Source organism: Ochotona curzoniae, unplaced genomic scaffold, assembly GCF_017591425.1.
Source record: "Ochotona curzoniae isolate NIBS_2020 unplaced genomic scaffold, NIBS_Ocur_1.0 contig_3498, whole genome shotgun sequence".
Lineage (NCBI taxonomy): Eukaryota > Metazoa > Chordata > Mammalia > Lagomorpha > Ochotonidae > Ochotona > Ochotona curzoniae.
Genome location: NW_024465885.1, coordinates 43,882,395 through 43,953,290, shown reverse-complemented (window position 1 = coordinate 43,953,290; position 70,896 = coordinate 43,882,395). Strand labels below are relative to the sequence as shown.

General features: G+C 46.4%; 2 protein-coding genes across 4 annotated transcripts; both read right to left on the bottom strand.

The window, feature by feature from the left end:
- Positions 1–8,544: 8,544 nt before the first annotated feature.
- Positions 8,545–27,357, bottom strand: LOC121156798 (interferon alpha/beta receptor 1-like). 2 transcript variants are annotated; one of them, XM_040980753.1, is made up of 11 exons: positions 27,285–27,357; positions 22,080–22,203; positions 20,894–21,072; positions 19,045–19,193; positions 18,818–18,959; positions 17,882–17,996; positions 15,623–15,825; positions 15,381–15,523; positions 14,222–14,369; positions 12,780–12,928; positions 8,545–11,362 (listed from the first exon to the last, which is right to left on the bottom strand). In XM_040980753.1, exons 1-11 carry the CDS (start codon positions 27,355–27,357, stop codon positions 11,129–11,131), a joined length of 1,659 nt encoding a protein of 552 aa, XP_040836687.1. In that variant the 3' UTR covers positions 8,545–11,128. The 2 variants fall into 2 exon arrangements, with proteins under 2 accessions (XP_040836687.1, XP_040836688.1); XM_040980754.1 differs by lacking the exon at positions 27,285–27,357 and having other exon boundaries at positions 22,076–22,159.
- A 13,519-nt stretch (positions 27,358–40,876) lies between these two features.
- Positions 40,877–70,472, bottom strand: LOC121156797 (interferon alpha/beta receptor 1-like). 2 transcript variants are annotated; one of them, XM_040980751.1, is made up of 11 exons: positions 70,175–70,472; positions 61,430–61,553; positions 55,282–55,460; positions 52,104–52,252; positions 51,877–52,018; positions 50,941–51,055; positions 47,976–48,184; positions 47,734–47,876; positions 45,754–45,901; positions 44,346–44,494; positions 40,877–41,996 (listed from the first exon to the last, which is right to left on the bottom strand). In XM_040980751.1, exons 1-11 carry the CDS (start codon positions 70,245–70,247, stop codon positions 41,760–41,762), a joined length of 1,668 nt encoding a protein of 555 aa, XP_040836685.1. In that variant the 5' UTR covers positions 70,248–70,472; the 3' UTR covers positions 40,877–41,759. The 2 variants fall into 2 exon arrangements, with proteins under 2 accessions (XP_040836685.1, XP_040836686.1); XM_040980752.1 differs by lacking the exon at positions 70,175–70,472 and having other exon boundaries at positions 61,426–61,509.
- Between the last annotated feature and the right edge of the window lie 424 nt (positions 70,473–70,896).

The window sequence follows — 70,896 nt, the reverse complement described above, 5'->3', positions numbered from 1 at the left end:
AGAGTTAGAAAAAAAAAAAAATCTTCCATTTGCGAGTTAAGTCCCCAAATGGCCACATGGCCAGATCTGAGTTGATCTGAAGATGGGATCCAGGAGCTTTTTCCAGGTCTCCCACGTGGTATATTTGAAATATAAGATTGTATAAAAATGATTATTAATAATAACAATAATAAACAATAATAAGTATAAAATCAATGGTTGCAGCCATAATCATCCTACAGTTTGGTAAAGCATGAGAAGTTAGGTCTCCTACCCAACTGGACCTCCGTGCCCATTCACCATCCCTCGTCATTCTTCCCCCTTCCCCTCGGAAGACAACCATCTGTTCTCCACCCCGACATTCTGAGGGAGCGTTTCTGGAGGGGATCCTGCCGAGGACTCACTCGGAGTCCCCTGGGAAGGGCTGAGCCAACACCTTTGTTTTCACTCTGCCAGTGGGCGGAGACTCGTCACAAAACATTATTCTACATATGCAACTCCTGGTTATTTTTTTTTTAAATATTGCTCTGTACTTTGTTCATAATTAATTTATGACTTGGTCTTGGTTTCGTGGTTATAAAAACACCACCAATCAAACTTTGGTTTTACTTATACATATCTCTAAGTCATAAAAGGAAAACAATTTCCTAACACTAGGAGGTGCCAAAGACTTCTTTTTACCCTTTTTTTCCTTTTTACATTTTTATTTTGAATTTTGAATGATGTGATAGAATTTCATATAGCCTGGGATTCCCCCCCAAACTCCCACCCCTGACAGATTTCCCCCATTTTACTATAATGGTATAGTCCTTCATAAGGAATCATAATTCCATCAGTCTCTTATTTATGTAGATCCCGATATTGTTGGTACAGACAGTGTCAGACAGTCCAGCATCCCATTGTTTACACATTTCCAGCAGTTTCACTGGGAATCCATCTTTTGTCTGGAAGCAGGGATGCATGTTGCATTGTACCCCCACATCTGGATATGGTAGACCCCAGTGCTCCATCACTATACATTTCCATAAGTGAGAAGCCATGAAACAAGGTCAACAACTAGTATGAGTTAGAACAGCCACAACAACAACAACAAATGATAGTGCCATGGAAAAACATGCCACTGAGTAACTGGGTGACAAAAAGGAAACACAAAAGTCTCTTGGGAGAAATAATGCTACTTTGTAATCCATGAGCCAGCAATGAATTCAACAAGAGAAAAGAAAGTATTTGGAATAAATAAAACTGAAATAAAAAACATCAAAAACACATGGGATGTAGCCAAAACAAAAAACAAAAACCAAAAACCAAACCAGTATGATTGGGTTATTGAACTTACACTTTCCATTATGGTTTCTTTATATAAGAAAGAACACATGGTATTTGGACATGAACAGACATTTTTCAAAAAACATATTCAAATGTCTAACAGACATATGGAAAGATGCTCAGGCTCCCTAGCCATCAGAGAGATACAAACGAAAACCACGTTGAGGTACCACCTAACTCCAGTGAGACTGGCCTACATTCAGAACTCTACTAACACCTGCTGGGTGGCTGTGGGGAAAAAGGCACCCTCCTTCACTGCTGGTGGGAGTACAGACTAGTACAGCCACTGTGGAAATCAGTATGGAGAGTGCTGGGAGAATTGCAAACAAACCTGACATATGACTCAGTTATCCCGCTCCTAGGAATATACCCAATAGAAAAGAAATCTGCATATGAAAAGGGGATCTGTAATTCTATATTTGCAGCAGCACAACCTACAATAACAAAGACATGAACACAATCCAGATGTGCGTCCAAAGAAACTGTGGTGCATCTACTCCATGGAATATTATTCAGCTATTAAGAAGAATGAAATTATACTATTTACAAGTAGGTGGTACCAACTGGAGACCATTATGCTCAGTGAAATGAGTTGCTCCTCTTTTTCTTTCTTTCTTTCCTTCTTTCTCTCTCTCTCTTCCTTCCTTCCTTCCTTCCGTCCTTCTTTCCTTCCTTCCTTCCTTCCTTCCTCCTCAGATGTGGCAACAGCCTGAGCTGAGCTGATCCAAACCTGGCAGCCAAGGGCTTCCTCTGGGTCTCCCACAAGGGTACAGGGGCTCAAGGACTTGAGCCATCCTCTACTGCTTTTCCAGGCCATAAGCAGGGAGCTGGATGGGAAATGGAGCAGCCGGGACTTGAACTGGAGCCTGTATGGGATCCCAGTGCTTGAAGGTGGAGGATTAGCAAGTTGAGCTGTTGCACCAGTGCCCTGGCTGCTCCATTTTCAGTCCAGCTCCTTGATAATGGACCTGAGAAAGCAGCAGAGGTATTGCCTGAGGGCTTAGGCCTCTGCCAGGCACGTGGGACCGCACTGAACAAGGCTACTCCATGCGCTGCCCTTTCAGGAGCCACCACAGTTAAAGGTAGGATTAGTGTTGCTAGGGAGTTGAGTTAAAAAGGGGTGCAGTGCTGTGGGTCCAACAGTAGGGGGCAGAGGCTTCTCCAAAGAAAAGCTACTGATGCTGAAGAGGGGCTTGGAGAAAGGAAGGGGGAGTCCTTGGGTAAAAAAGACCACCCCCACGCGTGCTCCTGGGGTGGGTGGGCTGCACAGCACGGCAGGGATTTGGGACTTGAACTGAGGGCAACAGGCAAGTGAGCACATGGTGTTTAGAGCTTGGTCTGTAACGAGGAGGGCAGTGGGGAGGCAGGGCTGGGGGTTAGAGGTTGGGCTAGGCGGTTCCTATACAAGGATATCAAAGTAAATCTCTCTTTTAAACGCCTTTTTTTTTCCTAATGAACTTTTGAGAACTTTCCTGCTACAAAAATGTTTACCTGAAATTCAAACTGGGTAGTTTGGTTTTTATTTGCTTGTTTTTGTTATACCCAGAGACCTCAAACATAGGCAGTCTTCAACCACACAGAATCTTCCTCAGGTTTCCTCCTCATAGTAATTTAATAATTTTAAAAAATCTTTATTTATTTTTATTGGCAAGGCAGATATACAGAGAGAAGGAGAGACAGAGAGGAAGGTCTTCCATCTGATGATTCACTCCCCAAGTTGCTGCAACGGCTGGAGCTGAGTTGATCCGAAGCCAGGAGCCAGGAACCTCCTCCAGGTCTCCCATGTGGGTGCAGGGTCCCAAGGCTTTGGGCCGTCCTCAACTGCTTTCCCAGGCCACAAGCAGGGAGTTGGATGGGAAGTGGGGCTGCTGGGATTAGAACAGGCACTCATACGGGATCCCAAGTGGTGGTCCTACTGGTTTCTTCCCCAAGCCCCTTGGATCCTATGTGTGCAGGTTGGGTATTATGGCCCAGTCTGACATGTCTTGTCTCACCTCTGTATTTGCCAGTGGGTGCTGTAGCCTGACCGGGCCTGGCCCACTCGCAATTCCAGCTCATGCTGTGGGGGTTACAGCCTAACCCAGTGCATCCGGACCCCAGTCCCATCCGTCATGTGAACTGGCATGTACTGCGACTGGACTCTGCCAGACCCTCATTCCTTTCTGGAGCCCAGATTCACCAGCGAGTGATGTGAATTGGCCCTGCCAGGGTTGTCCCCAACCTGCGCCAAATGTATGCTGGTGGGTACATTTCCCTGGCTTGGTCTGGGCTGTTCCCTATTGTGGTTCCTGCACTCATCTTCAGGAACTATGTCCCAACAGAGGAGTTTCCCAAGCTTCTCTATCAGAACCTCTCCCAGTGCCCGATCTCATACCCATTGGTGGGGCCATGGGCCAGCCCTACTTAGTCTACCTCCTGTCCTAGCCGGAACAGTGACCTTTCCTGACAGGCCTTCAACCCATTCCGGCCTTTATTGTTGGGTGTTCCAGCCCAGGCAAGCCTGATCCACACCCAGACACAGCTCACACCTGGCTCAGCAGCAGCAAAGACCTATCCTATCCTAGCCTAGCCTGTTTGACACCTACCCTGCTTCTCATGAGCACTAGTGGGTAATGGAGTCTAGCCCAGTCCAGCACATCCCAGACCCAGTGCACACTTGTGCTGAGGGACACTGCAGCCAAATCCAGACCTGAACACAGTGGGAACCACAACCCAGTTGGGGCTTGCCCTCAGCTCCCCTATTCCCAGCTATAGATCCTGTGTGTGCTGGTGGTTGCTCTGACCCTGCTTGGCATAGTCCCTCACCTGTCATGACCTTTGCCTTTGGATGCTATAGCCTGGCCTGGCCTGCCCCTAGTCCACATCTTGCTGGCGGGTGCTGCAACCTGGTCCTGCTCAGTCTGTTCCTATCCCTGGCTTAGGCAAACCAGTGTGATAACCTAGTCCGCATGACCTGCACTCCAGCCAGGTTTCTGCACTGGCTGGTGCGCTAAGGTTTGCTCAGCTCTGCTCAGTCCATCCCCTTCCAAAACCACCTCACGCTTTAGGCAACAGTTGGAGCTACCTTGCCCAGCCTGCCCAACCCCCAGGCCTGAACTATGCTCACCAGCAGGAGCTATGACTCATTAGGGGAGTTTCCAAAGTTCCCCCACCTGAGCTACTCCCAGACCCAGATCTCAGGCATGCCAGTGGGTATTAGGTCAGTGTCCAGCATAGTCTGTCCCTCCATCCTGGCCTTGTATTAGCTGGTGAATGTTGTGGCCCAGCCCACCACTCACGCTGTGTTAGGATGTACATGCGGTGCTGCAGCCTGGATCTGTTCGGACTATTCTCAGTCCCTGTACCTGTGAGTGTTGGCAGGTTCCATGGTCAAACCTAGTTCAGCCCATCCCCACCCCAACTCTTAAGCTAATCAGCAGGACTTGTATTTCCACAGGACTGGGCTCACATATCCCCCACAGAATCTACCCCAAACCTGGTTCTCTCGCGTGCTGATTGGTGTCAGGGACCTGTCTAATGTGACCTGTCCCCTGTTCCGACATTCTGTCAGGTATTTGGATCTAGCCCTGCTAGACAGGTTCCCAGCCCTAGCTTTTGCATGGGCTGGTGTGTGGTGACTAGGAATGTTCCATGCTAACAAGCCCTACTCAGGACTCTAATGTGGGCTGGTGAAGCAGTCTGACCCATACAGATCTTCTGGTTTCTGCCCTCCAAATCACCAGGTCTCAGTCCCCTTTGCTGACTTGCAAGTACAGTGGTCCTATAGTTGAGAGTCCCTCAAAATTCATTCCTCACTTACACGCAGTGGCCTTATCCATGGATGTCCCTAGGCAGTAATTACACACCCCAAGACCCCAGAGCTCACCACCTGGCAGCCAGCGGGCAGAGCCTGGCACTGGTTGGTGATCTGGCCACCCCCAAGCCACTGACCCGAACTACTGAGAGATCCCTTCACAGCACACTAACTGCGAAGGCAGAAAACTCTCAGGCCTAGGCAAGCCCAGGACCCGCTTACTGCTTGGCAGTGGTGGCTGCGGCTAGGGCCCCAAGCATTGAGTTCGATCTGGCTGAGGTACCTCTAACAGCCCCCATGCTGCTGGGAGCTCTTTCACCCACAAGCCCAAAGGTGGAACTCCCAATAATTTTTTAAAAAAGGTTTATTTATCTTATTTGAAAGGATTACAGAGTGTGTGAGGGGAAATAGAGATCTTTCACCTGCTGGTTCACTACCCAAATGGCTTTGACAGCCAGAGCTGAGTGGGTCCAAAGCCAGGAGCCAGGAACTTCTTCGGATTTCCAAAGTGGCTGCAGGGGCCAAAGCCCTTGAGCCATCCTCTACTGCCTTCCCAGGTAAATTAGCAGGATTGGAAGCTGCACTGGTAGAAGAGAAGCTGGTACAGGAAGTGGTGCACATATGAGTTACAGGCAAAGCAGGCAGTAGCTTTATCCACTGTGCTACAGCACTGGTCCTAATAAATCTCTTCTGTATTTATTTATTGAAAAAATGTAATATGGATTGCAGAGTTGAAAGGGTTGCATACTCATGTGGGTAGGTTGATGTGTTGAGGAAGGTGTGTGAGATACATGTTTCAGGCTTTTGTTCCTTTGTCTGCAGGTGGGGGAGTGGAGGAGTCTTTCTTAAACATCAGTAGTGAGGTGAAACGGGCTCCACTGTCCTTCAAGGGTGAACTCAGTGAATGCACCCACCTTTAACGCCCCCTGCAACTGCTGGCTGCCAAATCCGAAGGGGGCGCCCAGGCTCCTGCAGAAAGAGGCATGTAGCAGCTGATGTACCGTATAGGAAGGCATGAAAGGCGTGTGTGTTGGACCCAATGCGATAACCTGGCAGTTAAAGTCGTTGCCTTGAATGTGCCAGGATCTCAGATGGTCACAGGTTCTAATCCCGGCAGCCCCGCTTCCCATCCAGCTCCCTGCCTGTGGCCTGGGAAAGCAGTTGAGGACGGCCCAAAGCCTTGGGACCCTGCACCTGCATGGGAGACCCGGAAGAGGCTCCTGGCTTCGGATTGGCCCAGCTCTGGAATTGTAGCTGCTTGGGAAGTGAATCATCGGATGGAAGACTTTCCTCTCTGTCTCTCCTCCTCTCAGTATATCTGCCTTTCCAATAAAAATAACTATATCTTAAAAAAAAAAAAAAGGTGTGCATGTTTGGTGTGGCCACAGGATGACTGCATTGCTTTGCAATGTCTGGGTTCTGAATCTCAGCTCTGTTTGATTTCCCCTTCCTGTGAAAGCACAGCCTAGAAGACAGCAGGTCCTGGCTCACAGAGGTCTGTCCCTGCAGCCCATAAAGGAGACTTTGCATTGAGTCCCAGTCTTCTTTTTTTTTTTTTTTAAAGATTTTATTTTTTTATTATTTTTTCATTGGAAAGGTGGATATACAGAGCGGAGAGACAGAGAGAAAGATCTTCCGTCCGATGATTCACTCCCCAAGTGAGCGCAACGGGCCGATACTATGCCGGTCCGAAGCCAGGAGCCTCTTCCGGGTCTCCCACACGGGTGCAGGTTCCCAAAGCGTTGGGCCGTCCTCGACTGCTTTCCCAGGCCACAGGCAGGGAGCTGGATGGGAAGCGGGGCTGCCGGGATTAGAACCGGCGCCCATATGGGATCCCGGGCGTGCAAGGCGAGGACCTTTAACCACTTGCGCCACCGCGCCGGGCCCGAGTCATCCTCGACTGCTTTCCCAGGCCACAGGCAGGGAGCTGGATGGGAAGCGGGGCTGCCGGGATTAGAACCGGCGCCCATATGGGATCCCGGGCGTGCAAGGCGAGGACCTTTAACCACTTGCGCCACCGCGCCGGGCCCGAGTCCCAGTCTTCTTGTGCCTTTGGTCTGGCCCAGCCCTGGCTCCTGGGACCTTCAGGGAGTCAATCAGCACACAGCACATCATTGCCTCTCTCCAATGACTATTGTTTACAAATGGTATTCAGGCTTTCCTGACAGTGAATTAGACACATGTGCTGGCACAAGGGTGACTTTTTAAATGCCCCTTTTCCATCTACTTGAAAGGCAGAGAAAGAGCAAATGAGCCACAGTTTTTCAGTTTTTCAATATTCCAAGCTACTGTTTTACTCACTAAATGCTACCATAGAACCATCCAGGTCTTCCATTTGGATGGCAGGAATCGCAGGACTTGAGCCAGGCTGTGTTAGAAGCAAGCTGGCAGGGAAGTGGAGTAGCCAGGACTCTCCAGCACACCCGACTTTGGGAGTGAATGTCCCAAGCTGCTGTGACAACCCCCTCCAACACACCCCAAAACACAAGGAAACAGGTGATGTCTACCTGCATGTGGTAGAGGCCTCCTAGGAAGACTTCAGAGTGAATGATGGAGGATGACAGCTTTCCATTGAGATTTGCCCACACAAACACTCACGTTGTTCATGCTGCCCTGTAAGACTTTTCATTGATTTCCCAAAGCCCAGGAGTAAAGATGGTGGGAACAAACTGGATGTCCCCAGGGCTCGTCATTTCTCAGCATCAGAGAGGATCTGAACATCTACTTCTCCATCCACAGTGAAACAAAACCTAGAGAAACCTATGAAAAGCCCAGATACAGAGGAGTCCCCCACTTGAATGTGTGTGCGCGCACACACACAACCCTTGCTCTCCATCTAGTCAAATGAGTACGTGATGGGAGGAGTCCCCTCTGAGTCCACGAAGAGGAAGCAGCTGAGTTCAAGATGGCTGGGAGACTGCAACAGCACTGCCAACTGTCCCTGGCGAGGGCTGTGCTCCAGCCACATCTAAGGTTGGGGTGGAAACCGGGAGAGCCAAGCAAGCATCAAGAGATGTCTCCCTAACCCCCCAGGATGCTTGGCCAGGGGCACTGGGATGGCTCCAGCAAGCACTGGGCTCCAGTCACCAGTATCTCTAAAATATACTTATTTTTATTAGAAAGACAGATCAGATTTAGGAGAGAAGGAAAGACAGAGAGATCTTCCACCCACTGGTTTACTCCGTAAGTGGCAACAATGGCCAGAGGTGAGCTGATCCAAAGCCAGGAGCTTCTTCTGTTTCCCACACGGGTGTGGGTAGTGAAGACTTTGGGCCATCCTCTGCTGCTTTTCCAGGTCCTAAGCAAGGAGCTGCATGGGAAGTAGAACAGCCAGGACACGAACCAGAGCCCATACGGGATCCCAGTGTTTACAAGGTGAGGATTTAGCCATCGTGTCATTGCACAGGGCACCACCAGGATCTTTGAAAGGCATTAGCAGCGACACCTTTAGCACATAACAGTTTATTAAGTTTAAGCACAAAGACCTTTTGGTTTCAGTTTGTTTTAGATATGATATTTTCAGTAAGGTTAAGGTACAAATATAACAAAACATATAACCCAGTAAAACACACATTCAGAAACATTGCCTGGTTCTCACTTTACATCCCATTCATGTCATGACTATGTTCTAAGCACCTTCTATGAGAGGTGGCAGGTGGTGCTGGGGACTTAGTGCAGAGTGAAATCCAACTCCTGCTCCCATGCTGCACCTGTTCCAGTGGGAAGACACCACACACACACACAACACTCGCTCAGAGGTCAGTGATCCCAGGGTTAGAATTGGAGGGTATGGGTTTTATATAACATTTAGAATATTATTTTTGAAAGATGTAGTCCTTATTAACTGGAAAGTGAGAGATACAGAAACAAAAGGACAAGACAGAGAAGAGGGGTATCTTCCAACTGCTGGTTCACTCCCTGGAAGGCACCAACAGTGAGCACTGGGTCAGGCCAAATCCAAGAGCCAGGAACTTCAATCCAGTTTTCCATGAGGGTGCAGCAGCCCAAACACTTGGGCAATCTGCTGCTGCTTCTCTCAGGCCACTTTCAGGAAGCCAGCCTGGAAGTGGAGCACACGAGTCTCAAATCGGCACCAAAATGGGATGCTGGTGCCACAGGTAGCAACTTTACTTGCTGTGCCAGTTTCAGTCCCTAGTCCCTAAGCAGTATTTTGGAAATTTTAATTAGAATCCACATGAATATCCAAGGAATACTCAGGGCTCAGGCCCAGATCATGGGCTGCCCTGTGTAGGTTATTGAATGTATGCCTCTGTTTACAGGCCCACATTCACACACACAATGACACACAGTAGTTACACATCATGCTAACAATTAATGTAACATTTCTGTCTTGAATTATACAAGTCTTTCACAGATATCCTTAGAGGACAGCCAGCATTGCGAAGGGGTACAATACTCGCATTACGGAGACAGTTTATTGGATGCCTCCAAGTGTGTGGTATTTCTAAGTAAACGCGACTGTTCACAGAGACCATCCATCTCCCCTCCTACCCTGTCCCCTCCAACCAAGCCTCTGCCTCTAAGCAGGTGACAGGGAGCGCCTCCTGTGGGCTGGGATGGAGTTTCCTAGGCACACCTTAAGAGATGGGGCCAGAACAAAATTTCTGATGCTACTTGGGATCTAGTCCTGGTAGAACCCAGATGGTTGTCGTGTCCTGGCACATCCTGGGGCCTAGCAGCTGCCTCAGAGTCTCTTCTCCATCTGCACACCCTGTAAAGGCATGCGTGCTTCCTGGAATCCCCATCTGGGATGGGTTTTCCCCTGTGGGAATGCGGGGCCAGAAATGCTGGCTGCGATCACTGAATCAGTGCAGTGATGTTGACAGGGTCAGGATGTGGCCCTGTCTCCCCTGCCTGAATGGTCAGGGCAGCCTGGAGAATGGGCCTGTCTATGGAGAGGAGAGCTGGGAGCCAGCGCGGGTCCTGGAAGAGGCTGGGCTTCAAGGCCATGAACGTGTATATCCATGTATAACCCAGTTCAAGGAAGCCCGGGTGTCTCGGAAGGCATCCTATAGTTGGAAACTGAGGTTTTTCTTCTTGGATACACCTGCTCACCCTGCCCCAAGTCCCCCATACGTGAAGAACTCTGAGGGGCTGGCCGTGGCACTCATGGTGCACAGGTGAGGCTCTGGGCTAAACACAGGGGCTGAACCCTGAAGCTGCCGATACACACCCTTCTTCTGTCTTTTCCATCATTACCTGCTGCTTTCCTCTGCAGGTCCTCCTCTTCTTATGCTTTGCCACTACTGCCATTTTGGTGCCAGGACTCCTTGTGCACCCAGTGATGGACCTGTAACCAACAACTCTAACAGCCACTGCTCTAGTTAGACAGTCCTTTCTCCAGAATGTCAACGGTTATCAACTCCACTCCCGAGTTGCTGTGCAGTGAAATCAGGCATCAGGAAGTTTAAATGCATAGCTTGAAGATGACCTGGTTTTAATCTCATACGAGGAGAAGTATCTACGGGCAGGGGTCAATGTTCTCAGGATACAGGGGTGGCATTTCCTCAGATTTAAGCATTGCCCTTCTGCCGAACATTTTGCTACTCTTCATGGCGAGTGACATTGTGAAGCACAGAGTGACAATGGTGTTTGAAACCTCTGCATAAATCCCTAATGGGCCTATCTTGGTGGTAAACAATCATGATGCACTGTCTCCAGAAATGCAGAACCAAGTAGCACGCTGGGATTGGGACACAAATGCCTGCAGCTGCTGGGGCGGGGCTCGGGATACGTGTGGCTCCCTTCTGCAGCTGAAATCTTCAAAGTCACGGCCAACACAGCTTTTCCAGTTTTTATACGTGGACAGGAACATAGAAAGCCTTCCCTGGTTCCTGCTGTTCCCTCTTTAGCAGGCAAAGTGCTTTGACGTGCTCAGAGGACTTTGGAGACGTGTTTTCCCCTTCCCCAGGAAGCGAGTTCCCTTCTGCGTGGTTCCAGAGTGGAGCGAGGAGCTCAGACTAGCTGGGGAACACTCCACATTCAGTGTTGCAGATGGCACTTCTCTGCTCAGCCGCTTTCCAGGTGTAGAGAGTCCGTGCTTGTTTTACTTCTGCTTTCATCTTCGTTGGAATAGTTGCCCGAATCTTGACTCGTCTGGCAACTGTACTTGAGATCTTCGTTGGTGTTGTTGATGCCTTCCTCTCTAGGGATCACAGTTGCGCCTTCAATCACGAAACACTGTTCCGTTTTCTCCTCAGAAGGTGAAAGCAGGATATTCTCTAAATATTGTTCGGAGAGACACTAATTTACCAAAAAAGGGGAAGAAGAGAAACGGATGGTTTAAAATGATGGAAATACTCTTAGGGTTCTGATGGCTTTAATTTCTTATGCCTGCTTCCTGGCATGTGATTAAAACGTCAAGCGAGGCCCCACCAAATGCATCACGACACTGCCACCTGTCACCAGCAAGGGCATTATAGCTTAACCAGGGAAGGATGAATACTAGTTGTGGAAATTTCAGTTAGCAACAGAAAAAAACAATTAAGTGTCCTCAGAAGAACTGTGTATTGAGAAGCAGCACACATGAGGAAGGACATTTTCCTGGTCCAATTAGGAATCATCAGTGACTGTCATGACCCGGTCTTATGTCTCTTTTAATAATGGCTTTGGGAACTAGTGCCGTGTAGTATTCTGTTGTGGTGCTGGCATTCCATATGCCAGCTGCTCTGCTTCTGGTCCAGCTCTCTGCCAGTGGCCTGGTATGGCAGCCGACAATGACTCAGGTCCTTGGGACCCTGCATCCACTGGGAAGACCCGGAGGGAGCTCCTGGCTTTGGATCAGCTCAGTTCTGGCTGTTGTGAACACTTGGGGCGTGTACTAATAGATGGGAGCTCTTTATTTCTCATGTAACTCTACCTTTTAAATAAAAATAAGAGAAATCTTAAAAAAAAAAAAAAGAGAGAAAGTCTTAAAAAAAATAATGGTTCTGAGCATAAGGCAGGTAGAGCAGTACGGGAGTGTAGAACAGCTCCTGTTCCCTGAGCAGCCAGAGCGCTGGTGGCCTGGTGTGTCTCCTGCGTTCCTCCCCCACAGGAGGCTGCCTCAGCGGGTCTGTTCCCAGCCCTGCGGGGCCTGCCTGCATGCCGGGAAGGGCTCTGTGCACAGCTGCCCAGCCGCAGTGTACACTAGGCTGCAGCCCTCGGACCCTCACCAATGCCCAGGCTGGGACCCTCTGAATGAGGCAAGCTGGAAACCCGTCCAGGTCACCTGGCACCCCAATTGCACCGTGTGCCAAAGAGAAACTGATGGGAAATGATGTGTCTAGCTCAACTTGTGACCTCCTCCTCTGCAAAATGCACTTTATACAGTGACAGAACTTTTTTCTTGTTGTTGTTATGTGGTGAAAAAAACAGATACTTTCTGTTTTCTGGTAAAACATGCGCCACAGTAACCAAACTGCCAGGAAAATACAAAACTAATGGCAAACTTTACTATTCTGTGCTATGTTATCATGGTCAATAATACAAATACGAGATTCACATTAGCAGCACTATCAATAAATGAAACTGTATGTACCCAAGGTTAATGTATGGAATCTAAAAAAAATACACAATCAGTTTGATCTTTTTCCTTGATTCTAAGATAACTTAAATAATCTGTCGAAGTCCAACAGATGTGTTTGTTCATTTCCTAGCTTGACAAAGCAAAGGCACCTACTTCAGCTATGCTGGAAGGCGGCTTTGGGGACGGGAAGAACACAGAGCAGAGGGACTTCAGGAGGCGCTTGGCGACCAATGTGACAACCAGGAGAACAGGGAGGACGGCGCAGACTGCTGTGACCAGCAGCAAGGTTCTGGACATATCTCCTGAAATACACAAACGGCACTCAGCATCAGTGCTGCTGGGGACACGCTTGTGCTGCCAGCTGAAGCTAGAGACCCGTCACAGAGAGGACACACTGCAACCTGCACACTCACACCCTGAATCGCCTGTCTGTGGCACTGAGGACATGGCAACTACAGGCAGCCTGCTCCACGTGTCAAGGCTTCCCTGCGAGCTGAAGAGCAGAGGACTGCACAGCTGACAGGCCAGAACAGTAAAGCACTTCTGCAACACACACACACACACACACACACACACACACACACACACACACACACTGAGCTCCCCTTCCTGGCTCGAGCCTGTGCTAGCCAACACTGGAAACTGTACACGTGGAGACTATACCGTTTCTCCATGCAAAACAAATTCACACTTGGGCAGGTGTTTGGCCTCCTCGCTCAGGCACCTGCACTCCACACTGGAGGAACAGGCTATGCTGCTCAGTTCCAGCCTCTTGACAGTGCAGGTCCTGGGGGGCAGTGATGATGACTTCAATGACCACGGCCCAGCCCACCCCTCTGGGAAACCTAGACGGAGAGCCTAGCTTCTGGCTCCAGTCCTGGCTGTTGCAGGCACCTGGGGACTAAACCAATAGACGGGTGTTCTCTCTTTTTCACTCTCATCTTTGCAGGAACTAAATATTAAAAAATAAATTGACGGCAGTGGTGGAGGGGTAGGATTGGCGGCATATCAGGCTAAGACTCTGCCTGTAGCTTTGGCATCCCATTTGGGGACTGATTTGTGGTCCAGCGGCTCCACTTCTAATCCAGCTCCTTGCTAATGGCCTGGGAAAGCAGGAGAATCCAGCACAAGTTCTTGGGTCCCCGCACCCATGCAGAAGACCTGGAAGAAGCTCCTGGTTCTGGACTGGCCCAGCTCTGGCAGCTGCGGCCACTGGGGGAGTGAACCAGCAGATAGATACAAGATCTCTCTTTGTCTCTCCTTCTTTGTAATTCTGCCTTCCCAATAAAAATTCACAACTGAACTACGTGATTTGCACATAATAATTGAGGACTGTATAAAAACATTTTGCTGAACTGACAGTTTTATTAAATGTCAAGGAGCAGTAATCAAAGAATTATGTAGATATTGGATGAACTAGAAAGCATCCAAAAGTACTGCACATTAAAATAGTTTCTAAAAGGGGAAAGAACTGGCTTGAAAGTCAGTTTTTCATTCACACAGTTTATGACATGAGTATTACAGAAGGGACTGTTTTACAATTTTCAGTGTACTGAGTAATGTTGAGTATCTATATAGAGATAAAGGATTCTGACCTGGTTTTATTTTCTCACATATAATATCACTAAAATCACTGCTTTGATTGGGCTCTTCACGCATGAGTGCTCTGGCTTTGAAACAATATAGGGTCAGTGGTTTCAAGTCAGGAAAAGTAAAATCATTGCCTTCTTGTCGAATTTTTCTCTGTAAAAAAACAAATCATGGATAATGTTTAGTCACTTCATGCAATCAGCGAAGGGTATGGATACATATTTTCTGAATTCTTTCATGTTCATTCTAGTATTAGCCTCTCGCATATATTTGGTCTTTGTTTAGGAAACAAAGTAGTTTCACACAGCTCATTGTAAGTAAATCATATAAAGTGAAAAATGTTTGTTGTGACAAAGTGTATGCTAGAACAGGACAATGTTATCTTTAGAGTACAAGCTGGTTTGGTTTAAGTGGTATGGTTATTATTTATAGTGGCTTAGGATTCCAACTGTCTTTAAGCGGATACTTTGGAACAAAATGTAGCCACAGATCCTGTGGTCTTGTCATGTGCTTGTGAGCATCCTTGTCTTGCATTCACTAGTTCATCCCTTTTTTCTTTATTACCCTAATGAAGAGACATTTTTCTCCCCAGTCGCTCTCCTACTGTGTGATGGGATGCTAAGGAGCGGGACTTGGTTGGCCAAAGCTGAACTTTGTTGGCACATGGATAGTTAAGAATTTTTCTGCCTTGCAAGTCAGGCTCTGTGCCCTTGGAGGTGCTGCCAGGGACACGTTACAGTGCCTGCAGATGGTGGTTTTGGGTACGACAACTGGGAGGGAGTGCAGAGGCCAGCAGTGTGGCTAAGTGTCCTACAGTCCAGCTATGCACGGGAAGGCTGTACCACAGCAGTGGTCTGTCTCAAAACTCAACAGGGTTGAGAAATCCTGAGAATTAAGTTTAAAAAAGGAGCAAATCTCTGAATCCTAGTCCCAGAGACTGATTCTGTAGTGCTGGACTCGGGTGGGTCCTTGAGGCAGATTGACCCACAACTCCACCAAGTAAGACAGGAGTCAGTGGGGGTATGGGAGTGGCAAACATTCCTCACAAACAGCAGGGCTCATCAAAGTGCTCAAGTTGAGAGGTTTCTCTCAAATGTTAAATTCAAGCTATGTCCCTGCAAGTCAGTCACAACCCCAAGTTACAACCTTATAGAGTCATTTTACCTCAGTACTTGAAGTGTTTTCCCAGTAAATGATTTCATAGATGAGTGAGCCATGCAGGTCTGTAGATTCCTGTGAGGGTCCAACATAGGCGTGCAGTGCGTCACCCATGGTTTTCACATTGAGAACTGGAGGAGGGATGGTAGCTGGGGACAAATTCAGAGACATGACGTAGCATTAGATGCTTTGAAGAACTTGCTCTGAGGTGGAGAATTATCATGCCAAGTCACAACTATCATTCTTACTTTGTTTTTGACTCTCAAACTCCTTCTCTTTTGACCAAAGGGATGTGTTATTTCCATCCATTGCACGTACACGGAGTGAATAAATAATTCTTTGTGGAAGAACTTCCTGAGGAAAGACACACTGGGTTCCTCTGACATTTTCACAGCCAGGAATTTGTTTCCATTCCCCTGATTGGTCCTCAGGAGACCATTTTAAATAGGCACTTTTAAGAGAAAAAAAGTTTCAAAAGTTGAAACAGATGAATGAAGTAATGTTTACTGAGTTCTTACAATCTGCCAGGCACTGTTAGGAGCTAAGGTCATAGAGAAGCTGTCCTGTAGTGAGTCTCCCAGTACTGTGGGAGGGACCAACACGATCACAAAGCCAAAGGGAGAGTGCTGCATGCAGGAGGAGGCATGGAAGCAAAACAATGGTGAGAGTACCACAGCCACTGTTCCATTACAGCCAGGAAATAATCACACTCTTAACACAGCCATTACAAGAAAGCCAAATTATAAACACACACACCACAAAACGGATTGAGGACAAAGCTACCGCACACTCAAGCCTCTTTCTGTCCTGTTATCTTCCTGTGTTCTTGAAGATACTCAGGTCTATCTGCTCTATGGGGTGGAAGACTATACACAACAGGGCGTCACTGTGTGTGGCTTCCCAATCTCGCTCCAGGGACATGCTGCTGGCACGTTGAAGGTGGCAAGGAGGGAGTATTTGCATTGTCAAAGTTACTCAACATTAGAAAGGGGGCTTTGCCTGTGTGGAAGTTGATGATCACGCACCTGGTACACCACCAGGTTAAGAGTGCTCAAGCACACAGCTCAGGGTGCCAATTTCCCAGTGCAGAATTCCCACTGATTCTCAGAGGCCTACAGGACAGGCTGAGCTGCTCTCATTCTATCCATCAACTTGCTTTTTACTTCCATTTTTTTTTCTTTTTAAAAAGATTTATTTATTTCATTTGAAAGCCAGAGTTACAGAAACAGAGAACACTCTTCTATCTGCTGGTTCACTCCCAGGATTAGGTCACAGTCTATGCCAAGGAGAAAAGGCTGGGCAGAGGTAATGAGGGTTCTAACCTGAGAGTGGCTGAGCTCATCTCCCAGTGGTGAGCCAGCCCTACTGGGATAAGCTTTTAGTGTGGTGTCTGGAGGTGATTCTGTCCCGTGCATGGTCCCCACGGAGCATGCCATCACAAACTCCACAGCTGCCAACAACCTGAGAGCTTGGGAGAGGCCACCAAGTCTTGCTCGAGACAAGAGTCCCAGCTGATGACTCCAGTGCTAGCCGAGGATTCATCAAGCCAGTATTGAACACCGGACTCATAGCAATGTAGTGTTCTGAGGGTTGGTTGGCTTGTTTTATCTTTTAAAAGATTTATTTAGAGTCCAGCACGATGGCACAGGGGTCAAATCCTATCTTTGCATGTGCTGGCATCCCATATGGTTGCTGGTTTGTGTCCCTGATGCTTCACGTCCCATCCAGCTTGCTGCCACTGGCTAGGGATGGTAGTGGAGGATGGCCCAATGTTTGGGACCCTGCACCCATGCGGGAGGCCTGGAAGAAGCTCCTGGATCCGGGCTTCAGATTGGCTCAGCTCCCGACAATGCCTCACCTGGGGTTTGATCCAGTGGATGGAAGATCTTGCTGTCTGTCTTTTTAAGATATATTTAGAAGTCTTAGTGAGAGAGAGGGGGAAGAGAGACAGACAGAATATGTTCCAAGTGCTTGCTGGTTCACTCCCGAAATGGATACAAAAGCCAGGGTTGAGCCAGCCTGAACCCAGGAGCCCAGAACCCTATCTAAGTCTTCCACATGAGTAGAAGGGCCCACGGCACTTGGGCCATCTTCCCCTGCTTTCCCAGGTGGATTAGCAGGGAGCTGGATGAGAAGCAGAGCAGCTGGGGCTTGAACTGATGCTCCTAGGGATGCCAGAGTCACCCTGTGGCATAGACACTGCACCACAATGCTGATCCCTAAACACATTTTTAAAAGATGCCAAGTCTGTGGAATTTGCTACAGAGAAACAGAAAACCTTTTGTATTCGAATACACTCATTTTACCATAAATGAAGAGACTGAGGCCCAACAAGGGATTATCTCATTGCATCCAGCTGGTTTCTAGCAGAGCTGGTGCTAGAATGAAAATTCCCAAGCTGCTAGTATATCATGCCACCTCTCAGTCAGTCATTCTTATGCAAGGGGTTGCAGGGAGCTGCAGCAGGGTGAAAGCAGGACCAAAGGCAGATGTACGTGTGAACTTACTGGCGCCACTGAGCTTGGAAGGTCACGTTTGTAAGCACGTAATCCCACTTAAGAACATAGTTGTGATTTTCAACATCAACTTGTACATTTTCCGGTGGAGGCAGTTTATATTCCACTAGAAGTCAAAGAATATGTTCAAAAAGCATACACCGTTTCCCTAGCGAGACAACATATGGTGACATTCCTCACAGGCACACCTTCCAGGCATGCGTTCTTATCGTGACTTTGTAATCACGAAGAGAGTTAAGGCTCACACAGTGTACTACAGCGCAGCTGGCCACGCATCTCTCTAGAAAGATATCCACTGCAAACTGGGTTAAATAGACAAGTCTTAAGATAAACACACCTAGCAGGACCCCCGTTGTAAATAAAAAACCACATGCTTACATGTGTACATGTTTATATAAACCCTGATAAAAAGCATGGAAGGCTATACACAAACTGCTAGGAATGCTTACTTCTGCTAATCAGAATGGAGGAAGACAGCAGAAAGAAACTGTGTCTTAAGTCCTTTGTATTATTTGATTTTAAAAATAAAAGCACATTAAACTTACAACAGATAAAAGTCAACTGCCATCGTGGACCTAAATTATTGGAATGATGGCACCGATATAGAGATGCTGGCATGTTTTAACATTTCACTTGTAGAGGGTTGCTTTCTGGAAGGAATTATCTGCCCCTTTTTATGGATTCTGTACCGATAAAACCAATTTCTGCCATTCGGAAACCTCTGGAAATCTAAACAAAATTCATTTCCATTGCTATTTACTTGAGACAAAAATTACCTAACACGTTGGCTTACGTGAATGCTAAACAATGGTTTTGTTTGAATGTTTACTAACCCATCACAAGAATCTCAGCAGTTACGGGGAAATGCTGACACTGCCATCTGGCCCGTGCCTGAGCTATGGACATGGAGAGAGGCCTCCTCCTCACCTTTGGTCATCGCACAGTAGATAGGGCTGTAGATGCCCAACTTTCTCGGCCTATGGTGCTCTGCCCTCACTTTTAGACAGTAAGTAGTCGCCGGTGAGAGTTCATAAATTGTATCTCTGGGATAAACCGTTAGATTGTTGTTCTAGTATTGAAAAAGAGAAATGCAATGTCAGAATTAAGTGACCTCATTTTCTTCTCACATCAACGAGGGTGAAGTTAATGCTTACTTCTGTGCTTGAAGAGTTTTTCCAGATAACCACGCGGTATTTAAACCATGGGCTCACTGTAAGCCACATGTTTCCCGTGGGAGGCGTGATGCTTATTATTATTGCCTTATATTCAGCTTCTAAGTGTACTTTCGGAGGACCAATCTGAGCTGTAAAAATGGAAACAATTCCTGTGTCACTCTGTTAACACAGTGCCAAGACACTCACTCAACAACAAACCCAAGCACTTCTCCGTTCCTGGCCTAGTCAAACAGAGGGATACGCTGGGGAGCCTAAGTTTCTGGGGGTCTGTGGCAAAAAGATTCTGGGCCTCGACTACCCATGTGGGACCCGGGAAGAAGCTGCAGGCTGGAGGCTCAGTGTTACAGCATTCATGCAGAGTGAACCAATAGGTGGAAGAGCGGCTCTGTTTCTCTCTCTATAATTCTACCTCGCAAATATAGAGTTGGCGCTGGACTACAGTGCAGTGAATTAAGCCATTGCTAGCAGTCCCCTTTTTAAGGGTCAAAGAATAGAATTTCTATTTCATTTGGGTTAACTACAAATTATTTTCTTTTTTTTTAATTCACGTGAAAGGCATAGATATTGAGTGAGTGAACTGTGCATGGGAAGGATGAAGGGAAGGAAAAAAAAAGGAGAGAAAAGGAGGTAAGAGAAGAAAAGGGAAAGAGAAGAAGGAAGGGGAGATAGAGAGAGCTCGTCTGTGAGTTCAGGCCTGAAACAGCCAGGGCTGGTCAAGGCTGAAGCCAGGAGTCAAGAACTGGGACTCCCATGTGGGTGGTAAGAGTTTACACACTCGGGCCATTTTCCCCTGTCTCTCCAAGCACATTAGAATGGAGCGGTACTGAAACACAGCAGTTGGGACTCGAACTAGAATTCAGACATGAGATGCTGGGCTCTGCAAGCAGTAGCTTAATTCACTGCACTGTAATGCCAGCCCCTCTCTACACTTGAAAATCACTGAGGCTCCTAGAAGCTTTTGTTCATATAAGTGTGTGTCTTTAGGTATTTAACATGTGAAACATAAAAGCTTGTAACATTTACAGTAGTTATGAATTCATTCAAAATAACAGTGATAAACCCATTACATTGTGGCAAATATTTATTATAGAAAATATAGCTTCTTTTTTTTTCAGTTTCAGAGGGAGAAATCTTATTTGTGAACCAGTGACAGTGAAGAGAAGGAAGGACGGAGACAGCACCTCTGGAAGGGACCCGGGAGACGGGGTGTCCCCGAGAGCAGAGGGACACTGGGGAGGGGGTTCAGGAAGGTCTTGGGGTCTTAAGAGCTCCCTGACTCCTCTTTGTCTGGTGGAAACCTGCAGAAGACCTTCCCCATCGGTGCCCTCTAACCAATCAGAACATGGTTGGCCATTTCCTGTGTTACCCACCCGCAGGCATCAGAGAAAGTAGTATCTACATTAACAGAAACTTTGGTGAGACAAGTGGTGTGGTTTTGTATTTAAAAAAGAAATCTATTGAGAGTCTAGATTTATAAAGAAGACTGCTGGATTTCACAATCACCTGTGCACTCTGTACCCTGTCACATATTAAACAGTCTCCTTAGGAAAAAATGACAGTATGGATGCAAGACAGAATCAAATGAAAAGAAGTGATCATGAAAGAAGTTTTGTTTTTACAAATACCCTGCAAGGGTCCTGGGGACTGACCATGCTTTGAGAACCATCACTACTCAGAAAGCATTGAAATGGTGCCATATCCTGAGGTGGCTGTAAGTTTAAGGAAATTTTTGTTCCTAGACCACGCACATGAATACACCTGGAGAGTGAAGTGGTCTGGCAGTGTTTACTACAGAATCCATACACTTCAGCCAGTGACTGTGTCTTACCTTTGAGAAACGGAATAAATGAGTCCACAATATGCCACGCAGAAGTGCTGTTGCCTCTCTCTGCTCTTATACGGAATTTAATGTCATCAAAAACATTCAAGTTGGGCAAGGAAAAGGTGCATGAGGTAGCAGTAATATATTGACAGCCGGGCAATTCTATCCAGTCATTCATCTCAGACCTTTAAAGCAAAAACAGCAAATGAAGGAAGGAGCAAGTGTGTCAGAGCAACAGTGTCAAATCCACGTCTCATTTACTGCTCTGAAGCTTGTTTACATGGTTATCTCTTTACTTGAGTTAATGTTCTGTTGCCATTTCAGTACATACCCTTTCACACAATTTCAGGGTTACTTGTAAAATGGAATGACTAAGACACACAGGTTTCTTTCCCCTCTAAGTACTTACTTATTTCTTTGAAAGGCAGAGTTACAGAAAGAGAGAGAGAAGGAGAGAGAATCAGATCTTGTGTGTGCAGGTTCACTCCCCAAATGTTTGCAAGTCAGTGCTGGGCCAGGCTGAAGCCAGGAGCCAGGAGCCCCTTTAGGGTCTCCCATGTTGGGAGTAGGGGTTTCAAACACCTGGGCTGTCTTCTGCTGCCCTCCCAGGCCAGTAGCAGGGAGCGAGATCGGAAGTGGAACAGCTGGGCCTGGAATCAGAGAGCCCATATGAGATGCCAGCACTTGCAGGCACTAGTGGCGTAACCCACTAGAACACAATGCCAGCCTTACATGGTTTTTAACACAGCTCTGCCTATCAGTTTGTTCCAAGAGGATCTGAAGGAAGCAGATGACCCATAAAGCCAAGGCGGATTTCGTGCTGGTTTGGCTAACATCTTTGTGTGACTTCTGGCAAACTACTTCGTGATTCTGGGTCTTGTCTTCCTTATTGCCACCCCCACAGGGTCTGACGATTGCCTTCGGAGGGCCTCCTGGGGACTCAGACCCCCTCCTATTTAGGGTGGTTTCAGGGTTTCCTCGGCTTCTCCCAAACCAACCAGCTACCTCTTGGACTCTGGGATTCTTTCTCTTATACCACCAGAATTTCAAAAAACCAGAATCAACTTAGAATGATGACGGATGCATTCCTCAATGTACTATGGCCAATCAGAAAACATTTAACTGACATGAAATTGAGTCCTCTTCTTCAAATAGATGAAGAAATCAAGGTTAGCATGAAGGGTTTACCTACGTTTGATAATCTGCTGAAAAAGTCACATTTGGGATTATCTCGTTGGTCCTGTTCCACTTCAGGGTAAAGTTGTCATCTATGATGTAAACTTGTCCATGCTGGGGAGATTCCAGCTGATGTTCATCTATAGGACGGAAAGATGAAAATCATTATATATACACTGTAGAACTATTTTTAAGAATGTCACTCTTGGGCCCAGTGCAATGGCTCAGTTGGCTAGTCCCCTTACAAGCGCTGGGATCCCATATGGGTGTCAGTTGGTGTCCCAGCTATTCCACTTCCCAGCCTGCTCCCTGCTTGTGGCCTGGGAAAGCAGTTGAGGATGGCTCAAAGCCTTGGGACCCTGCACCTACATGGGAGACCCGGAAGAAGCTCCTGGCTTTGGATCAGCTCAGCTCAGGCTATTTTAGCCATTTGGGAAGTGAACCAGCAGATGGAAGATCTTTCTCTGCCTTTCCCTCCCTCCCTCTGGAATCTGCCTTTCCAATTACTTTTTAAAAATTTGTTTAAAAGAATGTTACACTTAATAGATACATTTACTTACAGCAAAGTATATTTTCAAAGACCTTTCAAAGACTAACAAATGCTGTCTCTCCAGGGAGCCAAACTGCACCTCAGCATCTGACAGAACTGATGAAAAGTTAAGTTTTTCCTTCTACAAAGGAAGTTGTCTTGGGGCCAGTCAACCGGCTAATCCTCCACCTGCAAGTGCCAGCATCCCATATGGATGCCAGTTCTTGTCCTGGCTGTTGCATTTCTGATCTAGCTCCTTGCTTGTGGCCTGGAAAGGCAATGGAGGATGGTTCAAATCCTTGGGATCCTGCACCCACATGGGAGAACTAGAAGGATCTCTTGACTCCTAGTTTTGGATTGGTGTTAACCCCAGCTGTTGTATCCATTTGGGGAGTGTACCAGTTAGATGAAAGTCCTTCTTTCTCTTTCTGTAAAATTTGCCTTTGAAATAAATTAAATATTTAAAAATATTAAATAAAAGTATCTTTTAACCAAAGGGGGGGGGGAACCCGTCTTTATAAAAACTTGAATTTTCCTTTGATCTCTCGCATGTTACTGACACATGGTTCAACTGTTCAACTGTCTTAGTTTGGCTTCATAATCAATTTGGAGTGATGTTTCTTATACTCTGATAGACAACCAAACAGATGTGGTGTCCAGCTGGACAGCTGCTTAGTTAACAGGAGCAGGAACGACTGTGTCAGTCACGTCCTTCAGGAACACCGAAAAGGACTTGGCGCAGCTGAATTATTTATCTGTAAGCATTTCCATCTATGGATCTGCCTTCTCTATCACCGCTGCTAAGATGAAGCTTCTGCCAGCGTGAACACTTCTTTTATTAGCTTTCCTTCCTCTTATACTTGTAATACACTTTTCTTCTTCTACCACTAAAATCCTCTAAAACCCAGCTCAAGTTTGACTCCTTAGAAAAAACAATTTCTGCAAATACTGGGCTCATGTTGACCCTGCTGTTTGCTTACATGTTGCAAAGGTTAATCGGCGTCACTGAATTTCACTCTGTAGGCGTACTTACAGCCACCATATGATTAGACTAATATTCAATTTTGAGTGGCTTCATACAGTATTTCTCTTCTTGTGACTGATTTTATTTTTCGTGCTCCCAGGGTTCACCATGTGGTAGCTAATAGTAGAAATGCCTTCCTTGTCAAGACTGGGCATGATTCCACTGAATGTGTTTGTCCCATTTTCACCAGTTCATGAACACAGGCAGCTCCTTACCAGGGACTTCCTCCTGTCATTTGCTTCTGGTTTTTATCTGTTGTGCAAAATGCTGTAACCAATACAGGCGCACAGAAAGCTCTTTGAGACACTGTTTTCAGCTCTTTTGGAATACGTCCAAGAGAGAAGGATTGCTGGATCACATGGCGATTCCACACTGAATTTCCTGAGGGATGGCTGTCCTGTTCTCCACAGCAGCGGCATCATTTTCTAATCCCACCAACAGTGCACAAGGGTTCTGACTTGCTCATATCCGGACCAACAGGCATATATATATATATATTATACGTATATATATTATATATATATATATATCAATCACCCAACGGATGAGTGCAAATATTTCATTGCAGTTTTGATTTATAGTTTTGTAATGATTAGTGATGTTGTGTTTAGGATTAAAAAAAACTCTGGTGCTTCATTGAGGAGTCTTTGTATGGGATACATGGCTTCTCTCCCTATCTTTGGGATATTTTTATTTGTTTGTTTCAAAATCTAAAGTTTGATTATAGCGTGTCTTATTGTATATCTTTGAGTGTATTTTACTTGTAGTTCTTGTGCTTCTTGGGTGTTTATATTTACAATTTTCATCACACCTGGGTAGTTTTCAGTCGTTCTTTCCTTAAGTACCATCTTATCTCTTCTCTCTGTCTCCTGGGAAATCACCTTGTGAGTGCTGGCCTGTACAACGGTACCCTTTCTGCTCCCCTAGATTCTGCTCACTTTTCCTCAGTCTCTTTATTTCTCAGGCTTACTAACTTTCACTGACCCATATTCAAGTTCACTGAGACTTTTTTCTGCCTCCTCAAATATACTTTTGAATCCCTCTAGGGAATTTTTTATGTCAGTTGTGACAGATTTTTCTTTTGATTTTTTTTTTTTTTTTTTGGCTTACAAATAAGTGCAGTATCGTCACACACTGTTTTCCTGAATTTCTTATCACTCTTTAGTTGTTTGGGCATTTTGTTTGTGTGAAAGGCTGAATGATCTTCTATCTACTGATTCACTCCACAAAGGTCCATAATAGTTGGGGTTGGCCAAGGCAGGGCCAGAGATATACCTGGAACTCTCATGTGGGCAGCATGAACTCAAGTACGTGAGCCATCAGTTTGCTATCTCCAAGGTCTATCTACATCAGCTGGAAGCCGGAAGTGAAGCACATCAGCCAGGACAGGAACCAGGCACTACTGCATCAGTTGTGGTACAAGTCCCAAGCCGCAGCTTAATTACCTGCCATTGTTTGGGAACTTTAAGACAACTGTTCTAAAGTCTTTCCCTAATAGGTGAGCCATTAAGGTCTTTTTCAGAGTCAATTTATAATGTGCTCTCACTGTTTTTTTCTTTCCCCTTTAAATGGGTGCTCCTTCTTGTTTTCTGTGTGTCTTATGATCTAATAATGTACTCCAGAGATCTGATTCTCCCTCTTCCCCAGAGGTTGCTGGGTTTTCTTTTGTGTTACTATGATTATTTTTATTTTATTTTATTTTATTTCAGGTTTCAGATTTGACTGATAGTGTTTCTTTTTAATGTATATATTATTGATTATATTGTATTATGTGACACAGTTTTATAGGCACTGGGATCCCCCCTTCCCCTCCCCAAAACCCCCTCCCATGATGGATTCCTCCACCTTGTTGCATTACCACAGTCCAAATTCAGTTGAGACTCTTTCCTTGCAAGCATCTACAAAGCATAGAGTCCAGCATCTTATTGTACAAATAAGTTCAAAGGTTTATGGGGAAACCATCTCTGGTCTGAAGGTAGAGCTGACAGAATATCATCCCAATCAAGTAAAAGCCCCGACATTACATCAGTAATAATTTATAACATAATCAAATTAGTTGACATGATATTGAGTAACCAATATGTTAAAAGAGAGAAAAAAAAAAGAGTGCAGGTTCTATGATTACTTTTAAAACAATTGTAAGCTGTCAGTGCCAAGTAACTGGTTTGAAGTGTAAACTCAGCAGTCTCTTCTGAGCCCCGCCCTGAGTATGCCCCATCACTTTCGAATTTTCTCTACATAAGCAGTTGTTCTTTACATCTGAAATGTCTGGCTGCCTAAAAAATGAAAAAGAAGAAAAATGAAGAGATAGGAGGGAAGGGGGAGAAAGGCTGTCAGAACTTCAGATCCCCTAGAAGTCACCTAGTGGGGTAGAAGAGCTTGCAGCAAAAGGGGGTTGGAGGGGCAAGTGACAACAGCCAGAAGCAGCAATCATTACTCCCAGACACTTAGATAATGGGCCTGTCGCTGCCCACCCCGGCTCCTGTGAGCTGTGACAGGTCCCCCCAGGAACCACTGCAGAGCTGCCTACCCAGAGCCAGAAAGTGGGAGACAGGAAGCCACTACTGTGCTAAGGGCTGAAGCTGATCACAGTTAGGCACAGTCTACTGACAAAGCCCTTCCTTGGGGTCAGAAACCTTCAATAAAGTTCTCAAACAGTTACATTGGGCAGACCCTTCTGCCCAGGCAGCTAGTGTCTGGGTGGGAGACACTCCACATGTTCCTTATTCTACCAGATTCCTGGGATCTACAAATGATGCATTTTTAAAAGTGCTGCCTCTTGGTGCTGAGCACAAATCTCACTCATTTTCAAGTTGTTGAAGGGTAGTGGCTATTGAACCTTGGATTTCATTGCAATTCGTCACTATTGCAATGTACTATTCATTAGAATGCTGGATCCAGCAACTAAACCTTCACAAAGGCCCTGTCATTCATTTTGATAAGCTCAAACTTTGAAGGAGAATTTCACACACCAAAGGCTGCAAAGACACGACCAAAGTGCACTGGGACACAAAGCACGCCCCCTCCTCCCTGTAAGGAGGAAAGTGGGGTATCAGGTATGACGCACCGCACAGGTGCAAGGGTTGCCTCGCAGACACCCAGGTGGAAGTTACTGGCAGCTCAGTGACCTGGAGTCCTGGCCTGCTGGGACGCTGGACACGAACTTCCCCCGAGACCGCTCCTCGTGCCCAGGTCTGAATCCAGGGAGAGTTGGTGGTTCCCCTCCTGCCTCAGGGCTACAGGTCAAGAGTGGCAAGCAAAGAGAGCAGGGGGCTCCCTTTGGGTTTATCCTCTCAGTAGTAGGTCTCCAGGGTGGGCAAACCTTGCGGCACCCAACCCCTTTCCTCCCCTGAGGCACTGGGCAGCTGTCCACTACCCCGAAGAAACGCCTTGTTTTCATCCAAACGGGCCAGTGGAGCTGAAAGATGACCTGAAGCTCTCGCAAGGGGCTCCAGGCCCAGGACGACGCCCCGGGCCGCCGCGGGTACCAACGGAACCCCTCTCTGTCCTCTCGGATGTGGAAGCCCCACAGGGTTGGCAGGCGGGCACTGCGGCCCACGCGAGCAGAAAGGCCGCCCAGGGAACTCGGCTGTGCCCTGACCGCCCCCGCCATCGGCCGAGGCCTCAGCCGCTCCCGTCCCAAGCCCAAACCTCCCGGCTCGTCCCACCTGCGGCTGCGGGCGACACCCACGGTGTCCCGACGACCAGCACCAGCGTCGTGGCGCCCAGGAGGGGGAACATCGTCCACCAGCCGCCACCACCGGCACCGCCGGTCACCTCAGGCCGACCCCGGGGAGAGGTGAGCACGAGCGGCCATCGCAGGAAACACGGGCAGGCGACAGTCCTCACAGGTGAGCGGCTCCTCCCTGCTAGAGCGTCCTCTTGGCTTGTACCGGGCGAGCGCCCTGCCCTCGGTAAGGCCACAATAGAGAGCGCACCTCTCCGCCCCTCAGCAAGTCCGGCGCCAACCACGACAGCGCCCCGCCCCTCGCTGCGACGACGCCCCACCCCAGGCGAACGCCCCGCCCCGCCTCGCCGCAGGAACTCGGCCCCAGCCACCGCTCCCCTCCCGCCGGCGCTCAGTCCTTGGAGCTGGCTCCGCCCCTCGCAAAGCCCCGCCCCACAAGTGACCCATCCTCTTGGCCCGCCCCTGCCGTGAACCTTCCCACCTTAGCGTACGCCCCGCCCCTTCTCTGCGCACTTCGGCGCACGCGCACTCGGTGGAACGTGCCGACCCTGTTGCTGTGGCATCTCCTCTCGCGCCGGGAACCACCTAGTCGGGCCTCGGCCCCCTGTTCTCCAAAGTCCGCACCCAACCTGAGGCCGGACGCCTCCTAGGAACGCCGCGCGCTGTCAGTGCGCCTGTACAGGCCGCTCGGGCCGGCATCCGCCCAGGGCTTCCCGCTGTGGTCTCGCGTGGGCGGAGGACCCGGCTAGTCCAGGTACCGAGTTTCCAGGCTGAGGTCCCTGGGCACCCGGGCTGAGGAGGCCTCTCTGGGCGGGCCAGCTCAGAGGACACCCAGCCTGCCGAGTGGGCCAAAGACTCTCTAACCCCGGCTTTCAAAGAAAAATGTAAAAGAGAAAAAAAATGTGAAGCATAGAAAGCTTTCCAATGGCCTGTTGCCTTCAGGCTTCTATGGCAAATGGCCATTTCCTGCTGCCCCAAAGCTGTGCTTGCCCACTAGTCGGAGTAGGTTGCACGTGTAATATTTAGAACAATAAGCTTAAAATAACGGAGGCAAGTGGAATAAAGGTTCTTTGTCCAAGACGGGTGTGCATAGCAAGGTTAAATGGGGCAGGGCAGATCTCAGATAGAGAATACCTACTTAGGAGGTTTCTTTTGTTTGTTTGTTTGAAGGGAACTGCGTCCAGCTCCACCCTTTTGCTTTCCACGCCTCCCTCTTCTCTTGGACCCAGGGCTTGCTGAGTGGGAAGCAGGTAGACTCGCTCCCAGGAGTTTCCTACTAGGTGCTGTGCAAAACAGATTCCCTGAAAGTGTGCTTCTTGGGAGAAGACTGGTAAACTCCTATTGTCCAGTATCATCAGGCTGAGTGGCACACTTTGGCCTCTTAAAAAAGTATTCTAAAATGTTCTGTTTCGTGTTGTTTACCTAGTTGAGAGGGATGCATGCCCCTGTGGACCTCTGATTGTGAGGGTGGTGCGGGTCAGGCATGGAGGAAGGTGGGTGGGACACGTGTTTCTGTTAGATGATGGCCACCGACCGCCCCCTCGCTGGTGGAATAATATTGGCAAGTTGTTCAGAGTTGAGAAGGAAGCTTTATTGGAAAATCTCCTGGTCCCTCTTTGCGCAGAGGGGAAGGAAGAGGGAAGTGAAAAGGGCATCTGAGATACGTGTGGAGGAGTTTTATACCCATCTAGACATGTGGGAGGGCAAAGGGGCTGCTTGTGCCCCAACTATGCAATGAATGTCCATTCAGGTGTGCCATTGGTCAACTGGAATCCTGCCAGGTAGGTGACATAACTGGCTCTTGTGGCTCCTCCTCCTGTTCCAGGCTGGAGCCTAGGAGATGCTGGGGCGGGGCAGACCAGCCTCTAGTCTCCAGTGCCCTGGGCAGCCATCAGTTTCTATTTTTTTTTTTTCCCTCCTGTGTCCACAAGAGAGGAAGGGGAGAGGGCTGCCTCTTGCTGTCCAACTACATCACAGCGCCAGGGAATGGGGAACAGACATTGGAAAGCCCGCAGTCTGGCAGAGTGTTCTGAGGGTGTTACTGCAATGGCTTGGATAGTTGTGAGAAGTTGTTAGTTGTTGGTTTCATTGCTTGTGGGTTGAAAATATCTTTCCCAGATCTGTTGGTTGACAAACTCCACCTCAGTGCAGCCACAGACTCAAAAACATGCTGCAAAGCTTGGCTGGAGGGTTGTCCAACCTGTTCTGCTTTCCACCCTCTGAGGAGGCACTTGCTGTGCCCTGCAGGCCTAGATGAGCTAGCTGTCATGTCCTCTGTTTGCGTCTGGGATGCTGTCCACTGCACAGCAACTGAGGTATCAGCAACTGAGGAGGCTCAGTCTGGATACATTCCTCCAAGGTTGAACTACATATCCTGTGTTTTTTGTCCTGTGACTGGGAATGTGAGTCCAGTGGTCCAGTTTGGGATTGCCCTGGCCCGCGGGGTCTTCAATGGAGACCTGGGGAGAGAACCGACGATTGGGCGGGAACAGGAAACACGAAGAATGGGAGCAAGATAGGAGGTCTGATCAAGCTCTGAAAACTTTATTTTCTCAGGCAGTATTTAGGCAGCACGTAAAGGCTGGGGGGGGGGGGAATTTTACAACAGGATGTGGGCCAGATAGGGCAGAGGTAACCATGACAACCGTTATCTTGGGTGAACAATTACAGGTGAAAGGTTACGAGGAAACTAGGTGAAGGATAACTGGATCTTGCATTCCAAAACCATTACATAGTGAGGAAATAACAAAATGGAGTCACTCCTGCTGTTCGGCAGTTCTCTGGTCCCTGGCAGGGGAGTACCCCAAGAAACCTCTCCTTGGGTGACCTCAGACTGACTCTGGCCTGGACCAGCCAGTGCAGGATCAGGTTCAGTATTGTCAGCTGCACCAGCCAATACACATATGGGGGTGGATGCAGCTGTCTGGTCAGTCCTGCCCCAATTTCTTACCTCATGTGAACTGACAGGTGCTGTGGAGAGCCCAGCCAGCCCACTACTGTCCTGGTCCTCACACATACCAGTGGGTGCTGTGGCCTAGTTGGGGCAGTCCCCAATAGCTCCCACCAGTCCTCTAGCCCCAGTTTGTGTGCCAGCCTCTGCTTCCTGCCTCCCATCTGGCTCTGATGCACACCAGTAGGTGTTGTGGCTTGGCTCAGCCCATCCTGCCCCCAGATTCAGCTCTCATCTTTGTGAACAGGTGTCATCCCCTTGTCTAGCCTGGCCTGCCCCCAGTCCTGGTTCTTGTGTTTACCAGAGGTAGGTACAGCCTAGCAGGAAAGTGTCCACAGTTCCCCTGCCAGGCATGGGCCCAGCTCTGGATCTTGCAGCTGACAGGGGTACTGCAGGCCATCTTCACATGACTTGCACTTGTTCCTGGCATTTTTCTGCTGGTGCTGAGGCACAGCCAGGCTGACCCACACCCATTCTGGCTCTCATGCATGCCAGTGGCTACAGCAGCTTGGCTGCACCTGGCCTGCCCCTGGTCTCAGCTCTCAGGGTCATCCTTGGAAGCAGCAGCCCAGCAGGGGAGTTGCTGTGGTTCCCCTACTAGGCTCCCTCCCACCCCTAAGTTTTGCAGCAGTTGCTTTAGTTCAGGTTGAGATGGGCCACCCTCAGTCTTGGCATGTGCCATCAGGTGCTGCAGCCTGGCTCAATGTAGTCTATCCCTCGTTCAGCTCTTGCAAGCAGGTGTAGCAGTGCAGCCCAGCCCAGCCTGGCCTACTGCACGGCATTAGCCCTTTTTTTTCTGGCTTGCATCGCTAGTTTTTTCTTTTATTTATTTATTTTTTAAATAATTACCTTGCATTATGTGACACATTTTCGTAGGCTCTGGAATTCCCGCAACTCCTCTGCATACTCTCCCTGCATGGTGGATTCCTCTACCTGTTGCTGTATTACAGTTGAAATTCAGTCAGGATGGCTACTACCCTCTGACTGAGGCCTCCAAAATGTTACAACGTGCACAAAAGATCATATCAGATAAATTTAAGATTTATTAATGAATCTTTAGAGATTTAATTTTTTTTAAAATTTTTTCATTGGAAAGGCGGATATACAGAGAGGAGAGAGAGAGAGGAAGATCTTCCGTCCGATGATTCACTCCCCAAGTGAGCACAACGGGCCGATACTATGCCGATCCGAAGCCAGGGCCGTCCTCGACTGCTTTCCCAGGCCACAGGCAGGGAGCTGGAAGGGAAGCGGGGCTGCCGGGATTAGAACCTATGCCCATATGGGATCCTGGGCGTGCAAGGCGAGGACTTTTAACCACTTGCGCCACCGCGCCGGGCCCTATTAATGAATCTTTAGAAACGAAGCTTGGTGATGGCAGTGCTCATTAAAATTTAGTAAGTGAAAAGTAAACAATGATAATTCAGTCCAAATAGTGACCCTGCAAGAAAAAAAATTGGTCATACTGAAGACCCTGACTCAATTATCCTAGCAATATAAATTAGCTAAAGAGATACACAGTTAACAGTGTGGACATATTTACAAAACTATAAACATTTATCTTTTTCTGGCTTTTTGGCCTGCATTACATTATTGTTAAGCATTATCTGTTCTATAACTTTTGGAAATACAGAAATTTGAATTCAAATTCTGTAAAAGATTTTTTTTTCCTGTAGTAGTGTTTTGATACGACTAGTTTTGCTCTACTTGGCTTCTGACAGTATCTTTAATCCAAAAGCCTATTCAGTTATTGTATTATGAAATGAAATTTCTGAATTATTTAGAATCCTATCAGGGATGCTAAGACTTACAATATTTAATTGAAATAGAATCTCTTTATACAACACAATATAGATTAAAGTATTGGTATTAAGTGATCACTTAAATACCTATAAAATAAATATATAACTTTTTTCAATCTTAAGCAGTATGAACATACTGTAAGTCAGAAAACACAAATATCACCTTGATACCTCGTTATAGAATCTGATATTCTGAGACACTTCAGCAAAGTCAGGTCTGGAGTTCATTGGAGCTAACTAGAAAAATTTATTCATTAGGTAGATAAAGACATTTAAGAGAAGATGTTATAATGACGTGATTTTAAAGCTTTGTTGCTATAACAGACAATCAGATTTTAATTCCATGCATTAAGGATGAATATTTTAGAAAATACTGCAAACAGTGTGTAAAGAATATGATGAATTATATTGGATATAAATCATATAAGATGTATTCCTTTTACATCCTCCATGGCTTTCTCATCTCTTCTTCAATGAACTTTATCCTGTAAATATTTTGTCCTCTTCAGCACTACAGTCTAACATAGCCATTCTCCTATAGGAAGGAATATTTTACAAGTCATGCCCTTTTTCTTTTATCCAAGAACTTTTCTCTATAACCTTTTTCATCAAGAACACATTTGTTTACTTGCATTTATTCTTTATCTAAATATAAAGACTAGCAGATAAAATTACATGGGTGCATTTCATACCTGGAAAAAATTTAACAGTGAATTAGATGTTACTTTTATACCAGTTCATATTTGGGGTAAAGGCTATACTTTTAAAGCAATGCCTCAAATAATACCTTAAGAGTTATGTTCATAAAGTTCAAAAATTCAACATAAAAATTTAACAGTTAAAAAAGATTTTAATTTTGTACAATTATCATTTATGAAGTACAAGAGGTTAAGTGTTTTTCTGTGAGCCCAGTTTAGTTTCATCTCCTATACCCACAAGGGTTAATAGTGCTATTTGTTTTATCTCATCCTTGGATATTATGTAAGTAAGATGTTTAGAGATATAAGAAATAATTATTTTATTTACATCTTTATCAAATGGCTTCTTATGCCTATGATACCTCTTGATAATTAAGGTGGAGACCAAAGCACAATAAGGAGTAATAACTTTTTTATTCATGGAAGGAGTATGTAGCCACTCTATAGGCCCTTGGTGCCATAAGCATCCAATTGAGGCATGAACAGTAGGTAGTATAATTAATTGCCAAGGAAGATACCAATTTTTAATTAGCATTTCCTCTATCAGTATCAGGATTTAAGCCTGTTACTTTTCTATAGGCACAGCTTGGATTGGATATTGGTGCTTTGTAAACCTCTGATTGTCCAGAGTCCAGAACTTGCTCCACCAGGAGTTTCCTGACCACAGGCGTTGGCCATCACAATCAATTTTAGATTTATATTTACATTTACATACTTTTGCCCAATGTAAACCTCTATGACATTTAGGACACATTTTAGGGCAGTGATCCTTAGCAGTATTACTGCCATATTTTTTTTAGCTAAAAGAGGTGCTTGGCCTTCCTTGCTTTTGAAGGTATTTGAGTTTATCACAAGTAAAACATTTAGCATTAATTTGCTTTTGGACAGCAAAGGTTTTAAGTCCTGCTAGGTGGGCAGGATGTTTCAAAGTCCTTATGTTGTGGCAGGCTTTTAGATAGCCCATAACTTGTTTACCAAAATTTTGGGTATTTTCTTTCCTACAGTCTTTTCACATATGTCCCAATTTGCCACAATTATAACATTTATGTCTATTTGGCTTTAACTCAGTGCTTAAGTTAGCAGCCATCAATTTAGTTTTGTACACTTTAGAGCCGCTATTCATACATGCCTTCATAGTTTTGTGGACCTGGGACTTGGATCTGCCTCCCATTTCCCTGCATCTGACCTTGTACAGGCTGATTACTTGATTTAGGTAGACTTCGAGGCAATAGAACTGTTCCATTCTTGTGGAATTTAGACCTACAAGCTTTTTGCCAATGAAATCCCTTCTCACACTGTGGACAGATGGTGTGAGGAGTATTTAAATTGGGTTTAGAAGTGTCCACATAAGTTTTTTTCTGTCTGAAATTTTGAGACAAATTTCTGGTGGGACAGCTGTGGCTAAAATGCCCTACTTCACCACATGGATAGCAATTGTTTTCTTCTTTATTTCTTTGATTGCCTCTAATGTTCTTTAAAATCTGAGTAGCAGTTTGACCTTGAAGAGCTGCAGCAATAGTTAACCCTTGCATATAAGATGGAGTTACTTCAGTACAAGCGCTAACATAGTCTGACAAATCTCCTGTCCTTCTCACTGGCTGAATTAAGGTCTGGCAAGTTGCAGTAGCATTTTCAAAAGCTAGCTATTTAACTATGAGATCTGTAGCTGTATTGTTAATTGCTGTCCAGCTAACTGCTTTGGTGAGTTGAGCTACAAAATCTTCAAAAGGCTCCTCAGGCTTCTGCTTAACATTTACAAAGCCTGAAGACTTTTGATCTGGAGATGGCAGGCATTTCCATGCTCCAAGTGCCAGGGAGGAGATAAGCTGTAATGTCTCCTTAGGCAGAGTAAGTTGTTCTGAAACGCCAAGATGAGTGCCCTGTCCTAAAGCATGTCTAAGGTAAGAGACTTGCCATGCCTCACAGATCCCTGAGACTTTACTTCTGCTTTAGCGAATTCCTCATATTCCATTTTCCACAAAAGGAAGTTTCCTCCTGTGAGGCAAGCCTTGGTAACCTGAAACCAATCATATGGAGTCATCCACTTTGCTGATAATCCCTCCACCATTGTTATAGTGTATGGAGAGTTTGGCCCGTAGTCAGAGACCACATGCTTTAGTTCTTTAATAAGCTTATAAGGCAACAGCTCCCATTCAGGTTCATCCCATTTATAAACAACAGGAAAACAGAAAAAATCACCTTCCTTATGTGCCTGCTGCTCCTCTAAAGCCAATCTTTGTTGGATCTGTTCTAGCTGGAAAGGGCTCACAAAGCTTAGCCAAATATCTTGGAGGCTTATCATCAACAGCAAGCGACCATCTATCATGTAACTCAACTGTCCGCCCTTCTTCACAATCCTTAACTTCTGATCTAAGTGTTTCTGGTTTTGAAAGATCTTCTTCTTCACCTGTTAAGCCTTTCTGCTCATTTTTAGAATAGTTTACCTTATCTTCAGGACAGTCACTTTCCATAGAGCCATATGTAGAGCCTGAGCCTCCCTTTTTACAATTAATAAAGGGGGTGTGTTCCCGAGGCGGAGCAGTCGGGGAGGACGGGGCATAAGCATCTGTCCCTGTATCCAGTGTTTGTCTCAATACTGTGCAAATAGCATAGGTTGAGGAAGGCATGTCAGCTCCCCCCCTCCCCCGCCTGTGGCTGTGACACCACCTCTTTATGTCATTCCCTACCTCCATGTCTGTAAATCTAAAGTTCCTTCCTCCAGGAACCAAGGACTAATTGTATAAACTGCAAAAATACTGAAAGCTCTGTTTTGCTAACCTTAATGCCTTTCTTTTGTAAAGTATGGTTAATAATATCAGCGTGCAAGATCCTTCTGTCGCTGGATGCACTCTGTTCCATTATTACTCTATAGCAACAGAGGGTACAAAACTTCTCAAGAAAAGTTCTGACTATTCACCGCTCCTAACCTGACCTTTTGTCAGGGGACCTGCAGCACCCTGGGTGAAGTCCTATCCACACCGCAAAGAACAAGAGAGAAAAGACTTACCTTCATCGAGCCGTCACATTGGGCACCACTTGCCGGAGTCCAGCTCCAGCCGAATTTGGAGCTCGGGAAGGGTGCGTGGAGTCGGCGATAAAGAAAGACACAAACACAGACACTTGGTGCGTTCTCACAACAGCCCAGGAAAAAGCTGTCCTTTTTATTTACTCAAAACCCCTCTCAAGCTTCTACACAAGCAACTAATTATTCCATTTTTTACTTCAAGGCTAGGGGGGCATGTACAGATATTTGGTCACTCCGTCTGCACTTCAGGGCTAAGCAGGTGCCCCTAAAGATAATTCTGCAAAATACTGTATTCATATTCTTCAAAGCAAGCTATTATTTATTTTTCAACAGTAGCCATGGGGCAACAGCCAGGACTCCCAAGGCCAAGGCACATGCAATTGCCTGCTAATCAGTAGTACTTTCCCACCACATTTCTACTTCTACATTTTACCCATCATTTAATGGGAAAATAAGTTACCAGGGAAAAAACCTAAAATCCAAAACAGAAATTTCAAATATAAAATCCTCCTACAACTACAGTCTCCATTAACCCCATAAACAATGAGACAATAATCAAAAGCATTTTTCTTTAATGAACACATCCTAATTCCTCTAGCTAAAAATTATAAAAGCAGCTAAAACAATTACATTTTCTACACTCCTAAAAATTGCAAAGACAAGCTAGCCTTTGAGATAACAATAACTATATTTATTGCCATAGCAGTTTCAGCTCTCACTTCCATCACTTGCATTAATATTTAGAATATTTTCAAGCCCCTTCCCAGAAGGAGTGCTACATGTCTGGGCCAAATTCTAAGGCAATGGTTAAGTATCCAATAAGGTGTCCAAAAATGGCATGGGCTTAATTGTGCTCCTGTGTGTAAATTGTCAAAGGCCCACTCACCAAGACATTATCAGTGGCATTAACTCTCAAGCTCACATCAGTGGCGAAAACCGTCTCAAGGGGCAAATAACAATGCCTCAATAGATTACAGAATTCTTAGTGAGGTGCTTGAGTGTCCATGCAGCCAGGGGGTAAAACAGCCTCAAGGTGGTCAGAGAGACTTCTGCCAGGTCTTGCCTAACAGCTGGAAGCTCCCTCGGGCCTTGCCAAACAGGGAAGCTGTTCTCTTCACACCCTCATGCCATCCACACCCACTGCACGGACCCCAGCATGTCTTGGATGTCATGAGGGCCATAATGTGTTATGGCTTGGCCCATGCAAACCAGTGGGAGCTGCAGCCTAATCAGAGTAACCCACAAGTCACCCACATAGTGATTTATAGGACCGTCTTTTGTCCCGGTTCCCCTGCTTGCTAGTATGTACAAGACACATCACATCTGTCTACATCGCATTCAGCTCTCATACATAACAATGGGCATTAAAGCAATGTGCAGTCCAACCAGCTCCACAATTCAGCCCACACTGGTGCTGTTCAGTGCTACTCTCTGTCTAGCCACGACTATCCAAGTCCTGGTTCTCATGCTCACCAGTGGGAGTCGCAACCGAAGAGGGAGATGCCCACTGTTTCCCTACTGGGCCTTCTCCCACTCTGTGTTCCTGCACTCTCCAGGTGGTTAACAGGTTAAGTTTTAAAGAATTGGCCTCCTGTGCTAGCATCTGCCAGCTGATGCTGCAGCAAAGAAAAACCAACCAACACCGAGCTCTGCTTCTGATTCCACCTCTCTGTGAAAGAGCAGCCTGGGAGATAGCAGGTGCTGACTCATGGAGGTTGATCCCATGAGTTAGCACCCATGAAGGAGACTTGCATTGAATTCGAGACTTCTGCCTTTTGCATGGTCCAGTTGGCAGGGAAATGGAGTAGCCAGGACTCTCAGCATATCCTGATATTGGGAGTGAATGTCCCAAGCTGCTGTTGACAACCCTCTCCAACACACCCCAAAACACAAGGAAACAGGTGATGTCTACCTGCATGTGGTAGAGGCCTCCTAGGAAGACTTCAGAGTGAATGATGGAGGATGACAGCTTTCCATTGAGATTTGCCCACACAAACACTCACGTTGTTCATGCTGCCCTGTAAGACTTTTCATTGATTTCCCAAAGCCCAGGAGTAAAGATGGTGGGAACAAACTGGATGTCCCCAGGGCTCGTCATTTCTCAGCATCAGAGAGGATCTGAACATCTACTTTTCCATCCACAGTGAAACAAAACCAAGAGAAACCTATGAAAAGCCCAGATACAGAGGGGTCCCCTGCCACCGCCCAGCAGCAGCAACACTGAAAACGATGAGGCTTACTCTTGAGGTTCTGGGAAAAGGTGGAACCGGGACTGCACACCTTATTGCCAAAAGTGGCTGTGTTTAAATCCTTCTCTCCACTGATGCTGTCCCCATTGGCCTAAGCTTTCCTCCCTGCTTCTCAACCCTCTTTCCTCCACCCTTCTTCCCGCCCCCCAGTGTTTCTTGTGCATCTTCGTCTGTCTGTCCATTGTCTGTATGTCTGTTGTCTGTCCTAGGCTTAGGTTTAACCAGCTTCTTTTATATTGTTTTCCACCAATCACTTCTCCCCGTGGGTCCACTTGTGCTATGTGGTAGGCCAGTAGCAATGACACAATTGCAGTGGGGGCATTAGCTTATCCCTGTGACTTCCTGTTTACCTGTTGGCGAGACAAATTCCGCCTGCAAAAGCCCCTCCCAAATCCCAGGAGCAGCTTTAGCCGCTGCTCCCCACAAACCCATGCTCTCTCTCTCTCTCACACACACACACACACACACACACACACACGCACACATTTTGCTCTCCATCTAGTCAAATGAGTACGTGATGGGAGGAGTCCCCTCTGAGTCCACGAAGAGGAAGCAGCTGAGTTCAAGATGGCTGGGAGACTGCAACAGCACTGCCAACAGTCCCTGGCGAGGGCTGTGCTCCAGCCACATCTAAGGTTGGGGTGGAAACCGGGAGAGCCAAGCAAGCATCAAGAGATGTCTCCCTAACTCCCCAGGATGCTTGGCCAGGGGCACTGGGATGGCTCCAGCAAGCACTGGGCTCCAGTCACCAGTATCTCTAAAATATACTTATTTTTATTAGAAAGACAGATCAGATTTCTGGAGAGAAGGAAAGACAGAGAGATCTTCCACCCTCTGGTTTACTCCGTAAGTGGCAACAATGGCCAGAGGTGAGCTGATCCAAAGCCAGGAGCTTCTTCTGTTTCCCACACGGGTGTGGGTAGTGAAGACTTTGGGCCATCCTCTGCTGCTTTTCCAGGTCCTAAGCAAGGAGCTGCATGGGAAGTAGAACAGCCAGGACACGAACCAGAGCCCATATGGGATCCCAGTGTTTACAAGGTGAGGATTTAGCCATCGTGTCATTGCACAGGGCACCACCAGGATCTTTGAAAGGCATTAGCAGCGACACCTTTAGCACATAACAGTTTATTAAGTTTAAGCACAAAGACCTTTTGGTTTCAGTTTGTTTTAGATATGATATTTTCAGTAAGGTTAAGGTACAAATATAACAAAACATATAACCCAGTAAAACACACATTCAGAAACATTGCCTGGTTCTCACTTTACATCCCATTCATGTCATGACTATGTTCTAAGCACCTTCTATGAGAGGTGGCAGGTGGTGCTGGGGACTTAGTGCAGAGTGAAATCCAACTCCTGCTCCCATGCTGCACCTGTTCCAGTGGGAAGACACCACACACACACACACACACACACACACACACACACACACACACACACACACACACACACTCGCTCAGAGGTCAGTGGTCCCAGGGTTAGAATTGGAGGGTATGGGTTTTATATAACATTTAGAATATTATTTTTGAAAGATGTAGTCCTTATTAACTGGAAAGTGAGAGATACAGAAACAAAAGGACAAGACAGAGAAGAGGGGTATCTTCCAACTGCTGGTTCACTCCCTGGAAGGCACCAACAGTGAGCACTGGGTCAGGCCAAATCCAAGAGCCAGGAACTTCAATCCAGTTTTCCATGAGGGTGCAGCAGCCCAAACACTTGGGCAATCTGCTGCTGCTTCTCTCAGGCCACTTTCAGGAAGCCAGCCTGGAAGTGGAGCACACGAGTCTCAAATCGGCACCAAAATGGGATGCTGGTGCCACAGGTAGCAACTTTACTTGCTGTGCCAGTTTCAGTCCCTAGTCTCTAAGCAGTATTTTGGAAATTTTAATTAGAATCCACATGAATATCCAAGGAATACTCAGGGCTCAGGCCCAGATCATGGGCTGCCCTGTGTAGGTTATTGAATGTATGCCTCTGTTTACAGGCCCACATTCACACACACAATGACACACAGTAGTTACACATCATGCTAACAATTAATGTAACATTTCTGTCTTGAATTATACAAGTCTTTCACAGATATCCTTAGAGGACAGCCAGCATCGAGAAGGGGGACAATAGTCTCATTATGGAGACAGTTTATTGGATGCCTCAAAGTGCGTGGTATTTCTAAGTAAACGCGACTGTTCACAGAGACCACACATCTCCCCTCCTACCCTGTCCCCTCCAACTGAGCCCCTGCCTCTAAGCAGGTGACAGGGAGCACCTCCTGTGGGCTGGGATGGAGTTTCCTAGGCACACCTTAAGAGATGGGGCCAGAACAAAATTTCTGATGCTGCTTGGGATCTAGTCCTGGTAGAACCCAGATGGTTGTCGTGTCCTGGCACATCCTGGGGCCTAGCAGCTGCCTCAGAGTCTCTTCTCCATCTGCACACCCTGTAAAGGCATGCCTGCTTCTTGGAAACCCCATCTGGGATGGGTTTTCCCCTGTGGGAATGCGGGGCCAGAAATGCTGGCTGCGATCACTGAATCAGTGCAGTGATGTTGACAGGGTCAGGATGTGGCCCTGTCTCCCCTGCCTGAATGGTCAGGGCAGCCTGGAGAATGGGCCTGTCTATGGAGAGGAGAGCTGGGAGCCAGCGCGGGTCCTGGAAGAGGCTGGGCTTCAAGGCCATGAACGTGTATATCCATGTATAACCCAGTTCAAGGAAGCCCGGGTATCTCGGAAGGCATCCTATAGTTGGAAACTGAGGTTTTTCTTCTTGGATACACCTGCTCACCCTGCCCCAAGTCCCCCATACGTGAAGAACTCTGAGAGGCTGGCCGTGGCACTCATGGTGCACAGGTGAGGCTCTGGGCTAAACACAGGGGCTGAACCCTGAAGCTGCCGATACACACCCTTCTTCTGTCTTTTCCATCATTACCTGCTGCTTTCCTCTGCAGGTCCTCCTCTTCTTATGCTTTGCCACTACTGCCATTTTGGTGCCAGGACTCCTTGTGCACCCAGTGATGGACCTGTAACCAACAACTCTAACAGTCACTGCTCTAGTTAGACAGTCCTTTCTCCGGAATGTCAACGGTTATCAACTCCACTCCCGAGTTGCTGTGCAGTGAAATCAGGCATCAGGAAGTTTAAATGCATAGCTTGAAGATGACCTGGTTTTAATCTCATACGAGGAGAAGTATCTACGGGCAGGGGTCAATGTTCTCAGGATACAGGGGTGGCATTTCCTCAGATTTAAGCATTGCCCTTCTGCCGAACATTTTGCTACTCTTCATGGCGAGTGACATTGTGAAGCACAGAGTGACAATGGTGTTTGAAACCTCTGCATAAATCCCTAATGGGCCTATCTTGGTGGTAAACAATCATGACGCACTGTCTCCAGAAATGCAGAACCAAGTAGCACGCTGGGATTGGGACACAAATGCCTGCAGCTGCTGGGGCGGGGCTCGGGATACGTGTGGCTCCCTTCTGCAGCTGAAATCTTCAAAGTCACGGCCAACACAGCTTTTCCAGTTTTTATACGTGGACAGGAACATAGAAAGCCTTCCCTGGTTCCTGCTGTTTCCTCTTTAGCAGGCAAAGTGCTTTGACGTGCTCAGAGGACTTTGGAGACGTGTTTTCCCCTTCCCCAGGAAGCGAGTTCCCTTCTGCGTGGTTCCAGAGTGGAGCGAGGAGCTCAGACTAGCTGGGGAACACTCCACATTCAGTGTTGCAGATGGCACTTCTCTGCTCAGCCGCTTTCCAGGTGTAGAGAGTCCGTGCTTGTTTTACTTCTGCTTTCATCTTCGTTGGAATAGTTGCCCGAATCTTGACTCGTCTGGGAACTGTACTTCTTGAGGTCTTCGTTGGTGTTGTTGATGCCTTCCTCTCTAGGGATCACAGTTGCGCCTTCAATCACGAAACACTGTTCCGTTTTCTCCTCAGAAGGTGAAAGCAGGATATTCTCTAAATATTGTTCGGAGAGACACTAATTTACCAAAAAAGGGGAAGAAGAGAAACGGATGGTTTAAAATGATGGAAATACTCTTAGGGTTCTGATGGCTTTAATTTCTTATGCCTGCTTCCTGGCATGTGATTAAAACGTCAAGCGAGGCCCCACCAAATGCATCACGACACTGCCACCTGTCACCAGCAAGGGCATTATAGCTTAACCAGGGAAGGATGAATACTAGTTGTGGAAATTTCAGTTAGCAACAGAAAAAAACAATTACGTGTCCTCAGAAGAACTGTGTATTGAGAAGCAGCACACATGAGGAAGGACCTTTTCCTGGTCCAATTAGGAATCATCAGTGACTGTTATGACTTTTTAATAATGGCATTGGGAACCACGGGGAATAGGAGTGCCTTCGGAGGCCGAGGACTCTGAGGTGACCCACCCCCATCAGCAGCCTCCAAGGGGATGGAAGAAGTCCAATCTCTGCAGTGCAGAAACCAGCGCCATCGGAATGATGGCCCAGAGCCCTGAGTGGTCTGAAGAAACAGAAGAACAATAAACTTCCTTCAGGACTAGGGAGGCGAGGTTTCTCTGGTCCTTGCCTGGCTCTGGCTCTGGGTCCCCACCCTCCCTCACGGTGACCATTAGGATCGCTCCAGTAACCCCTTAAAACAAACAAACAAACATATATACAAACAAAAAAAAATCTAGAATGGACAGACAACAACAAGGAAAGCTTAGCATCAGACAGGAAAGGCCAGCATGGTCCCAAACATGCCTCACTAGGTGGGACATAAAGATTAGTTACACCTCACTGGGGTATAGGGGATTTCTTTGCACAGCCCATCCTAAAAAAAAAAAATGTATTGTACCTAAACTGATAACTGTATCGTATCAGGTTGAATACAAGCCAAAATTGAAATGTCTATGAAGAGGTCACAGGATGTAGTTAAGAAACCGCATCTTCCTATCAACATACTATTAATCAATGTCATGTCAATTGATGCCTTGAGTTGTAAATGGCTGTTGATGTTATGTCGGGGCCTTTGATTGGGATGATGCTTTGCTGGCTTTACCTTCAGACCAGAGATGGTCTCACCAAGAAATCGTTGAACCCACTAAGATAATAAGACACTGGACTTTATGCTTGGTAAATACTTCCAATGAAAGAACCTCAACTGAATTTGAACTGTGGTACGCAGCAAGGTGGAGAAATCTACCATGGGGAGAGGGTTTGGGGAGGGGTGGGGGGAATCCCAGCGCCCAAAACACTGTGTCACATAATGCAATGCAATTAATAAAATTAAAAAAAATTCTTTAAAAAAAATGGCTTTGGGAACTAGTGCCGTGTAGTATTCTGTTGTGGTGCTGGCATCCCATATGCCAGCTGCTCTGCTTCTGGTCCAGCTCTCTGCTAGTGGCCTGGTATGGCAGCCGACAATGACTCAGATCCTTGGGACCCTGCATCCACTGGGAAGACCCGGAGGGAGCTCCTGGCTTTGGATCAGCTCAGTTCTGGCTGTTGTGAACACTTGGGGCGTGTACTAATAGATGGGAGCTCTTTATTTCTCATGTAACTCTACCTTTTAAATAAAAATAAGAGAAATCTTAAAAAAAAAAGAGAGAGAAAGTCTTAAAAAATATAATGGTTCTGAGCATAAGGCAGGTAGAGCAGTACGGGAGTGTAGAACAGCTCCTGTTCCCTGAGCAGCCAGAGCGCTGGTGGCCTGGTGTGTCTCCTGCGTTCCTCCCCCACAGGAGGCTGCCTCAGCGGGTCTGTTCCCAGCCCTGCGGGGCCTGCCTGCATGCCGGGAAGGGCTCTGTGCACAGCTGCCCAGCCGCAGTGTACACTAGGCTGCAGCCCTCGGACCCTCACCAATGCCCAGGCTGGGACCCTCTGAATGAGGCAAGCTGGAAACCCGTCCAGGTCACCTGGCACCCCAATTGCACCGTGTGCCAAAGAGAAACTGATGGGAAATGATGTGTCTAGCTCAACTTGTGACCTCCTCCTCTGCAAAATGCACTTTATACAGTGACAGAACTTTTTTCTTGTTGTTGTTATGTGGTGAAAAAAACAGATACTTTCTGTTTTCTGGTAAAACATGCGCCACAGTAACCAAACTGCCAGGAAAATACGAAACTAATGGCAAACTTTACTATTCTGTGCTATGTTATCATGGTCAATAATACAAATACGAGATTCACATTAGCAGCACTATCAATAAATGACACTGTATGTACCCAAGGTTAATGTATGGAATCTAAGAAAAATACACAATCAGTTTGATCTTTTTCCTTGATTCTAAGATAACTTAAATAATCTGTCGAAGTCCAACAGATGTGTTTGTTCATTTCCTAGCTTGACAAAGCAAAGGCACCTACTTCAGCTATGCTGGAAGGCGGCTTTGGGGACGGGAAGAACACAGAGCAGAGGTACTTCAGGAGGCACTTGGCGACGAACGTGACAACCAGGAGAACAGGGAGGACGGCGCAGACTGCTGTGACCAGCAGCAAGGTTCTGGACATATCACCTGAAATACACAAACGGCACTCAGCATCAGTGCTGCTGGGGACACGCTCGTGCTGCCAGCTGAAGCTAGAGACCCGTCACAGAGAGGACACACTGCAACCTGCACACTCACACCCTGAATTGCCTGTCTGTGGCACTGAGGACATGGCAACTACAGGCAGCCTGCTCCACGTGTCAAGGCTTCCCTGCGAGCTGAAGAGCAGAGGACTGCACAGCTGACAGGCCAGAACAGTAAAGTACTTCTGCAACACACACACACACTGAGCTCCCCTTCCTGGCTTGAGCCTGTGCTAGCCAACACTGGAAACTGTACACGTGGAGACTATACCGTTCCTCCATGCAAAACAAATTCACACTTGGGCAGGTGTTTGGCCTCCTCGCTCAGGCACCTGCATTCCACACTGGAGGAGCAGGCTATGCTGCTCAGTTCCAGCCTCTTGACAGTGCAGGTCCTGGGGGGCAGTGATGATGACTTCAATGACCACGGCCCAGCCCACCCCTCTGGGAAACCTAGACGGAGAGCCTAGCTTCTGGCTCCAGTCCTGGCTGTTGCAGGCACCTGGGGACTAAACCAATAGACGGGTGTTCTCTCTTTTTCACTCTCATCTTTGCAGGAACTAAATATTAAAAAATAAATTGACGGCAGTGGTGGAGGGGTAGGATTGGCGGCATATCAGGCTAAGACTCTGCCTGTAGCTTTGGCATCCCATTTGGGGACTGATTTGTGGTCCAGCGGCTCCACTTCTAATCCAGCTCCTTGCTAATGGCCTGGGAAAGCAGGAGAATCCAGCACAAGTTCTTGGGTCCCCGCACCCATGCAGAAGACCTGGAAGAAGCTCCTGGTTCTGGACTGGCCCAGCTCTGGCAGCTGCGGCCACTGGGGGAGTGAACCAGCAGATAGATGCAAGATCTCTCTTTGTCTCTCCTTCTTTGTAATTCTGCCTTCCCAATAAAAATTCACAACTGAACTACGTGATTTGCACATAATAATTGAGGACTGTATAAAAACATTTTGCTGAACTGACAGTTTTATTAAATGTCAAGGAGCAGTAATCAAAGAATTATGTAGATATTGGATGAACTAGAAAGCATCCAAAAGTACTGCACATTAAAATAGTTTCTAAAAGGGGAAAGAACTGGCTTGAAAGTCAGTTTTTCATTCACACAGTTTATGACATGAGTATTACAGAAGGGACTGTTTTACAATTTTCAGTGTACTGAGTAATGTTGAGTATCTATATAGAGATAAAGGATTCTGACCTGGTTTTATTTTCTCACATATAACATCACTAAATTCACTGCTTTGATTGGGCTCTTCACGCATGAGTGCTCTGGCTTTGAAACAATATAGGGTCAGTGGTTTCAAGTCAGGAAAAGTAAAATCATTGCCTTCTTGTCGAATTTTTCTCTGTAAAAAAACAAATCATGGATAATGTTTAGTTACTTCATGCAATCAGCGAAGGGTATTGATACATATTTTCTAAATTCTTTCATGTTCATTCTAGTATTAGCCTCTCGCATATATTTGGTCTTTGTTTAGGAAACAAAGTAGTTTCACACAGCTCATTGTAAGTAAATCATATAAAGTGAAAAATGTTTGTTGTGACAAAGTGTATGCTAGAACAGGACAATGTTATCTTTAGAGTACAAGCTGGTTTGGTTTAAGTGGTATGGTTATTATTTATAGTGGCTTAGGATTCCAACTGTCTTTAAGCAAATGCTTCAAAAAGTTTGCAACAAAATGGAAATTAAAATGTTTATTTTTATACAAAGCATAATGAAATCCATGTGTAGTTTTTTCATACTACAAATTTCCATGAAGTTTCTGAAGACCCCTTGTTTGAAGGAAGAATAAACGTCAGCTGTATGGCTCTTGGTGCCTCATTTGATGATGTGCAAATGAGGGTGCTTACTGCTTCTGTTTGTACTGATCTGCTATTGCCACAATATACCTACCAACCATTTTTTTCACTCCTAAGTCATGGACTGACAGTGGAGCCCTTAGCGAGGCTATGCGCCAGCTTAGCTCTGCTCTTGCAGTTGGTCTCTCAGCCTTCCTGGAGCAAGGCGCATGAGGCTCATGCTGTCCTTGTGGTTAACAGAAGCACCGAGCCACACCTCCCACCACTTGAAATAGAGGTTTCCTCCAGCTCAATTGCTGGCTGAGCAGCAGCTGGAATTCCCACTGTCTCCCCTGTTAGCCAAGCAATGTGTTTGCTAACTGAATCCCGCTCTACATGCCAAATCAATTAATATCCTACAAGTATCCGTTTGACATGTTTGGTTGCTGTGAAGACCATTTTTGCGCAGAGCAGTGTCTGAGCTTTACTCAAGGCTACACAATCTAGTGGTGGAAGAAGAAGGAAATATGGAATCCTGATCGTAGTTCTCCCTGGGCTAACTCACACTGCAGATGAAGGGAAGTCAAGAGTAACACTGAAGGCAGCAGCTTCCTTGGAATCTGCTGACACTTGTAATAGAAAAAGACGTTGGCCACAGGACCAAGCAGCCCTACTATACCCTAGGCTCTGAGATGTTGCCACCCTGGCAGGAGTAATTCACAGATCCTGTGGTCTTGTCATGTGCTTGTGAGCATCCTTGTCTTGCATTCACTAGTTCATCCCTTTTTTCTTTATTACCCTAATGAAGAGACATTTTTCTCCCCAGTTGCTCTCCTACTGTGTGATGGGATGCTAAGGAGCGGGACTTGGTTGGCCAAAGCTGAACTTTGTTGGCACATGGATAGTTAAGAATTTTTCTGCCTTGCAAGTCAGGCTCTGTGCCCTTGGAGGTGCTGCCAGGGACACGTTACAGTGCCTGCAGATGGTGGTTTTGGGTACGACAACTGGGAGGGAGTGCAGAGGCCAGCAGTGTGGCTAAGTGTCCTACAGTCCAGCTATGCACGGGAAGGTTGTACCACAGCAGTGGTCTGTCTCAAAACTCAACAGGGTTGAGAAATCCTGAGAATTAAGTTAAAAAAAGAGCAAATCTCTGAATCCTAGTCCCAGAGACTGATTCTGTAGTGCTGGACTCGGGTGGGTCCTTGAGGCAGATTGACCCACAACTCCACCAAGTAAGACAGGAGTCAGTGGGGGTATGGGAGTGGCAAACATTCCTCATAAACAGCAGGGCTCATCAAAAAGTGCTCAAGTTGAGAGGTTTCTCTCAAATGTTAAATTCAAGCTATGTCCCTGCAAGTCAGTCACAACCCCAAGTTACAACCTTATAGAGTCATTTTACCTCAGTACTTGAAGTGTTTTCCCAGTAAACGATTTCATAGATGAGTGAGCCATGCAGGTCTGTAGATTCCTGTGAGGGTCCAACATAGGCGTGCAGTGCGTCACCCATGGTTTTCACATTGAGAACTGGAGGAGGGATGGTAGCTGGGGACAAATTCAGAGACATGACGTAGCATTAGATGCTTTGAAGAACTTGCTCTGAGGTGGAGAATTATCATGCCAAGTCACAACTATCATTCTTACTTTGTTTTTGACTCTCAAACTCCTTCTCTTTTGACCAAAGGGATGTGTTATTTCCATCCATTGCACGTACACGGAGTGAATATGAATACATAATTCTTTGTGGAAGAACTTCCTGAGGAAAGACACACTGGGTTCCTCTGACATTTTCACAGCCAGGAATTTGTTTCCATTCCCCTGCTTGGTCCTCAGGAGACCATTTTAAATAGGCACTTTTAAGAGAAAAAAAGTTTCAAAAGTTGAAACAGATGAATGAAGTAATGTTTACTGAGTTCTTACAATCTGCCAGGCACTGTTAGGAGCTAAGGTCATAGAGAAGCTGTCCTGTAGTGAGTCTCCCAGTACTGTGGGAGGGACCAACACGATCACAAAGCCAAAGGGAGAGTGCTGCATGCAGGAGGAGGCATGGAAGCAAAACAATGGTGAGAGTACCACAGCCACTGTTCCATTACAGCCAGGAAACAATCACACTCTTAACACAGCCATTACAAGAAAGCCAAATTATAAACACACACACCACAAAACGGATTGAGGACAAAGCTACCGCACACTCAAGCCTCTTTCTGTCCTGTTATCTTCCTGTGTTCTTGAAGATACTCAGGTCTATCTGCTCTATGGGGTGGAAGACTATACACAACAGGGCGTCACTGTGTGTGGCTTCCCAATCTCGCTCCAGGGACATGCTGCTGGCACGTTGACGGTGGCAGGGAGGGAGTATTTGCATTGTCAAAGTTACTCAACATTAGAAAGGGGGCTTTGCCTGTTTGGAAGTTGATGATCACGCACCTGGTACACCACCAGGTTAAGAGTGCTCAAGCACACAGCTCAGGGTACCAATTTCCCAGTGCAGAATTCCCACTGGTTCTCAGAGGCCTACAGGACAGGCTGAGCTGCTCTCATTCTATCCATCAACTTGCTTTTTACTTCCATTATTTTTTCTTTCTAAAAAAATTTATTTATTTCATTTGAAAGCCAGAGTTACAGACAGAGAACACTCTTCTATCTGCTGGTTCACTCCCTAAATAGTCACAATGGTCAGAGCTGATCTGATCTGAAGTTGAGAGCCTGGAGCTTCTTTTTGGTCTCCCATGTGGGTGTAGGGGCCCAATGACTTGAGCCATATTCTGCTGGGTTTCCTAGGCCACTGGCCAGGAGCTGGACCAAAAGTAAAGATGCCAGTACTGCAGCTCGAAGATTGACTTGCTTTGTCCCCATGCTGGCTCCTGGTCACCTTCTTTCTTACAATTCTCCCATATACAAATACTCTGTTACTCCAAGGCATCCTCCCCAAGGTTGTAGGCATGATTCTATGACGGCCTCCAGATGCCTGTTCCATGTGATATGCAGGACTGTAAATAAGATTGGTGCCCTAATCCCAGGATTGGGTCACAGTCCATGGCCAAGGAGAAAAGGCTGGGCAGAGGTAATGAGGGTTCTAACCTGAGAGTGTCTGAGTTTATCCCCCAGTGGTGAGCCTGACCTACTGGATAAGCTTTCAGGGTGGAGTCTGGAGGTGATTCTGTCCCGTGCATGGTCCCCAAGGAGAGGGCCACCACAAACTCCACAGCTGCCAACAACCTGAGAGCTTGGGAGAGGCCACCAAGTCTTGCACGAGACAAGAGTCCCAGCTGATGACTGCAGTGCTAGCCGAGGATTCATCAAACCAGTATTGGACACCGGACTCATAGCAACGTAGTGTTCTGAGGGTTGTTTGGCTTGTTTTATCTTTTAAAAGATTTATTTAGAGTCTAGCACAATGGCACAGGGGTTAAATCCTATCTTTGCATGTGCTGGCATACCACATGGTTGCTGGTTTGTGTCCCAGATGCTTCACGTCTCATCCAGCTTGCTGCCACTGGCCTGGGATGGTAGTGGAGGATAGGGCCTGGTGCAGTGGACTAGTGGTTAAAGTCCTCGCCTTGAACATCCCAGGATCCTACATGGGTACCGGTTCTAAACCCGGCAGCTCCACTTCCCATTCAGCTCCCTGCATGTGCCTGGGAAAGCAGTCGAGAACGGCCCAAGGCTTAGGGACCCTGCACTCTTGTGGGAGACCTGGAAGAAGTTCCTGGATCCTGGCCTTGGGTCGGCATGGTATTGGGCGATGCGCTCACTTGGGGAGTGAATCATCGGACGGAAGCTCTTCCTCTCTGTCTCACTTCATCTCTGTATATCTGACTTTCCAATAAATAAATAAATCTTAAAAGAAAAGTAGTGGAGGATGGCCCAATGTTTGGGACCCTACACCCATGCAGGAGGCCTGGAAGAAGCTCTTGGCTCCGGGCTTCAGATTGGCTCAGCTCCTGACAATGCCTCACCTGGGGTTTGATACAGTGGATGGAAGATCTTGCTGTCTGTCTTTTTAAGATATATTTAGAAGTCTTAGTGAGAGAGAGGGGGGAAGAGAGACAGACAGAATATGTTCCAAGTGCTTGCTGGTTCACTCCCCAAATGGATACAAAAGCCAGGGTTGAGCCAGCCTGAACCCAGGAGCCCAGAACCCTATCTAAGTCTTCCACATGAGTAGAAGAGGCCACGGCACTTGGGCCATCTTCCACTGCTTTCCCAGGTGGATTAGCAGGGAGCTGGATGAGAAGCAGAGCAGCTTGGGCTTGAACTGATGCTCCTAGGGATGCCAGAGTCACCCTGTGGCATAGTCACTGCACCACAATGCTGATCCCTAAACACATTTTTAAAAGATGCCAAGTCTGTGGAATTTGCTACAGAGAAACAGAAAACCTTTTGTATTCGAATACACTCATTTTACCATAAATGAAGAGACTGAGGCCCAACAAGGGATTATCTCATTGCATCCAGCTGGTTTCTAGCAGAGCTGGTGCTAGAATGAAAATTCCCAAGCTGCTAGTATATCATGCCACCTCTCAGTCAGTCATTCTTATGCAAGGGGTTGCAGGGAGCTGCAGCAGGGTGAAAGCAGGACCAAAGGCAGATGTACGTGTGAACTTACTGGCGCCACTGAGCTTGGAAGGTCACGTTTGTAAGCACGTAATCCCACTTAAGAACATAGTTGTGATTTTCAACATCAACTTGTACATTTTCCGGTGGAGGCAGTTTATATTCCACTAGAAGTCAAAGAATATGTTCAAAAAGCATACACTGTTTCCCTAGCGAGACAACATATGGTGACATTCCTCACAGGCACACCTTCCAGGCATGCGTTCTTATCGTGACTTTGTAATCACGAAGAGAGTTAAGGCTCACACAGTGTACTACAGCGCAGCTGGCCACGCATCTCTCTAGAAAGATATCCACTGCAAACTGGGTTAAATAGACAAGTCTTAAGATAAACACACCTAGCAGGACCCCCGTTGTAAATAAAAAACCACATGCTTACATGTGTACATGTTTATATAAACCCTGATAAAAAGCATGGAAGGCTATACACAAACTGCTAGGAATGCTTACTTCTGCTAATCAGAATGGAGGAAGACAGCAGAAAGAAACTGTGTCTTAAGTCCTTTGTATTATTTGATTTTAAAAATAAAAGCACATTAAACTTACAACAGATAAAAGTCAACTGCCATCGTGGACCTAAATTATTGGAATGATGGCACCGATATAGAGATGCTGGCATGTTTTAACATTTCACTTGTAGAGGGTTGCTTTCTGGAAGGAATTATCTGCCCCTTTTTATGGATTCTGTACCGATAAAACCAATTTCTGCCATTCGGAAACCTCTGGAAATCTAAACAAAATTCATTTCCATTGCTATTTACTTGAGACAAAAATTACCTAACACGTTGGCTTACGTGAATGCTAAACAATGGTTTTGTTTGAATGTTTACTAACCCATCACAAGAATCTCAGCAGTTACGGGGAAATGCTGACACTGCCATCTGGCCCGTTCCTGAGCTATGGACATGGAGAGAGGCCTCCTCCTCACCTTTGGTCATCGCACAGTAGATAGGGCTGTAGATGCCCTCCATGCTGTATTCAGTTAGCTCTGCCCTCACTTTTAGACAGTAAGTAGTCGCCGGTGAGAGTTCATAAATTGTATCTCTGGGATAAACCGTTAGATTTCTGTTCTAGTATTGAAAAAGAGAAATGCAATGTCAGAATTAAGTGACCTCATTTTCTTCTCACATCAACGAGGGTGAAGTTAATGCTTACTTCTGTGCTTGAAGAGTTTTTCCAGATAACCACGTGGTATGTAAACCATTGTCTCTCCGTAAGCCACATTTTTGCCCTGGAAGGAGTGATTCTTATTATTATTGCCTTATATTCAGCTTCTAAGTGTACTTTCGGAGGACCAATCTGAGCTGTAAAAATGGAAACAATTCTTGTGTCACTCTGTTATCACAGTGCCAAGAACACTCACTCAGCAAACAAATCCAAGCACTTCTCCGTTCCTGGCCTAGTCAAACAGAGGGATACGCTGGGGAGGCTTACTTTCTTGGGGTATGTGGCAAAAAAGGGCCTCTCAGAAATACATGCAGTCATGTGTACTCTATGGGAAACCACATTGAAACAAAGGGCAAAGAAGTGCCAGGGTTGCGTGATGGATAATGCTGCTGCCTGCATGTTCACATCCTACATGGGTATGGGTTCCAGTCCTGGCTGCTCCACTTCTGATCCTGCTCCCTGCTAAGGTGTGGGAAGAGAGGTAGAAGATGGCCCAAGATTCTGGGCTTCTTCTGCACATTGGGATCTGGGAAGAAGCTTCTGGCTGGAGGCTCAGTGCTGCAGCACACATGCAGAGAGTGAACCAATAGATGGAAGAATGGTTCTGTGTCTCTCTCTAGAACTCTGCTTTCATGTAAATAATATTTTTAAGGTGCAAAGAATAGCATTTTGTAGTTCAACTGGTCAGATATAGTTTCTCTGTGAATAACACTGGAGATCGGGCCTAAATAAAGGAAAACTACATTCCAGATCAAGGAAGATTAAGTGAAATGCCCCTAAGATGGGAACATACTTAGCATGAAATATAATTTAAAATGGCACAGACAGCGAACCAGACAATAGGAGATTAAGGCTGGCTGGGATAGGGAGAGACTGGATCAGATAGGGACAGCTGGAAACCTGAAGACAGAAGAAGATCTCTGTAGCCCCAGAGAGCCCGAGAAGGTACTGGAGGTGGAGACTGGGAGGGATTTACTCTTGGAAGTTCCCCCCTTCACTCCCAAGGAAGGAAGCGGAACAATGACAATCAAGTGAAAAGTCAGAGTGAGACTGGCTTGGTGTCAGACTAGTCGCAGAGGAAGTGAGAAAACAATCAAATACTTTGCAAGGTTACTTGGACAGGATTTCTTGACAGGATGTGACCTGAACAAAAGAACAGGTAGCATCAGAAACTGAGGTAGGAAAGAACTGTGGGAAGAGTAGGATTATAGGGAGGGAACCAAGACCTTTATCCAAACATTGACAATTTGACATGACATTGAATATCGTTGCCAAAATTTTGGTAAGAAATGGTGAAATAAGTGCACAGAGCAGAGGAGGGAATGAGGCGGGACCTCGAGTTTGTGGGGTCAGGCCATGGAGTCAGAAAGTTGTAAGATTGTTGGAAGAATGAGAACACCAGGGGAGGAGGCAGGATCAGAACTAGGAAAAGAGACAGGGGACGGCAGGGCCTTAGAGCTTCAGCACACGGAGTACATGAAGGCAAAGCGGGTAAAAGTCGCACGGGTGCCACAGGGGCTGAGTGAGCCGAGGGCTGGGGATTCACCGGGCATCACGCCATGACTGTGAGGAGTTCTAGTGCAGTGATGAGGAATGAGACAGCAAAAAGAAGAAATGGAAAAGAAGTAGAGAGAGGGGATACTCCTTTTGGAATTGTGGTAAAGGATGGAGGTTCTCAAACATTTTGGTCACAACTTCTTTTTTAAAAAATTTATGTGAAAGGCTAGTTAGTGAGTGAACTGTGGACGGGAAGGATGAAGAGTGGGAGAAAATTGAGGGAAAGAAAAGGAGGTAAGAGAAGAAAAGGGAAAAGAGAAGAAGGAAGGGGAGATAGAGAGAGCTCATCTGTGAGTTCAGGCCTGAAACAGCCAGGGCTGGTCAAGGCTGAAGCCAGGAGACAAGAACTGGGACTCCCATGTGGGTGGTAAGAGTTTACACACTCGGGCCATTTTCCCCTGTCTCTCCAAGCACATCAGAATGGAGCGGTATCTGAATTCAGACATGAGATGCTGGGCTCTGCAAGCAGTAGCTTAATTCACTGCACTGTAATGCCAGCCCCCTCTCTACACTTGAAAATCACTGAGGCTCCCAGAAGCTTTTGTTCATACAAGTGTGTGTCTAGGTATTTAACATGTGAAACATAAAAGCTTGTAACATTTACAGTAGTTATGAATTCATTCAAAATAACAGTGATAAACCCATTACATCAAGGCAAATATTTATTATAGAAAACATAGCTTCTTTTTTTTCAGTTTCAGAGGGAGAAATCTTATTTGTGAACCAGTGACAGTGAAGAGAAGGAAGGACGGAGACAGCACCTCTGGAAGGGACCCGGGAGACGGGGTGTCCCCGAGAGCAGAGGGACACTGGGGAGGGGGTTCAGGAAGGTCTTGGGGTCTTAAGAGCTCCCTGACTCCTCTTTGTCTGGTGGAAACCTGCAGAAGACCTTCCCCATCGGTGCCCTCTAACCAATCAGAACATGGTTGGCCATTTCCTGTGTTACCCACCCGCAGGCATCAGAGAAAGTAGTATCCACATTAACAGAAACTTTGGTGAGACAAGTGGTGTGGTTTTGTATTTAAAAAAGAAATCTATTGATATGGGTTTTGCTTCTTGTCCTCCTGCCACTATGGCAGAGCACTGGGGTCCTTTTCCTCCTGCCACTGTGGCAGGGGGTAAGGGTCCTTTCTATCTCAAAACTCCCTCCCGTCGCTAGGACAGGAGTCTTCTCTTCTCAACTTTTCTAATAAATCTTGCTTTAAAACAAAACAAAACAAAACAAAAAAAGAAATCTATTGAGAGTCTAGATTCATAAAGAAGACTGCTGGATTTCACAACCACCTGTGCACTCTGTACCCCGTCACATATTAAACAGTCTCCTTAGGAAAAAATGACAGTATGGATGCAAGACAGAATCAAATGAAAAGAAGTGATCATGAAAGAAGTTTTGTTTTTACAAATACCCTGCAAGGGTCCTGGGGACTGACCATGCTTTGAGAACCATCACTACTCAGAAAGCATTGAAATGGTGCCATATCCTGAGGTGGCTGTAAGTTTAAGGAAATTTTTGTTCCTAGACCATGCACGTGAATATACCTGGAGAGTGAAGTGGTCTGGCAGTGTTTACTACAGAATCCATACACTTCAGCCAGTGACTGTGTCTTACCTTTGAGAAACGGAATAAATGAGTCCACAATATGCCACGCAGAAGTGCTGTTGCCTCTCTCTGCTCTTATACGGAATTTAATGTCATCAAAAACATTCAAGTTGGGCAAGGAAAAGGTGCATGAGGTAGCAGTAATATATTGACAGCCGGGCAATTCTATCCAGTCATTCATCTCAGACCTTTAAAGCAAAAACAGCAAATGAAGGAAGGAGCAAGTGTGTCAGAGCAACAGTGTCAAATCCACGTCTCATTTACTGCTCTGAAGCTTGTTTACATGGTTATCTCTTTACTTGAGTTAATGTTCTGTTGCCATTTCAGTACATACCCTTTCACACAATTTCAGGGTTACTTGTAAAATGGAATGACTAAGACACACAGGTTTCTTTCCCCTCTAAGTACTTACTTATTTCTTTGAAAGGCAGAGTTACAGAAAGAGAGAGAGAAGGAGAGAGAATCAGATCTTGTGTGTGCAGGTTCACTCCCCAAATGTTTGCAAGTCAGTGCTGGGCCAGGCTGAAGCCAGGAGCCAGGAGCCCCTTTAGGGTCTCCCATGTTGGGAGTAGGGGTTTCAAACACCTGGGCTGTCTTCTGCTGCCCTCCCAGGCCAGTAGCAGGGAGCGAGATCGGAAGTGGAACAGCTGGGCCTGGAATCAGAGAGCCCATATGAGATGCCAGCACTTGCAGGCACTAGTGGCGTAACCCACTAGAACACAATGCCAGCCTTACATGGTTTTTAACACAGCTCTGCCTATCAGTTTGTTCCAAGAGGATCTGAAGGAAGCAGATGACCCATAAAGCCAAGGCGGATTTCGTGCTGGTTTGGCTAACATCTTTGTGTGACTTCTGGCAAACTACTTCGTGATTCTGGGTCTTGTCTTCCTTATTGCCACTCCCACAGGGTCTGACGACTGCCTTCGGAGGGCCTCCTGGGGACTCAGACCTGTCCTCAGCCACCCTCCTATTTAGGGTGGTTTCAGGGTTTCCTCAGCTTCTCCCAAACCAACCAGCTACCTCTTGGACTCTGGGATTCTTTCTCTTATACCACCAGAATTTCCAAAAAACCAGAATCAACTTAGAATGATGACAGATGCATTCCTCAATGTGCTATGGCCAATCAGAAAACATTTAACTGACATGAAATTGAGTCCTCTTCTTCAAATAGATGAAGAAATCAAGGTTGGCAAGGAGGGTTTAAACCAGGCTTCACTGAGGGGAAGGAGAGGCTGCTGCAGTAGGGGCCAGAAAACACAGCTGGCAGCTCCCAGCACTTTCCCCATGTGAAGCCTACTGACTTAAGCCAGCAGAAACACCATCTGCTAAGAAGGTTTTTTGTTGTTGTTTGCTTTTATATTTACTGCTATCATTATCTGCATTGAAAACAAGAAGTCTATAGGTACATTTGAAAGATATTAGAAACCAGCGAAGACATTTAGTGACTGTTGCATTGATTCAAGTACAAGTCCACCCTAAAAACTAAACATTGAAAGATTACTCAACACGTACAGAGAATAGGGAACACTTCATTTCTGGCCAGTTTCTCCAGCCCTTCACCTGTCTGAGGTCTCAGCTTCTAGCTGGTATTAAAAATACCTGAGTTTAAACCAATATTCCAGAAACACTGTCCCACACCAGCTATTATTAAACATCCAGAAAGTCTTACAGTAACAGAAAACCTTATCAAGATTTAAACCTATTGCTTCAACCCACTTGTACTGTCATTTGTATCTGTCCTACTGCAGGCAAAGCAGGTGCTTACTCCATCAAAATGGTTTATGCTGGGGCTGGCGCTGGTGCAGTGGATACTCTGTGCCACTGGCATGCCATTTGGCCGCTGATTCCTGTCCAGGCTGCCCCATTTCCAATCCAGCTCCCTGCTAATGGCCCGGGAAAGCAGTGGAGGTTGATGCCAGTTCTTGGCCCCTGTCACCCACTCTCTCATGGAGAACTAGATGAAGGTCCCACTTCTGGCTTTGATGTGGCCCAGCAATGGCCATTGCAGCCATCTAAGGGGTGAATGAGAAGATTAAAGATCTCTCCCACTGTCTTTCTCCCTCCCTCTGTAAATCTCACTTTCCAATAAATAATTGTAAATAAAAAAAACCCCAAAATACAAAAGAAAATCCCTGCTTGTTCATTCAAGAAAACTACTGCAGTAGTATCTATGTTTCTATGTTCAAAAAAGAAACAAAGCCCTAAAGTTTATTTTAGTAGATTGGAAGAAGATATAATTTCAAAGATAATGTATTATTCATTTTGTAAAACATTAATTCCAAGGTAGGCATTTAGATAGCAGTTGTCTTTGGTTTCATGATGTAAACTGCAGTTACCTTTCTGTTTCCTGTTCAGTGAAATACTCTAGCACTCCAAGGAATGTTCAGCACAAAACTGACTCATCAGAGGTTGAATGGAAGATTGAAAGCTACATGAGACACACTGTGATGACAGTTCTTATATACACATCATGAACACCGATGTTCCTTAGGCTCGGCAGTTGTACCTATTTCTTCATCGATGTATCACTACCAGCGATGTATGCCCTAAGCTCTCACAGATACTGTATTAAAAGATACTTGTCTGCTGCTGTCTTTTTTCTAAAGATTTATTTAATTTTATTAAAAGTCAGATACACAGAAAGAAGCAGAGACAGAGAGGAAGATCTTCTGTTTGTTGGTTCACACCCCAAGTGGCCACAATGGCTGGAGTTGAGCCGATCTGAAGCCAGGAGCCCAGAGTCTCTTCTGCATCTTCCAAGTGGGTGCAGAGCCCCAAGGCTTTGGGCTGTCCTTGACTACTTTCCCAGGCCACAGGCACAGAGCTGGATGGGAAGCAGGGCTGCTAGAATTAGTATCGGCACTCATATGGGATCTTAGTGTGTGCAATGCGAACTTGAGCCGTAGGCTACTGTGCCCAGCCCCGTGCTGCTGTTTTGAATTACACTTCAACGAATCCCTCGCTCTCTTCAGGAGCTTATATACAATCACCAACACTCCCTCACCCTTCTCAGGACCTCACATACAATCACCCACACTCCCTCACTCTCCTCAGGGCCTCACATACAATCACCTACACTCCTTCTGAGATGCTTTACTGTTTGGATCCCCATTCCACAGTGCCTAGAGAAGTCTTGGTTACACGCATTCTAGCTCATTTAATATTAAGTGCCTCTTCTCACTCTCAGATGTATCCTGGTTTGGATGCTGAACTCTAGATGGCCTTCTGGGTTATCATCTCTACTTAACAAGGAAGGGGTTGAGACACAGAGTCACTACCAGCGGATGGATTTAAGCACAGGCATTCTGCCTCACTGCACCTAATGCTACGCTGCCTTCTCAGCTTGTGGTCTGGCCTATTTATGTTAGGTAACTGCTTGCAAAGCTAACAGAACAGAGTAAGAACAATAATGCTATTGACTAATAACACAGAAGGAACAAGAGAACCAGAGTATGTGCTCTCTGTTTTTAGGATAATGATAACTTTCAGGGCATCTGAAGTAATCCCCATTTACCTATACCAGTTGTTTAAGGAGAGTAATTCTGGACCTGGCGTGGTGGCCTAGCACTGCGTGGAGAACTGCAGATGGCCCAGAGAAGAGTCTGGGGACATACTGGGATAGGGGTCACCAAGGGCTTGTTGGACAGGTGTGGAATGACAGCTGGGAGCTTCCATGGACCAGGCCACTATACCTGCAGGTGATTGAAGGAGTTGAGATGAGGTGGTTCAGAAAGTAGGATCCAGATGGCATGTCTGGCTAACGTCAAGGAACCCACCAATGTGTGTGATCTGGGCTCGGATAGGTTACACTGCTCACTGGTGCATGTGAAAGTCGTGCTAGGACTAAGGGGCAGGCTGGGCAGGGCTGGTCTGCAGTATACACTGGCAAGTGTTGGGGCAGGAGGTAGGTAGGAGAATGGGCCGCAGTACCCAGCAGCATCTGGGAGAATTCGGTTGAAGGGCAGGTCTGGCAAGAGATTTGTGGGCTTGTCCCTGCTGGATGCAGCGATGACAGGTGTGCAGTGAGAACTGAGGTTGGTGGCAGGCTGAGGCAGGATGTAGCACTTGCTGCTGTATGCAAGAACTGGGGCCAGGAGCAGGTTAGGCTGGGGGAGGCCACAGCACCCACATGCACATGCAAAGGCTGGGACTGGGGGCAGGGAAGCTGGGCTAGGCTGCTGCACCTGCTGGCATGGGCAGAAACTGGGACTGGGGGTGGACTTGTTGTGAGGACTATTGGGAGTCACTCCAACTAGGCTGCAGCACATGCTGGCTCGTCTGAAAGAGGAGGACTGGGCCCAGTGCTATGGCTTAGCGGCTAAAGTCCTCGCCTTGAAAGCACCGAGATCCCATATGGGCGCTTGTTCTAGTCCTGGCAGTCCCACTTTCCATCCTGCTCCCTGCTTGTGGCCTGGGAAAGCAGTCAAGGATGGCACAAGGCCTTGGGTCCCTACACCCGCATGGGAGACCTGGAAGAGCTGCTGGCTCCTGGCTTTGGATCAGCGCAATTCTGCTCATTGCTGCTAATTTGGGAGTGAATCATTGGATGGATGATCTTCCTTTCTGTCTTTCCTCCTCTCTGTATATCTGACTTTCCAAAAAAAAAGAAAAAATGTATCTTAAAAAATAAAAAAATAAAAAAGAAAGATGAGGAGTGACCAGGTAGCTGCATCCACCAGCATGTGCACTGGCTGGTGGAGGAGACAGACTGAACCTGACCCTGAGCTAGCGGGGGCACACAAGAGCCAAGTCTGAGGACTTCCCAGGCACGATTTTGTGCAGCACTCCCCAGCCAGACACTGCACTCAAATCACAGGCTCAGGAAATCACAAGGATATGTGGTCCAGCCTTGCTGTGCATGTTTCAGGACCAGGCCTCCTCAGTTGCTGATGCCTGTGCATCAGAGAGCATACCCAGATGCACGTGAAAGACACGCCAGCCAGCTCAACTAAGGCAACAGAAGACATCATGCACCTCATCAAAAGATGGAAAGCAGAACATGTTAAACAACTGTCCTGGCCAAGCTTTGCAGCAAGCATCTAGGTCTGTGGATGCACTGAGGGAGACCTGGTCAACCGACACACCACAAACACCTTGGAAAGATTTTCTCAACCCTGGTGCATCAAAGTAGACAACATCTCAGAACCATAACCATTGAAATAAAGTCCTTGGGACATTCTTGTCCACTCGGGGATCTCTAAGGCAACATTGAAAAAACTGTCTCCATCCCCAGTCACTGACTCAGCATGACAGCAAGGAATGAGTCTCCCCCAACCCTCTCCCTGTGGATACAGAAGGCACACACACACACACACACACACACACAAAGAAATGAAACTTTTATCTGCACACCTTGACCCTGCCCACCCTTATCAGAAGCCCACAAGGCTATGCCTCCCTCTCTGTAATCAATATTAAAAATAAAACAAAAAACGTTCAAAGCAAACAAACAAACAAACAAGAAACCCTGAGTACAGGTGGCCCACAGCTATTCCAAGACCTCAGCTAGCCTTTGTTCATTTTCTCCCACACTTGGAGATGTATTCCACTTCAGACTGCAGTATATTCCAATAGTGAATGAGGCTCAACATCCAGAGTGGAAGGGGAAAGGCTGTGGATTAGAAAGCTGTCTACTGGGCCTGATGCGAGAGCCTCGTGGTTAATCCTCGCCTTGCGTGCACCAGGATCCCATATGGGTGCTAGTTTGTGTCCGGGCTCCTCCACTTCCCATCCAGGTCCTTGCTTGTGGCCTGAGAAAGTAGCAGAAGATGGCCCAAAGCTTTGTACCCTGCACCTGTGTGGGAGACCCAGAAGAAACTCCTGGTCCAGGGCTTTGACCTTGTTCAGCTAAGTCACTGTGGTCACCTGAATAATGAACAAGTGGATGGAAGATCTCTCTCTATATAGCTCTCTCTTTCTTTGTAACTCTGCCTTCCAACTAAATACATACATTATTACATATATAAATCTCACAAAAAAAAGATGAATTTGACTGGGTCTATTTGTAAAAAATGAAGTTATAAACACCGCATGAAGTCAACATAACAGTTCTAAGAAATAGCAAAATCAAGTATTTCCCCAATCTACAAAGCACTATGATGACACTATCATAAGGGTTATTCAGACCATTCTGGCAAATCAAATAGCAGTTACCTACTTTTGATAATCTGCTGAAAAAGTCACGTTTGGGATTATCTCGTTGGTCCTGTTCCACTTCAGGGTAAAGTTGTCATCTATGATGTAAACTTGTCCATGCTGGGGAGATTCCAGCTGATGTTCATCTATAGGACGGAAAGATGAAAATCATTATATATACACTGTAGAACTATTTTTAAGAATGTCACTCTTGGGCCCAGTGCAATGGCTCAGTTGGCTAGTCCCCTTACAAGCGCTGGGATCCCATATGGGTGTCAGTTGGTGTCCCAGCTATTCCACTTCCCAGCCTGCTCCCTGCTTGTGGCCTGGGAAAGCAGTTGAGGATGGCTCAAAGCCTTGGGACCCTGCACCTACATGGGAGACCCGGAAGAAGCTCCTGGCTTTGGATCAACTCAGCTCAGGCTATTTTAGCCACTTGGGAAGTGAACCAGCAGATGGAAGATCTTTGCCTTTCCCTCCCTCCCTCTGGAATCTGCCTTTCCAATTACTTTTTAAAAATTTGTTTAAAAGAATGTTACACTTAATAGATACATTTACTTACAGCAAAGTATATTTTCAAAGACCTTTCAAAGACTAACAAATGCTGTCTCTCCAGGGAGCCAAACTGCACCTCAGCATCTGACAGAACTGATGAAAAGTTAAGTTTTTCCTTCTACAAAGGAAGTTGTCTTGGGGCCAGTCAACCGGCTAATCCTCCACCTGCAAGTGCCAGCATCCCATATGGATGCCAGTTCTTGTCCTGGCTGTTGCATTTCTGATCTAGCTCCTTGCTTGTGGCCTGGAAAGGCAATGGAGGATGGTTCAAATCCTTGGGATCCTGCACCCACATGGGAGAACTAGAAGGATCTCTTGACTCCTAGTTTTGGATTGGTGTTAACCCCAGCTGTTGTATCCATTTGGGGAGTGTACCAGTTAGATGAAAGTCCTTCTTTCTCTTTCTGTAAAATTTGCCTTTGAAATAAATTAAATATTTAAAAATATTAAATAAAAGTATCTTTTAACCAAAGGGGGAGGAAACCCGTCTTTATAAAGACTTGAATTTTCCTTTGATCTCTCGCATGTTACTGACACATGGTTCAACTGTTCAACTGTCTTAGTTTGGCTTCATAATCAATTTGGAGTGATGTTTCTTATACTCTGATAGACAACCAAACAGATGTGGTGTCCAGCTGGACAGCTGCTTAGTTAACAGGAGCAGGAACGACTGTGTCAGTCACGTCCTTCAGGAACACCGAAAAGGACTTGGTGCAGCTGAATTATTTATCTGTAACAGCTGTAAGTACCTTGTAAGCCAGAGCCATATCTCTGTCTCTCATGTGGGTGGCAGAAACTTAATTACATGAGCCATCAGCTTGCTATCTCCAAGGTCTATCTACATCAGCTGGAAGCCGGAAGTGAAGCACATCAGCCAGGACAGGAACCAGGCACTACTGCATCAGTTGTGGTACAAGTCCCAAGCCGCAGCTTAATTTCCTGCCATTGTTTGGGCAACTTTAAGACAACTGTTCTAAAGTCTTTCCCTAATAGGTGAGCCATTAAGGTCTTTTTCAGAGTCAATTTATAATTTTCTCTCACTGTGTTTTTCTTTTTCCCCTTTAAATGGGTGCTCCTTCTTGTTTTCTGTGTGTGTCTTATGATCTAATAATGTACTCCAGAGATCCGATTCTCCCTCTTCCCCAGAGGTTGCTGGGTTTTCTTTTGTGTTACTATGATTACTTTTAAAACAATTGTAAGCTGTCAGTGCCAAGTAACTGGTTTGAAGTGTAAACTCAGCAATCTCTTCTGAGCAACGCCCTGAGTATGCCCCATCACTTTCTAATTTTCTCTACATAAGCAATTGTTCCTCAAATCTGAAAAGTCTGGCTCCATAATGAAATAGAGGGGGAATCAAGATGGCAAACAGTGTAAGGACACGTTTAAACGATGGAGAAACATTAGCCAATGTGAAGCAGAGAGGGTACATTCCAGGAAACAGGAGAAGACAGAACAACAGCAGTGGGGGTACCTGGAGTGTGACAGACACTGAAAGCAGTGGATACAACGGTGTGGTATTCCAATGACCTATACCCCAGCAGCCTTTAGTGAGTGGCGATATCAACTCCACCAGCAGCCAGAACTCCACCATCAACAAGGTGGGAAGGGTTTCACTGGGAGCTCAGGAGGTGAACCCAGACAAATAACCGTTCATCTTGCTGGTCTGTTTTATGTTACCAGTGGCAGAGACAGAGACGCAGGTCCCAGATGCACACTGGGGAAATAGGATGAATATCACAGCCCAGTGCATGCCCTAGAGCCATATCGCGTGCCATTTTGTTTAAAGAGGCAAAGGATATGAAACACTACAGTGCATGCACTGAGCTAAGAATGAACTCATTTTGGGGTCAGTGAACTCAACATCATGGCATTCTACAGATTCCACCCAAGACAGTTATGGGCAGCCCTCAGACCTGAGGACCAGCAGAAGTCTAGTAGTGGCACATCAGCTGCAATTTTGTATCATTTGGCAAAGATTTTAAGACTGCGAAGGACAACAGTGAGCTGTGCATACACTGGGCTGAGAACGAACTCACTGAGCTCAGTACATTGCACTGGTCTCACAGGAAAATAATACCCACTATGGCATCATACAGGTCAAAATAGGTTCGTGTGGCTCTCAGACCTAATGGCCAACAGGTTCCTGCAAGATCAGCACCACCAACATCCTAGTTATATAGGATACCTGTTGGCTCCCTACACCTGGGTTCTGCTCCAACCAGAAGTGGGAGAAAGATTGTATAGACAATGGTGCAGCCTCAGCACAGTTTCACAGGAGGTGCAGACTGTTGAACCAGGAGCTGTGGCTATGGAGACCATAGTGGATATCTAACCCAAGAACCCAGACCTGGAACTCTTGGAGGGAGTGGCACAAGTGACTGCAAACAAAAAGCCATGTACCAACTGCCATAAGTAAAATCAGAGTATAGACTTGCGGGTGACAGAGCTTAGAAACCTGTCCCAAGAAGAATCTGATAACTAGAAGTACAATGACCAAGAGTGAAAGAAGAGATAAAGGCACAATGAACATTACTGAAGACTTCCCTGCAAAGGAGCAAAAACCCTCTGCCAACCTCAGAGTTAACTGAGGAAGACACTGAGAAAATTGGGGACACAGAATTCAAAACACTTGTTATAAAGCTTCTTATCAACAATGAGAAGCACATAATACAGGAGTTCAAAGAATTTAAGGAATATGTTACATAGGAAATGAATCAAATGAAAGCTGACATATCAGAAATTAAGAATACAGTGAAGCAAATTAAAGGTACAGTGGAGAGTCTCCATAATAGAATGAACGAGGCAAAAGAAAGAATCTCAAAATTAGAGGATATTTCCTGTCACCAAGGGGAAACAAACAAAAAGCTGGAAGCAGAACTGGGTCAAGCTAAAAAAAAGTATTTTTATAGAAAGAGAATTGTAGACACTATTAGAAAGCCAAATATAAGAATTATGGGAGTTCCAGAAGAGAAAATGGGATTAAAGGTGTATTCAATGAAAAAATAAGGGAAAATTTCCTTAATCTAGAGAAAGAATTGGGAAACAACATCCAGGAAGGACAAAGAACTCCCATCAGGGTTGACCAAAAGCGATCTTCACCACAACACATGATAATCAAGTTCTCTTCAATCTAACATAAGGAAAAGATCCTTAGATGTGCACATGGAAAAAAATCAATTGTCATATAAAGGAATGACAACTAAACTTACAGGAGACCTCTCACAGGAGACTCTACAGGGCAAAAGAGAATGGAGCGACATATTCTAAATTTTAAAGGTAAAAACTTGTCGACCCAGGATAACGTACTCAGCAAAACTTTCCTTTGTCTTTGAAAATGAAATAAAATTTATCTATAGTAAAGAAAAGTTAAAAGAATTTGCTTATTCCAAATCTACCCTACATAGGATACTTAAAGATGTTCTCTTGACAGAGAAGAGGAATAGCACCCACCAAAAACATCCCAGCAAAATAACAACAAAAGATTAAATCAATAAATAACCCATTGCTAAAATGACAGGACCTAATCATACCACCCATACATATTAACCTTGAATGTAGATGGCTTAAGCTCATCAATCATACAAGGTAGGTAAGTAAATTGGATTAAAAAAACAAAACCCATCTATTTGTTGCCTACAGGAGACATATCTCACTAACAAAGATCAGTGGTAACTATATATCTCATGGATTTGGGGTTTTTTTTTTTTTTTGGTTAGTTTCATCTCTCCAAAACACTTTTTTGTCAAATTCAATCATTCATATATCACACAGTAGCATCATTTGCTTCAAGAAGGCTGATTTTCTCTTTCATTTCTTCAACATTAGTCATTCAGTAGCATATTACTTAACTTCATGGTATTAATTTCTTTTCCTGTTGGTGATTTTGTTTTGTGGCTTTTCATTTAAGGGGAATGTATGGTAATCATGTAATGGCAACTATCGTATCTAGTAGCATTTTGTTTAAGTTCATGGCACTGTAAATTTCTATTTTTCTTTCTGGTGTTGATTTTGTATTGTGGCTCTTCATTTAAGCAGATGTATAGTAACTGTAATGGAGACTATAATATTCAGATGTGAGGATACACTGTAGTACACATTTCTACTTCCAGACTAAACATGGACTCCCAATGAAACTGTTTACTATATCTTGACAATAGGATGCTGGACTTTCTACCATTGTCCATGCCTGCAATGATGGATATATGACTGTTTATGAAGAACTATATTATAGTAATAATATAGGGAAACTCAGGGGGGAGGGAATTGGGGAGAGTATAAGGGAAATCTCAGGATCTATAGAATTGTATGATAACATGATAATAATAATAAAAAAGATTTAAAAAATGAAAAAGAAGAAAAATGAAGAGATAGGAGGGAAGGGGGAGAAAGGCTGTCAGAACTTCAGATCCCCTAGAAGTCACCTAGTGGGGTAGAAGAGCTTGCAGCAAAAGGGGGTTGGAGGGGCAAGTGACAACAGCCAGAAGCAGCAATCATTACTCCCAGACACTTAGATAATGGGCCTGTCGCTGCCCACCCCGGCTCCTGTGAGCTGTGACAGGTCCCCCCAGGAACCACTGCAGAGCTGCCTACCCAGAGCCAGAAAGTGGGAGACAGGAAGCCACTACTGTGCTAAGGGCTGAAGCTGATCACAATTAGGTACAGTCTACTGACAAAGCCCTTCCTTGGGGTCAGAAACCTTCAATAAAGTTCTCAAACAGTTACATTGGGCAGACCCTTCTGCCCAGGCAGCTAGTGTCTGGGTGGGAGACACTCCACATGTTCCTTATTCTACCAGATTCTTGGGATCTACAAATGATGCATTTTTAAAAGTGCTGCCTCTTGGTGCTGAGCACAAACCTCCACCCATTTTTCAAATTGCTGAAGGGTAGTGGCTATTGAACCTTGGACTTCATTGTAATTTGTTGAGAACTATTGATTAGAATGCTGGATCCAGCAACTAAACCTTCACAAAGGCCCTGTCATTCATTTTGACAAGCTCAAACTCTGAAAGATAAGCTTTTAAATTTATCTCTGGCTCCTGAATATTTCTAGCTTTTGACTTCTGCCTCAGGACAACCACCTTGTTTCTAAAAAGACTTCTCTAGCCCAGGTCTCTTGTCCAGATCTTTCTTTATTGGGATGGTTTCTTCTACTTTCTAATTGGATACTTGGTGTGGGGGTGCCAGGTAGGAAGGCAGTAATTAGCTGATGTGTGTGAGAGGGACCTGAGGAAAGCAAAGCATCAGGGCTAGAAAGCCTTGGAAGCAGCCCAGTATTTCCCATGCTCAAGTTCTGCCCACACCTCGGTAACCTAAAGAGATGGTCCCAGTCTTCCCCCCATGGAAGAAGGTAGCTGAGCAGAGTCCTCTCTCCCTTGGACCAATGGGTTACACAGTCTGACACAACAGGAAATAAACACTTGGGAGGAATTTTACCTATTCTTCCTTTGTGCAGGAGAAGAGGGAAGAAGGAAGGAGGTAGACAGACAGCAGGCAGCACTGGACCCCTTGCTTTGAAAGCCCTGGTCTCAATACATCTCCTCTGAGATGCCCCACCGCCTGCCCAATCAGGTGTAGTGCAGCTCAGCATTCTCAGTTCTTTGTTGAGATGATGCTGAGATACCTGACTTGCCAGCTATCTTCTCCTCACTGAACTATGTGACCTTGCTGACCCCAGTGTGAAAGGCCAGACACACTTTCTCAAATTCCATCTGTCTGAAGAGGTGTTGGCCCATTCTGACAGGGAGTAACTCGGCCTCATGACTGAATTCTTTCCTTTGCTAAGACAAGAACCTCTCTTCCACACATTTCCACCAATAGGGGCAAAGGAGGAATACCTGAGAAAGGGGTTTCTGGAAAAAAAAATAAACTTGAGGTGTTCATTAAGTCTTCCTCCCCTCAGCATTTTGTTTCATACTCCAATCCACTGAATCTTTATGCCCAAACAAGACATCTCCTTGTTTTCCTAGCCTGATATCCATTCTGCTTGACATAACCTTCGCCTCCTTACATAAAAGCATGTGAGCTAAAACTGGCCTGCCTCACTGACCCTGCTATGCATACAGCGAACCCCTGAGAAGCAGACTTGTTAGGAGCGCCTTTGGAGAGTGTGGGCAGGAGGGTTCAACACCTGGAAGGTGTTTGGTGACCTTACTGCTCTTTGACAAAAAGGGGCCCATTTTGGTTGGCAGCCAGCCACATTTGTCTGGCTACAGGACACGGGGGACCTCTGGTCTTGTGGCACCCTCACCACACTTGTGTGGCTCTCCAACAAACTGCACTTTCTCCAGTGTTCGATCTGCCTGCTTCCTTGCCTGTCTTTTGGCACTGTTCAAGTCTGCTGTTCAGTTTTCTTAACTGTGTTTTCCTGGAACACATCCCACATGTCGGCATTTGCAGAGTTTATGCAGCCAAAGAGCAGCAGTTGGGCTAATAGAGATCAACAAAGATCTGATTGCATGCGCAACATTTATAGTATTTCTGTGTCTTGAGATACAGGAAATTGGATGAGGCAGAGCCAAGGGATTTCCACAAGGATGCAATCCTTCATTTTGCTCAAGAAATGAGATTTTGGAGTGAGGCATTTTGGTATTTGGGAAATCAACAAATAAGTGACAGCCAGGCACTTGGAAATAGAGTTATTCATTTGTGCATAGTTCTCACAGGCTTCACTGCATTACATTAGCAATATCCCTCTAACAGTTCACTTCACCTCTTAAACACGGAAGGTGTATAGATGGTGTTTAATTGAACACACACTCTTCTGGCTATTTCCAACCTTTTGTATGTATGCTGATAATACCCAAGCATTTATTATCTTTTCAGGGCTGATGTAAATCTAAACACCCAGAGCCACACAAATACGGATATATTTTTCTGCCCTGTTTGATAGTCTTTTTACCAGGTTAAAAACTATTAGCAATTTTTCCATGGTCCAAAATCTCATTTACCAGGTTAAAAACTATTAGCAATTTTGTGACTTTTGATAGGCAGAACAACATTTCAATCTTAAGTTTGGCTTAACATTTCATTTACTTATGAATGTTATAATTCTTCTGGGAAAAAATAGTAAATTGAAAGATAAGGGATCAAGAGACCCTTAGCACAGGGGTGGGGAAATAAGGATTTAAATTCTTAGGGCAACAGTTTGATCTGGCTGACTCTCAAGGCTCTGAGGCCTGATTTTTAGGGTTCCATTTTTTGATTCAGCGAAGGGCCACTTTTGTGGCGCTAGGTGAAGTCACTAAACTCTGAGTGTCTCGGTCCCCTCTATAAAAGGAAATGTCTACAGTGGTTGTGAAACCTCAATGAATATGTATTGTTTTCTTATCTTTAAAGTAAGACGACACTAATTGAACCTATACCAACCAACACCTAGAGTTAAAGCTCAAGACAGGCTAACTGCCTGCCAATTCCGCTTCATTAGTTCTGCACATCCTCCTGCCATGTCAGTGTTATATCAGAATTCTGCTGCAATTTATTTTTCAACCTTAAGGCAAAACGAGAATTTCATACACCAAAGGCTGCAAAAACATGACTTGGGTGCACTGGGGCGCTAAGCATGCCCCCTCCTCCCTGTAAGGAGGAAAGTGGGGTATCAGGTATGACGCACCGCACAGGTGCAAGGGTTGCCTCGCAGACACCCAGGTGGAAGTTACTGGCAGCTCAGTGACCTGGAGTCTTGGCCTGCTGGGACGCTGGACACGAACTTCCCCCGAGACCGCTCCTCGTGCCCAGGTCTGAATCCAGGGAGAGTTGGTGGTTCCCCTCCTGCCTCAGGGCTACGGGTCAAGAGTGGCAAGCAAAGAGAGCAGGCGGCTCCCTTTGGGTTTATCCTCTCAGTAGTAGGTCTCCAGGGTGGGCAAACCTTGCGGCACCCAACCCCTTTCCTCCCCCGAGGCACTGGGCAGCTGTCCACTACCCCGAAGAAACGCCTTGTTTTCATCCAAACGGGCCAGTGGAGCTGAAAGATGACCTGAAGCTCTCGCAAGGGGCTCCAGGCCCAGGACGACGCCCCGGGCCGCCGCGGGTACCAACGGAACCCCTCTCTGTCCTCTCGGATGTGGAAGCCCCACAGGGTTGGCAGGCGGGCACTGCGGCCCACGCGAGCAGAAAGGCCGCCCAGGGAACTCGGCTGTGCCCTGACCGCCCCCGCCATCGGCCGAGGCCTCAGCCGCTCCCGTCCCAAGCCCAAACCTCCCGGCTCGTCCCACCTGCGGCTGCGGGCGACACCCACGGTGTCCCGACGACCAGCACCAGCGTCGTGGCGCCCAGGAGGGGGAACATCGTCCGCCAGCCGCCACCACCGGCACCGCCGGTCACATCGTCGGTCACCTCAGGCCGACCCCGGGGAGAGGTGAGCACGAGCGGCCATCGCAGGCAAAGCGGGGGCGCTCACAGGCCTAAGGGCGCGGGTGCTTCCTCTCCTAGCATCCTGCCGCCAGGGTACGCCGCCCACCCCTCCCAAGGCCACGCCTGGGCGAGCGTCCTCAAAGCCCAACAGCCCTGAACGCTCCGCCCCACGAAGGGCCCAAGCCAGAGACATCTACTCTCCGCCTTAGCCCCTCTTGGGCCGCGCCCTCAGTGCTTACGCTCCATCCCCAGGGAGGCCCACGCGGTCAACAAGCCCCACCCCCGAAAGCACTACGCCCCGCCCCCACGAAAGTCCCCGACCCAGAGAACATTTCGCCAAGCCCCACCCCAGGCGAACGCCCCGCCCCGCCTCGCCGCAGGAACTCGGCCCCAGCCACAGCTCCCCTCCCGCCGGCGCTCAGTCCTTGGAGCTGGCTCCGCCCCTCGCAAAGCCCCGCCCCACAAGTGACCCATCCTCTTGGCCCGCCCCTGCCGTGAACCTTCCCACCTTAGCGTACGCTCCACCCCTTCTCTGCGCACTTCGGCGCACGCGCACTCGGTGGAACGTGCCGACCCTGTTGCT

What these genes read in the sequence shown, in the direction of transcription:
- LOC121156798 (XM_040980753.1), bottom strand. Translation starts at nt 27,357, where the DNA reads ATGTTCCCCCTCCTGGGCGCCACGACGCTGGTGCTGGTCGTCGGGACA. An exon ending in TTTTCAGCAGATTATCAAAC is followed by an intron (nt 21,073 to 22,079) that starts GTAGGTAAACCC and finishes TTTGCTTTAAAG; the next exon opens with GTCTGAGATGAATGACTGGA. An exon ending in CTACTGTGCGATGACCAAAG is followed by an intron (nt 17,997 to 18,817) that starts GTGAGGAGGAGG and finishes TTTGACTTCTAG; the next exon opens with TGGAATATAAACTGCCTCCA.
- LOC121156797 (XM_040980751.1), bottom strand. Translation starts at nt 70,247, where the DNA reads ATGTTCCCCCTCCTGGGCGCCACGACGCTGGTGCTGGTCGTCGGGACA. An exon ending in GGTGTCGCCCGCAGCCGCAG is followed by an intron (nt 61,554 to 70,174) that starts GTGGGACGAGCC and finishes TCCGTCCTATAG; the next exon opens with ATGAACATCAGCTGGAATCT. An exon ending in TTCCAAGCTCAGTGGCGCCA is followed by an intron (nt 48,185 to 50,940) that starts GTAAGTTCACAC and finishes TTCTCTTAAAAG; the next exon opens with TGCCTATTTAAAATGGTCTC.